The sequence below is a fragment of the Eleutherodactylus coqui genome, chromosome 2 (genome assembly GCF_035609145.1).
Source record: "Eleutherodactylus coqui strain aEleCoq1 chromosome 2, aEleCoq1.hap1, whole genome shotgun sequence".
Taxonomy (NCBI): Eukaryota; Metazoa; Chordata; class Amphibia; order Anura; family Eleutherodactylidae; genus Eleutherodactylus; species Eleutherodactylus coqui.
In genome coordinates this window covers 302,556,570-302,628,658 of record NC_089838.1, presented here as the reverse complement: position 1 = coordinate 302,628,658, position 72,089 = coordinate 302,556,570, and the positions used below count along the sequence as shown (strand labels likewise).

Here is a 72,089-nt window from a genome sequence, read left to right as displayed (position 1 = left end):
AGTGAGGGTGTGGGCACAGGCCAAGCTCCTGATCCAGGTGTGTCGCAGCTGTCTGCTGCGCGATTAGGAGAGAGGCACGTTTCTGGCGTCCCCACATTCATCGCCCAATTAATGGGTCCACGCGGGAGACGGTTATTAGAAAATGAGCAGTGTGAGCAGGTCCTGTCCTGGATGGCAGAAAGTGCTTCGAGCAACCTATCGTCTACCCGCAGTTCTGCGCCGTCCACTGCTGCCAATCCGAATCCTCTGTCTGCTGCTCCTCCTTCCTCCCAGCCTCCTCACTCCACTACAATGACACCTGCTCAGGAGCGGGAACACTCCCAGGAACTGTTCTCGGGCCCCTGCTTAGATTGGGCAGCAGCGGTTCCTCTCCCACCAGAGGAGTTTATCGTCACTGATGCCCAACCATTCGAAAGTTCCCGGGGTCCGGGGGAAGAGGCTGGGGACTTCCGCCAACTGTCTCAACAACTTTCTGTGGGTGAGGAGGACGATGACGATCAGACACAGTTGTCTTGCAGTGAGGTAGTAGTAAGGGCAGTAAGTCCCAGGGAGCAGCGCACAGAGGATTCGGAGGAAGAGCAGCAGGACGATGAGGTGACTGACCCCACCTGGTGTGCAACGCTTACTCAGGAGGACAGGTCTTCAGAGGGGGAGTCAAGGGCATCAGCAGGGCAGGTTGCAAGAGGCAGTGCGGTGGCCAGGGCCAGGGGTAGAGGCAGGGCCAGACCGAATAATCCACCAAGTGTTTCCCAAAGCGCCCCCCCGCGCCATGCCACCCTGCAGAGGCCGAGGTGCTCTAAGGTCTGGCAGTTTTTCACAGAGACGCCTGACGACCGACGAACAGTGGTGTGCAACCTTTGTTGCGCAAAGCTCAGCCGGGGAGCCAACACCAACAGCCTCACCACCACCACCATGCGCAGACATATGATGGCCAAGCACCCCACAAGGTGGGACGAAGGCCGTTCACCGCCTCCGGTTTGCACCCCTGCCTCTCCCCCTGTGCCCCAACCTGCCACTGAGATGCAACCCCCCTCTCAGGACACAGGCACTACCGCCTCATGGCCTGCACCCACACCCTCATCTCCGCTGTCCTCGGCCCCATCCAGCAGTGTAGTTCAGCGCACCGTTCAGCCGTCGCTTGCGCAAGTGTTCGAGCGCAAGCGCAAGTACGCCGCCACGCACCCGCACGCTCAAACGTTAACCGTCCGCATCGCAAAATTCATCAGCCTTGAGATGCTGCCGTATAGGGTTGTGGAAACGGAGTCCTTCAAAAGTATCATGGAGGCGGCGGCCCCGCGCTACTCAGTTCCCAGTCGCCACTACTTTTCCCGATGTGCCGTCCCAGCCCTGCACGACCACGTCTCCCGCAACATTGTGCGCGCCCTCACCAACGCGGTTACTGCCACGGTCCACTTAACTACGGACACGTGGACAAGCACAGGCGGGCAGGGCCACTACATCTCCCTGACGGCACATTGGGTGAATTTAGTGGAGGCTGGGACAGAGTCAGAGCCTGGGACCGCTCACGTCCTACCCACCCCCAGAATTGCGGGCCCCAGCTCGGTGGTGGTATCTGCGGAGGTGTATGCTTCCTCCACTAAAGCACCCTCCTCCTCCTCCTCCTCCTCCTCTGTCTCACAATCAAGATGTGTTAGCAGCAGCATGTCGCCAGCAGTCGGTGTCGCGCGGTGTGGCAGCACAGCGGTGGGCAAGCGTCAGCAGGCCGTGCTGAAACTACTCAGCTTAGGCGATAAGAGGCACACGGCCCACGAACTGCTGCAGGGTCTGACACAGCAGACCGACCGCTGGCTTGCGCCGCTGAGCCTCCAACCGGGCATGGTCGTGTGTGACAACGGCCGTAACCTGGTGGCGGCTCTGCAGCTCGGCAGCCTCACGCACGTGCCATGCCTGGCCCACGTCTTTAATTTGGTGGTTCAGCGGTTTCTGAAAAGCTACCCACGCTTGTCAGACCTGCTCGTAAAGGCGCGCCGGCTCTGCGCACATTTCCGCAAGTCCCACACGGACGCTGCCACCCTGCGCACCCTGCAACATCACTTTAAGCTGCCAGTGCACCGACTGCTGTGCGACGTGCCCACACGGTGGAACTCTACGCTCCACATGTTGGCCAGGCTCTATGAACAGCGTAGAGCTATAGTCGAATACCAACTCCAACATGGGCGGCGCAGTGGGAGTCAGCCTCCTCAATTCCTTTCAGAAGAGTGGGCCTGGTTGGCAGACATCTGCCATGTCCTTGGTAATTTTGAGGAGTCTACCCAGGTGGTGAGCGGCGATGCTACAATCATTAGCGTCACCATTCCTCTGCTATGCATCTTGAGAAATTCCCTGCAAACCATAAAGGCAGCTGCTTTGCGCTCGGAAACGGGGGCGGGGGAAGACAGTATGCCGCTGGATAGTCAGGGCACCCTCCTGTCTATTTCACAGCGCGTACAGGAGGAGGAGGAGGATGAGGAGGAGGGGGAAGAGACAGCTTGGCCCGCTGCTGACGGTACACCGGCTGATTGCCTGTCATCCTTTCAGCGTGTATGGCCTGAGGAGGAGGAGGAGGAGGAGGATCCTGAAAGTGATCTTCCTAGTGAAGACAGCCATGTGTTGCGTACAGGTACCCTGGCACACATGGCTGACTTCATGTTAGGATGCCTTTCTCGTGACCCTCGCGTTGCACGCATTCTGGCCACTACGGATTACTGGGTGTACACACTGCTCGATCCACGGTATAAGGAGAACCTGCCCACTCTGATTCCCGAAGAGGAAAGGGGTTCGAGAGTGTTGCTATACCACAGGACCCTTGCGGACAAGCTGATGGTAAAATTCCCAGCCGACAGCGCTAGTGGCAGAAGGCGCAGTTCCGAGGGCCATGTTGCAGGGGATGTGCGTAGATCGAGCAGCATGTACATCCCAGGCAGTGCAACAGTCTTTAAGGGCCTGGCCAGCTTTATGGCTCCCCACCAAGACTGTGTCACCGCTCCCCAGTCACGGCTGAGTCGGCGGGAGCACTGCAAAAGGATGGTGAGGGAGTACGTAGCGGATCGCACGACCATCCTTGGTGACGCCTCTGCCCCCTACAACTACTGGGTGTCGAAGCTGGACACGTGGCCTGAACTAGCCCTGTATGCCCTTGAGGTGCTTGCTTGTCCTGCGGCTAGCGTGTTGTCGGAGAGGGTGTTTAGTGCGGCTGGGGGAATCATCACCGATAAGCGTAGCCGCTTGTCAACCGACAGTGCCGACAGGCTAACACTCATCAAGATGAACAAAGGCTGGATTTCGCCAGACTTCTGTTCTCCACCAGCGGACAGCAGCGATACGTAAGCAATACGTAGGCTGCACCCGCGGATGGAAGCTACGTTCTCTCTCACCATCCAAAACGGGGACATTTGTGCTTCATCAATCTGTGTCTAATATTCCTCCTCCTCCTCCTGCTGCTCCTCCTCCTGAAACCTCACGTAATCACGCTGAACGGGCAATTTTTCTTAGGGCCACAAGGCTCACTCAAATAATTTTTCAGAACAATTTTTATAAGTTTCAATTAGCTTAAAAGCGTTGGAACTTTAACTTGAACCAATTTTTCGTTACACTGGGCTGCCTCCAGGCCTAGTTACCACTTAAGCCACATTAACCAAAGCGATTAATGGGTTTCACCTGCCCTCTTGGCTGGCCATGGCCAATTTTTGGGATGTACATTAGTACTGTTGATACAGCAATTTTTGTGGGCCCTCGCCTACAGTGTAATCAAATTAATTTTTAGCCCACCTGCATTACAGCTGACGTTACCTCAGCTGTGTTGGGCAATGCAATGGGATATTTCTATGTACCGCCGGTGGCTTCCTGGCACCCACCCAGGCAGTGGGTCCACAGGGAGTTAAACCTACATGTGTCCACTTGTAAAGAACCCCAGTCTGACTGGGGCATGCAGTGTGGGCCGAAGCCCACCTGTATTACGCACGACATTACTACCTCAGCTGTGTTGGGCAATGCAATGGGATATTTTTGTGTACCGCCGGTGGGTTCCAGGGAGCCACCCATGCTGTAGGTGCACACTGAGTTTTTAATACATCTGTACACTTCTAAAGAACCCGTCTGACTGGGGCATGCAGTGTGGGCCGAAGCCCACCTGTATTACGCACGACATTACTACCTCAGCTGTGTTGGGCAATGCAATGGGATATTTCTATGTACCGCCGGTGGCTTCCTGGCACCCACCCAGGCAGTGGGTCCACAGGGAGTTAAACCTACATGTGTCCACTTGTAAAGAACCCCAGTCTGACTGGGGCATGCAGTGTGGGCCGAAGCCCACCTGTATTACGCACGACATTACTACCTCAGCTGTGTTGGGCAATGCAATGGGATATTTTTGTGTACCGCCGGTGGGTTCCAGGGAGCCACCCATGCTGTAGGTGCACACTGAGTTTTTAATACATCTGTACACTTCTAAAGAACCCGTCTGACTGGGGCATGCAGTGTGGGCCGAAGCCCACCTGTATTACGCACGACATTACTACCTCAGCTGTGTTGGGCAATGCAATGGGATATTTTTGTGTACCGCCGGTGGGTTCCAGGGAGCCACCCATGCTGTAGGTGCACACTGAGTTTTTAATACATCTGTACACTTCTAAAGAACCCGTCTGACTGGGGCATGCAGTGTGGGCCGAAGCCCACCTGTATTACGCACGACATTACTACCTCAGCTGTGTTGGGCAATGCAATGGGATATTTCTATGTACCGCCGGTGGCTTCCTGGCACCCACCCAGGCAGTGGGTCCACAGGGAGTTAAACCTACATGTGTCCACTTGTAAAGAACCCCAGTCTGACTGGGGCATGCAGTGTGGGCCGAAGCCCACCTGTATTACGCACGACATTACTACCTCAGCTGTGTTGGGCAATGCAATGGGATATTTTTGTGTACCGCCGGTGGGTTCCAGGGAGCCACCCATGCTGTAGGTGCACACTGAGTTTTTAATACATCTGTACACTTCTAAAGAACCCGTCTGACTGGGGCATGCAGTGTGGGCCGAAGCCCACCTGTATTACGCACGACATTACTACCTCAGCTGTGTTGGGCAATGCAATGGGATATTTTTGTGTACCGCCGGTGGGTTCCAGGGAGCCACCCATGCTGTAGGTGCACACTGAGTTTTTAATACATCTGTACACTTCTAAAGAACCCGTCTGACTGGGGCATGCAGTGTGGGCCGAAGCCCACCTGTATTACGCACGACATTACTACCTCAGCTGTGTTGGGCAATGCAATGGGATATTTCTATGTACCGCCGGTGGCTTCCTGGCACCCACCCAGGCAGTGGGTCCACAGGGAGTTAAACCTACATGTGTCCACTTGTAAAGAACCCCAGTCTGACTGGGGCATGCAGTGTGGGCCGAAGCCCACCTGTATTACGCACGACATTACTACCTCAGCTGTGTTGGGCAATGCAATGGGATATTTTTGTGTACCGCCGGTGGGTTCCAGGGAGCCACCCATGCTGTAGGTGCACACTGAGTTTTTAATACATCTGTACACTTCTAAAGAACCCGTCTGACTGGGGCATGCAGTGTGGGCCGAAGCCCACCTGTATTACGCACGACATTACTACCTCAGCTGTGTTGGGCAATGCAATGGGATATTTCTATGTACCGCCGGTGGCTTCCTGGCACCCACCCAGGCAGTGGGTCCACAGGGAGTTAAACCTACATGTGTCCACTTGTAAAGAACCCCAGTCTGACTGGGGCATGCAGTGTGGGCCGAAGCCCACCTGCATTAAGCACGACATTACTACCTCAGCTGTGTTGGGCAATGCAATGGGATATTTCTGTGTACCGCCGGTGGGTTCCAGGGAGCCACCCATGCTGTGGGTCGACAGGGACTTCACAATAGGGAGTTGTACCTGCCTGTGTCTATGAATTAAAAAGCCCGGTCTGACTGGGGCATGCAGACACCTTGACAGAATGAATAGTGTGTGGCACATAGGTTCCCCATTGCTATGCCCACGTGTGCAGCTCCTGATGGCGGTGGCACAGGATTCTATTTCTCATTGCTTCTGTACAGCATTGTGGGCTATCGCTCCGCCACTTTTAAAGAGGGTCGCTGCCTAGCCGTGCCAACCTCTGCAGTGTATGCCTGAGGTCCCTCGTCATGGCAGACGCAATTCTAAATAGACATGAGCGTGGTGTGGCATGAGGGCAGCTGAAGGCTGCGCAGGGACACTTTGGTGTGCGCTGTGGGGGGGAGGGGGTGCGGTTGGGCAGCATGTAACTCAGGAGAAGTGTCAGTGGAGTGTCATGCAGGCAGTGATTGTGCTTTGTTGGAGGTAGTGTGGTGCTTAGCAAAGGTATGCCATGCTAATGAGGGCTTTTCAGAAGTAAAAGTTGTTGGGAGGGGGGGGGCCCACTCTTGCCGCTATTGTGGCTTAATAGTGGGACCTGTGAACTTAGGATGCAGCCCAACATGTAGCCCCTCGCCTGCCCTATCCGTCACTGTGTCATTCCCATCACTTTCCTGAATTGCCCAGATTTTCACACATGAAAACCTTAGCGAGCATCGGCGAAATACAAAAATGTTCTGGTCGCCCATTGACTTCAATGGGGTTCGTTGTTCGAAACGAACCCTCGAGCATCACGGGAAGTTCGTTACGAATAACGAACACCCGAACATTTTGGTGTTCGCTCATCTCTAATCATATTCTATTTTAAAGCAGTTCATGAGCCCTTGAACATCATCACAAAAAAACAAGATTTTCCTCCTGGAGAAAAACTGAGTGAGTTCCTTTTCTCAATATCTGTACCAAGAAAATGATGTTTTAGGTGACAGCAGGTTGTCGTTGTTTAGTCTTGACTAGAGATGAGCAAACACTAAAATGCTCGGGTGCTAGATACTCAAGTCGAACTTTTCGTAATGCTCCAGTGCTCGTAATGAACCCCATTGAAGTCAACGGGGGACTCGAGCATTTTTGTAAGGGACCGATGCTCCGCATAGGTGATGACTTGTGAAATACCAGAAAACATCAGAAAGTCATGGAAACACCATAGAAACGGATAGGGAAGAGCAGGGCAGCATGCATGGCTGCATCTGAGGCTCCCAGGTCCCACCATTAAGCCAAAATGGGGGCAAGAGCCTGGCAGTCAACCCCTAACAATTTACTTGGGACAAACCCTCATTAGCAAGGCACATGCACTGGCACATCTTAGCTAAGCACCACACTACCTGCAACCAAGGGAAATCACTGTCTGCAACCTGTGTCCACAGCTCACACAAAATTTTCCCTGCGCAGCGTTCAGCTGCCCTCATGCCTCAGGCTCGCTTCAAGGCCAAACTACCCTCATGTCTATTTATAAGTGCGTACTGGATCAAGAGGAATCGGAGGCACACACTGCATAGGGTTGTCAGGGATAGGCAGCGACCCTCTTTGAAAGTGTGGGCAATAGCCCACAATGCTGCTGAGAATTGATGATAAATTGACGTACGATCATCATTCCAATCCCGTGCCACCTCCGTCACAAAAGTTTCAGGAGCCGCAAACGTGGGCATAAAGGGGACTCAGGTGCCAGCACTTCTAGACATCTCCACAATGCAGCAATACTCTGTGTGGGAAGCACGTGAGCGGGCCCAGGGTCAGGCTCGGTCCCAGCCCCCACCTTGTGTGACCCAAGGTGCCGCGAGTTACATAGCAATGGGAAATCCATGTGTCACCACACAATTCATTCTGTGTAGGTGTCAGATAGCTCAACACCGAAATGGGAAGTCTTTGAGTTCCTTTGGCTCGCCTATGCTGTCTGTGCACAAAGATGGTATTACACAGGAATAAATCAGAGTGCCCAAAAATGGCAGAGTTTCACCCCGCCAAAGACCTCAGCCCACACTTCTACCCTAGTCAGTCAGTGTATTTGTGCGAACCGGGTAACACAAGGCAATGGGAAGTCTTTGTGCACCCACAGCATAGGCGAGCCCAAGGAACTGAAAGATGGTATTACACATGAGGAAAACAGAGTGCCCAAACATGGCAGAGTTTCATCCTGCCAAGGGCCTCGGCCCTGTCCCACATTTCTGCCCTAGTCAGTCAGTGTATTTGTGCCAGACAGGTAAAGAAACGCAATGGGAAGTTTTTGTGCACCCACAGCATAGGCAAGCCCCTGGAACCCAAGGAAAGTATTACACATGAAGAAATCAGAGTGCCCAAATCAGTAACAGTAGCTTTAATCACTCCAAAGACTGGATGAACCACAAAGAAGTTCCACAGTCTATACCTGGCGCAGTTGATTCTTCCCCCCCAGGACCATGGCCTCTTCCCACACCCTTAAGCTGACTCGGATGCTAGTGCAGCTATGAACGTCTCATTTATGCAGTAATGCTCTTTTGTTTGGCCCAAACCACTGTCTGAGATAACTTTGGTAGCACGAGAAAAAAAACATGTTGCCTATTGCTGATCCCCAGACCCTAAGCAGGAAGAGGAGGTGGCATAATAAGGCCGAGAAACCATGACCGAGGACGGACCCACAACACTCTGTGAGGGAAGTATGTGAGCAGGCCCTGGGTCAGAGTATAGGTGGACACCTGTAACATTTCTGCAGCAAGTGTATAGGCGGACCCCTGTAACATTTATGTAGCAAGACTATAGGTGAACCCCAATAACATTTATGTAGTAAGAGTATAGGTGGACGCCAATAACATTTCTGTAGCAAGAGTATAGGCAGACCCCATTAACATTTATGTAGCAAGAGTATAGGCGGACCCCAATCACATTTATGTAGCAAGATTATAGGCGTACCCCTGTAACATTTCTGTAGCAAGACTATAGGCGGACCCTAATAACATTTAAGTAGCAAGAGTATACATGGACCCCTGTAACATGTCTGTAGCAATAGTATAGGCGGACCCCAATAACATTTATATAGCAAGAGTATACGCAGACCCCAGTAACATTTCTGTAACAAGAGTATAGGCGGACCCCTGTAACATTTCTGTAGCAAGAGTATAGGCGGACCCCAGTAACATTTCTGTAGCAAGAGTATAGGTGGACACCTCTAACATTTCTGTAGCAAGAGTATATGCAGACCCCATTAACATTTATGTAGCAAGAGTATAGGCAGACCCCTATAACATTTATGTAGCAAGAGTATAGGCGGACCCCAATAACATTTATGCAGCAAGTGTATAGGCGGACCCCTGTAACATTTATGTAGCAAGACTATAGGTGGACCCCAATAACATTTATGTAGCAAGAGTATAGGTGGACGCCAATAACATTTCTGTAGCAAGAGTATAGGCAGACCCCATTAACATTTATGTAGCAAGAGTGTAGGCGGACCCCAGTAACATTTCTGCAGCAAGAGTATAGGCGGACCCCTGTAACATTTCTGTAGCAAGAGTTTAGGTGGACCCCATTAATATTTATGTACCAAGAGTATAAGCGGACCCCAGTAACATTTCTGCAGCAAGAATATAGGCAGACCCCAGTAACATTTCTGTAGCAAGAGTATAGGCGGACCCCATTAACATTTCTGTAGCAAGAGTATAGGCGGACCCCAGTAACATTTATGTAGCAAGACTATAGGTGGACCCCAATAACATTTATGTAGCAAGAGTATAGGTGGACGCCAATAACATTTCTGTAGCAAGAGTATAGGCAGACCCCATTAACATTTATGTAGCATGAGTATAGGCGGACCCCAGTAACATTTCTGCAGCAAGAGTATAGGCGTACCCCTGTAACATTTCAGTAGCAAGAGTATGGGTGGACCCCTGTAACATTTCTATAGCAAGAGTATAGGTGGACCCCAATAACATTTCAGTAGCAAGAGTATAGGCGGACCCCAATCACATTTATGTAGCAAGATTATAGGCGTACCCCTGTAAGATTTCTGTAGCAAGACAACAGGCGGACCCTAATAACATTTAAGTAGCAAGAGTATACACGGACCCCTGTAACATGTCTGTAGCAATAGTATAGGCGGACCCCAATAACATTTATATAGGAAGAGTATACGCGGACCCTAGTAACATTTCTGTAACGAGAGTATAGGCGGACCCCTGTAACATTTATGTAGCAAGAGTATAGGCGGACCCCAGTAATATTTCTGTAGCAAGAGTATAGGCGGACCCCAGTAACATTTCTGTAGCAAGAGTATATGCAGACCCCATTAACATTTATGTAGCAAGAGTATAGGCGGACCCCTGTAACATTTTTGTAGCAAGACTATAGGTGGACCCCAATAATATTTATGTAGCAAGAGTATAGGCAGACCCCAGTAACATTTCTGTAGCAACGGTATAGGTGGACGCCTGTAACATTTATGTAGCAAGAGTATAGGCGGACCCCAATCCCATTTCTGTATCAAGAGTATAGGCGGACACCAGTAACATTTCTGTAGCAAGAGTATAGGCGGACCCAAATAACATTCATGTAGCAAGAGTATACGCGGACCCCTGTAACATGTCTGTAACAATAGTATAGGCGGACCCCAGTAACATTTCTGTAGCAAGAGTATAGGTGGACACCTGTAACATTTTTGTAGCAAGAGAATAGGTGGACCCAATTAATATTTTTGTAGCGGAAGTATAGGCGGAACCCAGTAACATTTCTGCAGCAAGAGTATAGGCAAACCCCTGTAACATTTCTATAGCAAGACTATAGGTGGACCCCAATAACATTTATGTAGCAAGAGTATAGGCGGACCCCTGTAAAATTTATGTAGCAAGAGTATAGGCGGACCCCAGTAACATATCTGCAGCAAGAGTATAGACGGACCCCTGGAACATTTCTCTAGCAAGAGCATAGGTGAACCCATGAAACATTGGTGTACCAAGAGTATAGGCGAACATCTGAAAAAATGTGGTTACCAAGAGTGTAGGCGAAGGCCGGAAAAAGTAGTTAGATAACAGTATAGGCAAGGGCCTGAAAAATTGGTGTAGCAAGAGTACAAGTGTACTCTTGAAAAATTGCTCAACCGCGAGAGCAGGTGCAACCCATAAACATTTTTTAAAGATACAGATCGCTGATGCTTAATTTGTAACACAACTTGTAGGCAGCCCTGTGAAAAAAAAATTGGTTTCTGTTAAAGTATCAATACTTTTGAAACTTTGAAAAATTGTAAAAAAAAATTAAACAGAGCCTTTTGGGCCGCAGAAAAATTGGCAGTTCTGCGTGATGACATGCTGTTTTAGGAGGAGGAGTAGGAGTAATAATATCCAAGAGTGGATTGGCAAGGCTAATTCCCCCTTTTTTGTAGTGATAGAGAATGCATTTTTCTCCTGTTGCAGCGAAAAGAATCATTAGGTTCCGCTGTTTTCCGCCGGTGGAGCAGAGAAGTCTGGGGAAATCCAGGCTTTGTTCATCTTTATGAGTGTAAGCATGTCGGCACTGGCAGTTGACAGGTGGGTACGCTTATCCGTGATGATTCCCCCAGCTGCACTAAACACCTTCTCTGACAAGATGCTAGCGGCAGGGCAGGCCAGATCCTCCAGGGCGTACAGCGCAAGTTCGTGCCACGTGTCCAGCTTTGACACCCAATAGTTGTATGGAGCAGAGGTATCATGGAGGACGGTCGTACGATCGGCTACGTACCCCCTCAGCATCTTTTTACAGTGCTTCCTCCAACTCAGCCTTGACTGGGGAGTGGTGACACAGTTTTGCTGGGGAGCCATAAAGCTGGCAAAGGCCTTGGAGAGTGTTTCCCTGCCTGCGCTGTAAATGCTGCCTGATCCCCATGCCTCCCCTGCTTCTTGGCCCTCTGAACTGTGTCTTCTGCCACTAGCGCTGTCAGATGGGAAGTTTAGCATCACTTTTTCCACCAGGGCCCTGTGGTATTGTATCACTCTGGTACCCATTTTTCTCTTCGGGAATGAGAGTGAAAAGGTTCTCCTTACACCTAGAGTCTAGAAGGGTGTACACTTAGTAATCCGTGTTGGCCAGAATGCGTTTAACGTGAGGTTCACGGAAAAGGCAGCCTAACATAAAGTCAACCATATGTGCCAGGGTCCCAGTACACAACACATCGCTGTCCTCACTAGGAAGATGACTTTTAGGATCCTCCTCCTCCTCTTCAGCCCATACACACTGAACAGGTGAGAGGCAAGCTGCATGGGTACCCTCTGCAGTGTGCCCAGCTGTCTCTTCCCCCTCTTTCTCCTGCTCCTCCCCCTCCTCCTCCTCCAAAACGCTCTGAGATATAGACATGAGAATGGTCTGGCTATCAAGTGACATACTGTCATCCCCCATCCCCTGTTCCAACCGCAAATTGTCGGCCTTTATGCTTAGCAGAAAACGTCTCAGCAGTCAAAGCAGCGAGATGGTTACGCTAATGATGGCCGCATCGCCGCTCACCATCTGGGTAGACTTCTCAAAGTTTCCTAGGACCTGGCAGATATCTGCCATCCATGCCCACTCCTCAGTAAAGAATTGCGGAGGCTGACTACCACTCCGCCGCCCATGTTGCAGCTGGTATTCCAATATTGCTCTACGCTGCTCGTACAGCCTGTCCAACATGTGCAGCGTAGAATTCCAGCGTGTGGGCTTGTTGCACAGCAGTTGGTGCTCTGCCAGCTGAAACAGATGTTGCAGGGTCCTCAGGGTGGCAGCGTCCATGGTGGACTTCTAGAATTGTGCACAGACATGGTGCACCTTGCCGAGCAGGTCAGACAAGTGGGGGTAGTTTTTCAGAAACCACTGAACAACCAGATTGAACAGGTGGGCCAGGCATGGCACGTGTGTAGAGGCTGCCGAGCTGCAGAGCCGCCACCAGGTTACGTCCGTTGTCACACACCCTGTGACCATACCCGGTTGGAGGCTCAGCGGCGAAAGCCAGAGGTCGGTCTGCTCTGTCAGATCCTGCAACAGCTCGGGGGCCATGTGCCTCTTGTCACCTAAGTTGATTAGTTTTAGCACGGCTTGCTGACGCTTGCCCACTGCTGTGCTGCAGCGCCGCACGCTACCGACTGCTGGCGACGTGCTCACACTTCTTTATTGAGAGACAGAGGTGGCGGAGGAGGAAGGGGAGGGTTTAGAGGAGGTGGCATAAAACGCAGCAGATACCAGCTATTCTTGGTGTGGGTAGGACGTGAGCGGTCCCAGGTTCTGACTCGGTCCCAGCCTCCACCTAAGTTCACCCAATGTGCCGTCAGGGAGATATAGTGGCCCTGCCCACCTGTACTTGTCCACGTGTCTGTGGTTAAGTGGACCTTTCCATTAACTGCGTTGGTGAGGGCACGATTTATGTTGCTGGAATTGTGCTGGTGTAGGGCTGGGATGGCACACCAGGAAAAATAGTGGCGACTGGGGACCGAGTAGCGCAGGACCACCACCGCCATCATGTTTTTGAAAGCCTCCGTTTCCACAAGCCTGTACGGCAGCATCTTCAGGCTGATTAATTTGGCAATGTGCATGTTTAAAGCTTGTGCATGCGGGTGGTTGGCGGCGTATTTGCGCTTTCGCGCAAACGCTTGTGTTAGCGACAGCTGAACGCTGCACTGAGAGACATTGCTGGATGGAGTGGAGGATGGTGGAGGTGAGGGTGTGGGTGCAGGCCAGGAGACACTCGGGTCTGTGTCCTGGGAGGGGGATTGGAACTGTGTGCCAGGTTGTGGCACAGGGGAAGAGCCAGTGGTGTGACCCAGAGGCAGTGAATGGCCTTCGTCCCACTATCATATGCCTGCGCATGGTGGTGGTGGTGAGGCTGATAGTGGTGGCTCCCTGGCTGGTCTTGCTGCGACACAGGTTGCACACCACTGTTCGTCGGTCGTCCGCGCTCACTAGAAAACATCCACACCTTTGAACACCTAGCCCTCGGCACGGAGGCTTGCCGCGAGAGGGTGCTTTGGGAAACAGTTGGGGGATTCTTCTTTCTGGCCCTGCCACTGCCTCTTCCAACCTGTCCTGCTGCTGCACTTGCCTCCCCCTCTGAAGCCCTGTCCTCAGTAGGCTTAGCAAACCAGATGGGGTCAGTCACCTCATCAACCAGCAGCTCTTCCTCCGAATTCTTTGTGCGCTCCCCCCTCGGACTTACTACGCTTACCTCGGAAGTCCCCAGCCTTATCACCTGGACACCGGAAACTTTCCAAAGGTTTGGTATTGGTCACGACAAACTCATCAGATGAGAGAGGAACCGTTTTTTCCCACTCAAGGCAGGGAGCGAAGAACATTTCCTGGGGGTCTGCCTGCTCAGAATATGTCATTTTCATGAGTGAGGAGGCTGGGAGGAAGGAGGAGCAGCAGCCAGAGGATTCAGAGTTGCTGTCCCTTGGCCGTGAGTAGTGGACTGCGTAGAAGACTGGGTGGTTGATACATTGCTGGATGCGTTTTCTGCTGTCCACGACAGGATCTGCTCGCACTGCTCTGTTTGTAATAAAGGTCTACCACGCGAACTCGCAAATTGTGATATGAAGCTGAGGAGCCTAGAAACTTACCTCTCTCCTAATCACTCAGCAGCTGGCTGTAATTCATCAAGCCCAGGAAGTCGGCCTGTGCCCACACCCTCACTTGGACACCAGCGTCCACGTCCTCCACCCTTACCCCTACTCCTCATCATGGCGGATTGAGAATAGAGCAGGGCCCAAATATATTACCCCACTCTACAGCACTGACAACTGCGGCTAATTTACCGCACAAAGAGACTTGTAGATAGCGGAGGCTCTATGCTGTGACTTGAAAAAATTAACTTGCTATCTTGCGCTGATAGCTAGAGGTAATTTACAGCTCACAGAGACTTGTAGATAAGGGAGGCTGTATGGAGTGGGAGAAGACTCTAAGACCAGTGGATAGTGTTGGTAACTGCGGCTATCTCAACCCCACCAAGAAAAGGGTATTGTGAGACGCTCTGCACAGTGGCAGAGCTGAAACACTTTGCAGTGGCCTAGGAAATATTAGAGAACTGCTTAGCAGTGAGACCTCTGTCTAATGCACTGCAGACATAGAACGTTATAACTGAAAGGCTTTGCAGTGGCCTAGGAAATATTAGAGTACTGTTTTGCGATGAGATCTCTGTCTAATGCACTGCAGACATAGAATGGTATAAGTGAAATAGTTTGCAGTGGCCCAGGAAATATTAGAGTACTGTTTAGCGTTGGGACCTGTGTCTAATGCACTGCAGACATAGAACGATATAGCTGAAATAGTTTGCAGTGGCGCAGGAAATATTACAGTACTGTTTAGCGGTGAGACCTCTGTCTAATGCACTGCAGACATAAAACGATATAACTGAAATACTTTGTAGTAGCCTAGGAAGTTTTAGAGTGCAGTTTTACAGTGAGAGCTTGGTGTAAGGCACTGCAGGCTGAGAACGCTATAACTGCAAGGCTGGGAACAGGCCTAGATGCGTAATACAAAAGTTGGTGCACTACTGCTTCCAGCCAGCCACAATTATAATGCACACAGTGAGATGTTGCCCTAAGAAGGACCGTTGGGGTTCTTGTACAAAGGATCAGGAGTCCTGTAAAACTTTTTCTATATAGGCAGCTCTGTCCCTAAACTCTGCGTAATACACTGCAGACTGAGAACGCTATAGCTGAAATGGCCTGCACAGCCCGAGATGCTTAAAAATTGGTGCCCTAATGATTCAAGTCAGCCACAACAGTAATGCACAGAATGAGGAGTAGCCCTAAGAAGGACAATTGGGGTTCTTAAAGACAGGATCCTACGCTAACACTATCCCTGTATAAGCAGCAGCACTTTCCCTAGCCTCTGCCAGCATGTGTCTGAGGCGAGCCGCGGACAGGACCAGTTTAAATACTCGGCGGTCACCTGATCTTGCCAGCCACTCACTGCTGTGAGGGGGGGGGGGGAGAGGGCTGGCACGTCACAGCAGGAAGTGGTAATGCCTACCCCGCATGTTTATTGGCTAGAAAATGGGGCTAAACATGCGGGGAAGGAAATGCAATTGACTCAAGTACCGCGTAGTGTTCGTCTCGAGTAACGAGCATCTTGAGTACCCTAATATATGAACGAGCATCAAGCTCGGACGAGTGTGCTCGCTCATCTCTAGTAAAGTTACTAACTTTGCATTTATTGAATTTCAGCACTGCTCTTCTGCCTACATGTCACGGAGTTGAATGCTGTACGGGATATGTAACATAGTAACATAGCATGTAAGGCTGAAAAAAATGTGATTCTTCTCACCAAGAGAAACCAAGTAATCTTGTAGATATGATATCTCTAAGTACTTTTTGTGTGTCAGAGGGCAATGCACTCCTGATTATAAAGTTTCTGAAATTTGGAGGTTACCTGTAACACAGAAGGGAAGGATCCGGGAATATGGTTTTCAAACAGTCATCCTTCTGTAGAGTATGATGGAGTTTTTTTGCAGTTTTCCTTAGTACCTCTAGATGTGGATTGTAGGTTACTGCTAGTGATACACAATTGTTTTCTTCCTTCTCTGTGTATTAGAATAGTTGATTTCTGGGTGTCCTGTCAATAAAAGGTATTATATCCACAAGAATACTTGGTTTCTTTTTGCAGAGAACAATCACATTTTGCGCTACTGGCTAACATGGTAACAAATAATTTTTCTTTTTACCTGGTTGAACAAAGACATGTCCATCTAGTTCAACCTCCCAATGTTGATCCAGACAGAGAGAAAAAAACATGTAGAGGCCAATTTTCCTCATTTAGGAAAAATTCCTTCCAAAGTTTCCAAAGTAATCCAGTGACTATAACATGTAATATTATTAAACTGAAGAAAGGCGTCCGGGCCCCTCTTGTACTCTTTTAGTGACTTCATTATCACCACATCCTCAGGCAGAGAGTTCTATAGTATCACTGTTCTTACAGAAAAGAGTAGTGAAATATTTGGGTCAGGACTGCCTGACTCAATTTTTTTTTAATTATCATGAATCAGAACAGCTGATTTTCCTCCCATTGATTTCAACTCCCATTGAGGAAAATCAGCTTCACTATCATGCGTGTGTGCATTTATTTTCTTTGAATGTGGGTCAGTTGTTAAATTTGTAGCCTTTTAGTACAGGGGTCCCAGGTTCAAGTCTCATTAAAGTTTACACCTGCATGGACTTTAAAAGACTTCATCCAGATATAGCCCTTTGTCAGGTTTGAACATACAATTCCAGCACTGCAAAGCAGCACTGCTAACAATTGAGACAGCACCACAGATAAACAACAAGAATAAACACTAATAGAATTGAAAAATGCATTCAGGAGTTCCCCTTGGTCAGATTTGAAAATTGATCCCACTCAAGCTCTGAGATGTCTTTGAGTACCGTTGCCCAAAATTGTACACAATATTTCATGTGTGGTCGGACCAGTAATTTGTAAAGAGGAAGAACAGTGTGGTTATCATGTGCACCTAGACCCCTTTTAATGCATGCAATGATCTTATTTGCCTTGGCAGCTGCTACCTGACACTGGTTGCTCTAGTTAAGTTTACAGTTAACTAAAATCCCCAAGTCCTTTTCCATGTCAGTTTTATACACTAAATAGGAAACTACTGAGTAACAGTGACATGTATTTTTTCTTCCCATGTACATTTATATTTATCAGGTACATTTACCAGTGTTGAACCTCATTTTCTACTTTTTTGTTCAGCCCCCAGCTTATATGGATTAATTTTCGACAGCATTCCGTCCTCTCCTGTGTTCATTACTTTGCACAGTTTTGTGTCATCTGCATGATATTTTAATGTACAATTCCTCCACAATGTAATCTATATATATAAAATTGAATGTATGCGTGTCTGTCTGCGTGTCTGTCTGTTTGTCCTTTATGCGCTACTACAACATTCATCTGATCGCCATGAAACTTTGGGAAGTTGTTGAGTACACTCCTGGGAAGATTATAGGCATAGTACAACTATCGTATGATAAATGGCGCGCGTGCGAGTGTCGACGGTTATGCCCCCCCCCACGTAGATCGTTTGATTTCCATCATTGCCACCAATTCTCTCACTTTCCAATGTCGTAGAAACATGAAATTTGGCACGAGCATTGATTATGTCATAAATAGGAAAAGTTAATGGGTCCCAACTCGATTATTCAATTCTAAGCGCAAAAGAATTAGCGTCCAAATTTTACGTACGGAATCTAATTTTCTCGCTTCCCAATGTCATAGAAACTTGAAATTTGGCACGAGCATTGATTATGTCATAAATAGGAAAAGTTAATGGGTCCTAACTCGATTATTCAACTCTAAGCGCAAAAGAATTAGCGTCCAAATTTTACGTACGGAATCTAATTCCATCACTTCCCAATGTCATAGAAACTTGAAATTTGGCACGAGCATTGATTATGTCATAAATAAGAAAAGTTAATAGGTCCCAACTCGATTATTCAATTCTAAGCGCCAAAGAATTAGCGTCCAAACTTTACGTACGGAATCTAATTTTCTCACTTCTCGATGTCATAGAAACATGAAATTTGGCATGAGCATTGATTATGTCATAAATAGGAAAAGTTAATGGGTCCTAACTCGATTATTCAATTCTAAGCGCCAAAAAATTAGCGTCCAAATTTTACGTCCGGAATCTAATTCCATCACTTCCCAATGTCATAGAAACTTGAAATTTGGCACAAGCATTGATTATGTCATAAATAGGAAAAGTTATTGGGTCCCAACTCGATTATTTAATTCTAAGCGCAAAAGAATTAGCGTCCAAATTTTACATACGGAATCTAATTTTCTCACTTCCCAATGTCATAGAAACTTGAAATTTGGCACGAGCATTGATTATGTTATAAATAAGAAAAGTTAGTGGGTCCCAACTCGATTATTGAATTCTAAGCGCAAAAGAATTAGCGTCCAAATTTTACGTACGGAATCTAATTTTCTCACTTTGTGATGTCATGGAAACATGAAATTTGACACGAGCATTGATTATGTCATAAATAGGAAAACTTAATGGGTCCCAACTCGATTATTCAATTCTAAGCGCAAAAGAATTAGCATCCAAATTTTACATACGGAATCTAATTCCATCACTTCCCAATGTCATAGAAACTTGAAATTTGGCACGAGCATTGATTATGTCATAAATAGAAAAAGCTAGTGGGTCCCAACTCGATTATTTAATTCTAAGCGCAAAAGAATTAGCGTCCAAATTTTACGTACGGAATCTAATTCTCTCACTTCCTGATGTCATCTATATATATATATATATATATATATATATATATATATATAAATGAATGTATGTCTGTCTGTCTGTCTGTTATGCGCTACTACACCATTCATCCAATCACCATGAAACTTTGGGAAGTTGTTGAGTGCACTCCTCCGAAGATTACTGGCATAGTACAACTATCCTACGATAGGTGGCGCGTGTGTGAGCATTATCGACAGTTATGCCTCCCAGACAAAGATCGTTTGATTTCCATCTCAAGCACGAAAGCAAAAGGCATTATGAGCAACGGGATGCGTGTTCAACTACAAAATGATGCATCCGCCGAATGTTTCGTTTGACAATTGCTGGATATTGATAATGCTGAGGTAAAAAGAAAGCTGTGCTGTGATTGGTCGCTATTTCTTATACTGCTGAGGTAACATGAAAGCTGTGCTGTGATTGGTTGCTATTTCTTATACGGCTGAGGTAACATGAAAGCTGTGCTGTGATTGGTTGCTATATATTATACTGCTGAGGCAACATGAAAGCTGTGCTGTGATTGGTTGCTACTTCTTATACTACTGAGGTTACATGAAAGCTGCGCTGCGATTGGTTGTTATATATTATACCACTGAGGTAACATGAAAGCTGCGCTGTGATTGGTTGTTATATATTATACCGCTGAGGTAACTTGAAAGCTGCGCTGTGATTGGTTGTTATCTAGATATATAAAAATGAATGTATGTATGTATGTCTGTCTTCGCAGCAACGCCCGACGGGTAAGCTAGTAATAAATAAAAAAATAGGACAAGATACCGATCTCTGTACCACTCCACTAGTAACGGTGACCCAATCAGCTGCCTTCTACTTTCTATCACTGAACTAGTTACTTACCCACTTACACATATTCTAGCCCAGACCAACTCTTCTCATTTTATATACCAACTTTTTATGTGACTCAGCATCAAATGCTTTGGAAAAGTTCCAATATATGAGGTTTAATGACTCTCAGATTGGTTAGCCAGAAGCAATTGGTTAGACAGGAGCAACCCTTCATAAACACATGTGGATATGTTGTTATACAGCTATAATCATTGAGGTACTACAGGATAGTATCTGGCAGATGGTGTGGATGCGCCTTGCCTCACACCATTGTAGCTGTGGGTTAACTGAAGTAGCAGCACCTGTTGAACTCTGGTTTTCATGCTTAATCCATCTGGATGGAATACTGGCTTTGCTGTGCGGTCTTCAAGCTATAACACCCTAAGATAGTACCAGTAATGTGGCTGCTGACACTGCACTGGGCTGAGGCTTGGTATCTGATGCTTTGAACAGGCACATAATAGAAAAGCAGGCTTGGGTCAGGTCTGGTGCACATGTATGTAAACAAAGTTCAGGCTGAAGGTAATAGCAAGCAGCAGACAAAAGCAGAATCCAATATATAGAGCTTAGGTCTGAGATCGCAAATGTCAGAATAGTCAATAAACAAGAGAGGATCAAATCCAGGAACACACAACATGGACTTTGTCACAACAGTTGAATGAGACCAATTGCTTAGGCATCCTCCATAGGTGAGGCGAAAAATAAAACAGCAGAATTTATGACACAACACCCCCCATTTAAGACCCCCCACTCCCACCCCCTCAACACAACCTTACAGTGAGGGCTTGGCAAAAGCTGACACCACTGGTTGTGGAGCGGCATCTCTAGCTTTGGTCCAGACACTGGAGCAGACAACTTAAACATCAATCTGGGCGCTGGAACTAGCACCTTCAGCTGTCGTCTGAGTCACAGGAACCAGCACCTGTGGAACTATATATCCTGCCTTCAGGTTCCTGTGAATGTATTAAGAAGGAGATGAAATTTGTAGCTATATGCCCTGCTGTTTCTATGTTAAATGTGGACAATTTTAATAACTGTCTGAATCGCTATTTAAAAACATTTAATACAAGCCCTATAGTGACTTTTCCTTCCCTAGCTGCTTTCACATGTTTATTAATGGAATTAATTTGTGTCCTGTGGTAGTTGATAAATTGAGAAGTTTGACAATATTTTTGTTATTCCAGTTCCCGTAATATACTCTCTAGAATAGATCTCCCAATAGGTACTCCAGTTATGCTTTATTATGTTCATTGAGTGGAATATCTTCAACAAACTATGTCTGATCATGATACATATTTGTATTGGACAGAGTTTGGATATTAAATCCCTTTTTGTTGGGCTTGCTTGATGTCTTCTTGTCTTTTCCTTATGCAAATAAGAATATGTCTCATCCCTCTGTATTGTGACAGCCCTTCAGATATTTGTAGACAGCTATAAAGTCTCCTCTCAGCCTTCATTTTTGCAAGCTAAACATTCCCAGATCTTTCAAACGTTCCTCGTAGGACATGATTTTCAGATGGCTTAACATCCTGATAGCTCCTCTCTGAGCTTGCTCCAGTCTGTCAATGTCTTTTTTAGTTTCAAAAGTAGCACAAACTGAAATAGATGCTATTTATGCAATAATTTTCCCCACACAGGGGGTGTACATAGCAGAAGAGCAAAAATAAAAGATAAAATTCTTGTACTCAGAGTAGAGATTCAATCTTAGATTTTTTCATGGGTTATCACAAATTATACAATTTGCCACTTTATATGACAGTTTTTAAACTAAAACAGTAAAACGTATTCAAACATTAACTTTTGGTCATTCAGCTTTTTTTTGCTTCTCAAATTCAGTAGGTTCACGACTAAAGATTCTTAAATATACAGTCTACGGTAGTGCTCTAAGTTGTAGGCAAATTGTGTCTAAAACCTGGGATATCGACCAGGGTAATCCAAGGTTCCCACACTTCACCAAATCTTTTCAACGTATCTGACTGTAAGGCGTGTAGCCTTTCAAACAGGGCTATTTGTGAAATTCTGTCCAGCACTTCCCCGAAGGACAGGTGGGGCTGTTTCCATCTGGCCACTATATGAATTCTGGTCGCCATACATATGGTCTGTATGAGTTTGTGAGCTTGATATTTAACCCTAGGTGGGCGGTCTCTCAGTAGAAGCATCGCCAGGGATTTTTGAAATGGGCCTATAAATAACCTGTGTAACAGGCTATGTACCTGAAACCAAAGTCTGGATACCTCCGGACATGTCCATCAAATGTGCAGTTAGGATCCCATCTCCGAGCATCCCCTGAAGCATAGGGATGGATAAAATTTATTAATTCTCACCGGTACTAAATAGGTGCGGTGTAGGATTTTTATAGATGTCTCCATTAAGGTGACAGTGGTGCCACCTGTAAATCAGTCTCACAGCGGAGCATAAACGAAAGTTTACCTCCCGCGGCTGGACTATTCAGGGTATTATAGATCAGGGACAGGGTACCCTTTCTCATGGGATTGTGTCTGCATAGTCTTTCAAACATTGTCAGGTCAGGAATTTCTAGAGGCAATCCCAGCAAGTGCGAGATATGAAAGACCTGATTGATCCGATAGTTCTCAGCCGCACAAAGGTTAAATTTGGCCTGAAATTGAGCAAGTGATAAATGATGGGATCCCTCTACAAAATGGGCCAGATCTGTCACCTCATTATTCTTCCACCACTGGAAGTGAACCATATTCTAACTCAGTGGGAATTTTGTGTTAGAAATTATGGGCAGCATTCGTGAGGGTTTGGAAGATAGATGGTATCTGAGGCGGTTGTTTCTCCAAACCTGCATTAAATAATACGTAAACGGGCAAGTTTCGCATAGATTGGGGACCATGGGGCTGTTCGTCCACATCAGGTTTGGGAATGTATTAGGGGATATTCTTGCTGCCTCTATGTCTACCATAACGGGGCTGTGGTGCCTCCCAAGGTCTTTATCCATTGAGCCAATCTTGCTGCAGTATAGTATTTTTTCAAATTAGGGAGAGAGAGACACCCTTCACTTTTATGGTTATGCATGAGGGAGCTCTTAATCCTAGGGCGCTTATTAGCCCAGATAAATCTGAATAAGGATCATTGAAAATTTGCTAATACTGCTCTAGAAATTGGGGTAGGTAGCGTCCGAAATACATAAAATATGTGTGGTAATAAATTCATCTTTACTGCATGAATCCTTTCCACCCAGGATAGTAGTGGATCATCCCATTTAGTCAATTCTGCTGAAAGTTTCTGTATCATAGGGGGATAGTTCCACTTATGTAGGGTGGCCAGGGAAGTGGTCAGGTTTATGCCTAAATAGGGGATGTATTGGGGTTGATGCTGGAAACCGAAATTCAAATCAATGAGTTTAATAAGGGACAGTGGAGAATTTAGATATGCAATATCACATTTGTCTGGGTTTATTCTAAGCCCTGTAAGCTTTGCCCACTTATCAAGTAGCCCCATTAAGTTAGGCAGAGATGTTAGCTGTTGGGTCAGCGTGAGTAATAAATCGTCCGCGAATAAACTTAGTTTATAGTCTACTACCCCTATATTTATCCCTTTTATATTAGGATTTTGTCTAATTGCAATCGCGAGGAGTTCAATTGCCAATGCAAATAGTCCGTCAAGAGAGAGCATCCCTGGTGAGTACCCCTTTTAATTGAAGGACAGCTTGTTTTCCCAATCTTTCCGTTGACGTACTAAGAATCTATCCAGGCTATTGTTTGACCTAACCAAGGTTATGGTGAAAGGAAAGTTAAAATCTCCTGCCCATAAGATTTGATAATGGGAATACGTGTGGAGTTTGTTAGCAATCAATCTGATAGTGGGCAAGGGATTCTCCGTGGGGGCATAAATATTAATTATGGCCAACGATCGATTATGTAATTTACCTAGAAGGATGCAAAATCTCCCCTCTTTATCTATCTCTGTCTGCTTGATTTGAAAGGGGAGGGAATTATGTAGTAAGGTGAGTACCCCTCTATGTTTTTTAGGGGCAGTGGCCATGAAGTGTCTAGAATATTGTTGATGGAAGTAGTGGGGAACTGAAGTGTGGGAAAAATGTGCTCTTGAAGACAGATTATATCTGGTTTGTGTTTCAAGTACATCAGGAAAGCCCATTTCCGCTTGCCAGGCGAGTTGAAACGCCTTACATTATGGGAAATCAAACAAACCATTTGACGTCTTGATTAATGCTTATATCTACCTTTCCAATCGAGCCTACCATCACTTTCGGAATTGCCTGTCTCCTGGATCTACTGTAGCAATGATGACCTGAAACCATGAAAATATAAAAAATAACACAGAAACACAAATATGATGTCCCTTTCCTAAACCTAACATGGAGAGACATACTACTGGGAATAAAGAACGAAAATAAGGAGGTCCTAGGACTAATGTAATCAAAAAGCAAAACGATCCTCCTTGTCAGAGGGTCGGCAATTATTGATAATCAAGGTAGACATATATTCACTACCAGACTAGCACGATTATTACGTTGGCTGGTACCTTTCAACATTTAGAAACATTACAATTCTTCAACAGTAAAATTCAAAAATATCAATTTTGATAATAAAGCAATGAATCCTCTTAAAGTAAACAAAGGGATCCTCACCAACCCCGGAACAATTACATTACAACCTCTATATTAATACTGGATGGAAAAAGAACCTTAAGTTGGGCTAGATTGTCCTGCACTAGAGTCCTGTATAGAAGAACTGGTCAGGTTTCGGGGAGAACGAGGCATGTTCCAGGCATGTCTCGGGCGAGGTCGTGCAGGCTTCTCTTCCAATGGCCTCACCACCTGATTTGTGCTCTTTCCCAGAGCACTATATGCCTCTTCCAGTGACTTGACAGTGTATGCCCTTCCATGATGCTGAAAGTTAAGGGCGAAGGGAAATCCCTATTCATATCGAACATTGGCTAAATTTAAGGCCTGCATAATCGGCTGGAAATCTCTTCGCTTAGCCAAGGTCAACAAAGCTACGTTTTCGAACAGTTGAACCGAGTTAGGCTGTCCTGGCAGTGAAGCTAGATTTCTGAATGGTGTAATAATGCAATTTGAGAACTACGTCCCTTGGAAGGTAGGGATTAGGAGGACGGACCAATGCTCTATGAATCTGATTGATTTGTGGCAGAAGTGCTGAGAATAAATTGATCGCTGTGTCTTTTAATGGCCGTAATTGACTCCAGTAGGCCCCCAATCGGTATATTAGAGCATTGAGAACTATTCTCCAGATTCTCATACTTGGACTCCAAGAGCTCTATTTTAGCTTCCAGGTCTGCCACATGACTGCGGTCAGCTTCCATAGTGTCAATAATTTCATCAGCCCGTCTTTCCAACTCATCCGTTCTCTGTCCCAGGTCTCTGATCTGCTCCATAAAGTCTTTTACTGCCGCTGAGAGTTCAGATTTAAAGATCACCTTCATCTGGTCTAACAGAGTGGACTGGTCGGTGATAGTAGGATTGATTTCTCTCTGAGACTCGATGTCATGACTTTGGGTTCTAGTGGGCTCCGGGAGAGCGCCAGGAGGGCCCAAAGGAGATTGAGAGGCAAACATTCTGGGCAGAGTAGCCTTGAATGGGCTCTGTGAGATTTTTGGTGTTTTGCCTTTGTTTTTGGCCATTGCTGCATTCACTTTGAGAGATATGCCAAAGGGTGCTAAAATGTGGAGATTTTGGTGTTTATCGCATATCAGAGTGCTTGTGTCCACGTGGAGCAGAATTTTAACGATACATTCTCCAATCTATCTTAATTTGCTCAAGTACCTATAGAGTGTTCATTGAAGTAACAGTGGAGCTAAAAGCTTGCCAAACTTGAATTGGGCAGCAGGTGGCAGCAGAACTACCTAGAGAGCAGAGAGGTTTTGCAAATTTCTATAGTTTGGCCAAATACTTACAGTCCAGCAAGCTTTTCAGTGGCACTTAGTAATGGGGCTTTATATCTGCTGGCTCCTTCTATTTTACAGCAGTCTTAGCTGTTTATTGTATAGACCCCCCTTCTGGCTGTCTGCCAGCAGCAGGGGGCGGCCACACACAGCCTCTCAGAGTCTCTTTATGCCCTTGTACTGTGAGCCCCCCCGGCCCAGCCTGATGTCCTCTGCTCCTCTCACAGCCAGGGATAGCCTCCTGTAAGCCCCCAGCAGCAGGAAGAAGTGGTGCCTCTGAGCTCTGCACCAGAGGAGCTGCAGTCAGACCACTCACACTCTCTGGCTCCTCTGAGCTGCTGGCATCCTCCTGCACTCATGGGTCCCTCTCACCTCCTCTTCGCTGCAAGTCTCTCACCAGAAGCTCTCCTCCTGTCAGCTGTGCCTCCTCTTCTCCCTCTCCACTGAGGATCCAGCCTCAGTGGCCGCTAGTGTCGTCTGTGGCCGGGCCTCCTCCCGAACTTCTGGTCAGCCACGTCCCAAACTCCAGCCTGGGGATGCACCTCCACAGGCAGGCTGCACTTCTTTACCTCTACCTAGAGGCTCGTGGAGGGTCTAAATCTGTTCCCTGTAGTACAGTGGTGTCTGCTGTGGCGTTTTCCGCCTGCAGGAAGCTCTTGGGGCAGCCGGGCACCGTCTCAAAGTCCTCCTTGTGCAGAAGCTCCTATCAATGTATTTTTTAAATTGTAGTGCTCAAAACTGAACACAGTATTCCAGATGAGGTTTGGCTAAGGAAGAGTTAGAGGGGAATTATTACCTTACGTGATCTTGACTCTATGCTTCTCCTAATACATCCCAGAATTGTGTTTGCCTTTTTGCTGCTGCATCACACTGTTGACTCATTGTTAATCTGTGATCTATTAGTATACCTGCCTTTTTCATGTGTGCTGCTACTTAGCTCAACTCCTCCAATTTTGTATGTGTTTTCTCATTTTTCTTGCTCAGATATAGGACTCTCCATTTCTCCTTGTTGAATACTATTCTGTTAGTCACCACCTACTATTCAAGTGTGTCTAGATCTTTTTGGATTCTCTCTCTCACTCTCTCTCTCTATCGCTCTTGTAGTGTTAGCTATTCCTCCTAGTTTTGTGTCACCTGCAAATTTAATCAGTTTCCTCTCTATTCCCTCCTCCAGATCATTTATAAAAATAGGGCCCAGGACAGAGCCAAGTGGTTCCCCACTTGCCAAATTCTTCCATTTGGATGAGCAGCCATTTATGTCCACTCTTTGAGTATGATCACTTACCTTGTAACATAGTAACATAATATGTAAGGCCGAATGAAGATAATGTCCATCTAGTCCAGCCTGTTTATCCTCCTATGTGGTTGATCCAGAGGAAGGCAAAAAAAACCCCAAGAGGCAGGAGCCAATTAGCCCTTTTAGGGGAAAAATTCCTTCCCGACTCCCTAATGGAAATCAGACTAATCCCTGGATCAACCTCTAATAGTTCCTAACTACCTGTATAGCCCGATTAACAATTCACCTAAGATTTATATCCTGTAATATCCTTCCCCTTCAGAAAGACATCAAGTCCCCTTTTAAACTCCAGTATGGATTTTGCCATCACCACATCCTCAGGGAGAGAGTTCCACAGTCTCACTGCTCTTACAGTAAAGAACCCTTTTCTGTGTTGGCGATGAAACCTGCTTTCTTCTAGACATAGCAGATGCCCTCTTGTTACCGTCGCAGTCCTGGGTATAAACAGATCATGGGAGAGATCCTTGTATTGTCCCCTCATGTATTTATACATAGTTATTTCATTACCCCTTAGCCATCTTTTTTCCAGGGTAAATAATCCCAATTTTGATAGCCTCTATGGATATTCCAGTCCCTTCATTCCATGTATTAGTTTAGTTCTTTGAACCCCCTCAAGCACTGTAACATCTTTCCTGAGCACCAGTGACCAGAACTGTACACAGTATTCCATGTGAGGCCTGACAAGTGCCTTGTAAAGTGAAAGAATAATGTTCTCGTCCCTCGCTCGCTCCTATACCTCTTTTAATGCACCCCAAGACTTTATTAACTTTTGCAGCAGCAGACTGGCATTGGTTACTCCAGTTTAGTCTACAATCCACTAGTACCCCCAGGTCTTTTTCCATATCACTTTTCCCTAGCAGTACCCCATTTAGTGTATATTGGTAACATCTGTTTTTGCTGCCCATGTGCATAACCTTACATTTATCAACATTGAACTTCATTTGCCATTTTTCTGCCCAAGCCCCTAGCTTATCTAGGTCCGTTTGTAGCCGTACATTGTCCTCTGTTGCATTGATTATATTGTATAATTTTGTGTCATCTGCAAATTTTGATATTTTACTGTGCAGTCTCTCTATCAGGTCATTGATAAATATATTAAACAGAATGGGGCCTAATATTGAACCCTGTGGAAACCCACTAGCAACGGTGGCCCAATCAGAGTATGAACCATTTATTACCACCCTCTGCTTTCTTTCTCTGAGCCAATTCTTTACCCACTTACACACGTTTTCACCCAATCCGAGCTGTCTCATTTTATATATCAGCCTATTATGTGGCACGGTGTCAAATGCTTTAGAGAAGGCCAGATATACAAGATCAATAAACTCTCTTGTTAATTCTATGTTTGGTCATTTTTTTCAATAAGTATCGTATGAGATACTTTGTCAAATGCTTTACTAAAGTCAAGATATAAAATATCTACCCAGTCAGTAATTTTGCAATAGAAGAAAATTCGATTAGTCTGGCATGATTTGTTTGTCACAAACCCTTGCTGGCTCTGGTTAATTATTCCACTATCATTCAAGTACCTGCATATATGCTGTTTAATGATTTGTTCAAAGAATCTTTCCAGGTAAAAAAGTCAGGACCACAGTTTTCCGAGGCCTCCTTCTCTCTTTTTTGAGCATAGGGACAATATTTGCCCTTTTCCAATCTTCTTGGACTTCTCCTGTTCACCATGAATTTTCAAAGACTATGGCGGGTGGTTCAACAGTTACATTTGCTTCTTCCTTCAGTACCCTAAGATGTAATTCATCTGGACCTGGAGACTTGAATTTATTAAGTTAACTTAAGTGTTTGTTCACCAGCTCCCTGTTTACAAATAGCCTGCATTATTTTATTCCTTCAATAGCACAGGGAAGATCAACTGACGTTCTATTAACTTTCTGAGAGAAATGAGATACAAAACAGGAATTTAAAAGTTCAGCTTTCTAAACATCATATTCAACCAATTTGCCATTTTAATCCTGTACACATCTTATAGCATCTTTGACTATTCACATACACCCAAAATCTTTTTTATTGCTTTTGGTCTTTGTTGAAATCCTGAATTTTGAATTAAAAACTTGTTTTTAGCTTTATCTTTTCTGATACTTGCACGACAATTTTCGCAGACTGCATTATATTCTTCTTTAGATATTCCCCAATCTTTCCATTTGATAAACATATTTTATTCTTTTTTAGCATGTGTGTAAATTCTGTGTTCACCCATCCTGGTCTTATTAAATGCATCCCATTCTTCCTTCTTTTAGGGATTGTTAACAATAGCGCTTTGAGATCCTAATTTTGCAATATTTCCCTAACTTCTTGGACATTTCTGTCCTTAAGAACTTCAAGCCATTGGATCCTTTCTACCCTCTTTAAAGGTCCATTGACATCTAACTTTCTAAAATGCAACCTTGAGGTCTTCCTCCCCTTGTTATCCAAAATTCAAGGATAGAATGATCATTGCCTCTTATGGTCCCAGCCACACTTAATTCCTCAACCATTTCCTCCCTGGCAGTAAAAATTAGGTCCCCTTGTTTTCTCTTCTACCTTTTTGGATATAAAGTTGTCAGCCAGAGTGATATGTGTTAATAGTATAGTTCACTTCCCTTCTCATATTATTCTAGTTTAAAGCTCTCCTGATAATTGATGTTAGGAGATCACCACCAGGGCAGCATTTCACCTTCTGCTCTGGGTTTCTAATATCTCATAATCTCCACTGATGTAAAAAAAAACCTGCTTCCGAGATTCATACAATTTCTGATAGTAAAAATTCCCAATTTTTTTTTGTTATATTGAGACTTAAAATTGCCTATACGTATAATAACTTTCATGTCTTGAAATGGTATGAATCTCAAGAGATGGAGATTATGAGATATTAGAAACCCAGAGAAGAGGTGACATGCTGGCCTAGTGGCTATCCCCTAATACCAATTTAGAGGCTATAAACTTTCACATTCCTTGTCACTGAACTAATTATTTAGTGTTATGCTCATGCTTTCCTGATATATATTTAAGGGATATTAATCACAAAACATCTATAGCCTCTAATATGTATCTAAATGCAAATTAAGTTCACCATGTGTGTACACTCCCATGTGACCATGTGTATATGTTTTAATTAGAGATGAGCGAGCCTACTCAGCCACGCCCCTTTTTCGCCCGAGCACTGCGATTTTCGAGTACTTCCGTACTCGGGCGAAAAGATTCGGGGGGCGCCGTGGGTGAGTGGGGGTTGCAGCGGGGAGTGGGGGGGAGAGGGAGAGAGAGAGGGCTCCCCCCTGTTCCCCGCTGCTACCCCCCACACCCCCACGCCTCCCACTGCCCCCCAGCGCCCCCCGAATCTTTTTCACCCGAGTACTGAAGTACTCGAAAATCACGGTGCTGGATCGAGTAAATACTCGAAACGAGTAGATTCGCTCATCTCTAGTTTTAATATAAACGCGACTAACTGATGATGCACAAAAGTGGAGTTGTAGTCCTAAAAAGGACTGTTGGGTTCCAATTATTCCAATCCCATGCCACCCCCATCACAAAATTTCATGAGCCACAAATGTGGGCATAAAGGGGACTCGGATGCCAGTATTTCTACACATCTCCACAATTCAACAACCCATTCTGCAACAAAAGATTTTTTTACCCAGAGTGCAGGTGAACCCCCCTTAACATTTTGTTTACCAAGAGTATAGGCGAACCCCTAAAACATTTGTGTAGCAAGAATATATAGGCGAACCCCTGAAACATTTGTTGACCAAGAGTATAGGCGAACCCCTGAAACTTTTGTGTTCCAAGAGTATAGGCGAACCCCTGAAAAATGTGTTGACCAAGAGTATAGGTGAACCCCTGAAACAATTGCTTTACCAAGAGTATAAGCGAGCCCCAGAAAAATTTGTATACCAAGAGTATAGGCGGACCCCATGAAAAGCTTGTGTTCTAAGAGTATAGGCGAACTCCTGACAAATGTTTTGCTCAAGAGTATAAGCGCACACCAAGAGTATAGGCAAACCTCTTAAAAATTTGTGTACAAGTATAGGCGAACCGCAGGAAAATTTGTGTACCAAGAGTATAGGCAAACCCCTAAAAAATGTGTTTACTAAGAGTATAGGTGTACCACTGAATAATTTGTTTACTCAGACTGCAGGTGAAGCCCTGAAAACATTTTTTAAACATATAGCTCATACTTGCTTAACTTGCTAACAGAGCCTTGAGGCAACCCTCCGAAAGATTAGTTTTAACAGATCCTTTTGGTCCTCTGAAGAATTGGCAGTTTCGCGTGCTGACATGCTGGTTTAGGAGGAGAAGGAGGATGATCAGAGAAGGATAGACCAAGCTACTTCTCCCCTTTTTTGGGGTGATAGAGGGTGCATGGTTCTCCAGTTCCAGCTAAAAGAATCTTTATGTTACATTGCTTTCCACCCGTGGAGAAGAGAAGTCAGGGGAAATTCAGGCTTTGTTCATCTTAATGAGTGTAAGCCTGTTGGCGCTGTCAGTTGATAGGCGGGTACACTTATCAGTGATAATCCCCCAGCTGCACTAAACACCCTCTCTGATAACATGCTAGCAGCAGGGCAGGCCAGCACCTCCAAGGCGTGCAGCGCAAGTTTTTGCCACGTGTCCATCTTTGAACCCAATAGTTGTATTGAGCAGAGGGATCACGGAGGACATTGGTATGTTTGGCTATGTACTCCCTCACCATCTTTTTACACTGTTTCCTCCTACTCAACCTAGACTGGGGAGTGGTGACACAGTCTGGCTGTGGTGCCATAAAACTTGCAAAGGCCTTGGAGAGTGTTCCCCTGCCTGCGCTTGACATGCTACCTGTTCCCTGTGTCTCTACTGCTAGTTGGCCCACTGAACTACGTCCTCTACCGCTAGCATTGTCAGATGGGAAGTTTAGTATCAGCTTTTCCACCAGGGCCTTGTGGTTACTCTCATACTCCTTTCCTCTTCGAAAATGAGAGTGGAAAGGTTCTTCTTACACCATGGCTCAAGAAGGGTGAGCACCCAGTAATCAGTGTTGGCTAGAATGCGTCTAACGTGAGAGTCACGTGAAAGGCAGCTTAACATGAAGTTAGCCATGTGTGCCAGAGTCCCAGTATGCAAGACATCACTTTCATCACTAGGAGGATGACTCTCAGTTTCCTCCTCTTTAGCCCATACACGCTGAAGAGATGTGAAGGAAGTAGCATGGGTACCCTCTGCAGTGTGGGAAGCAGTCTCTTCTCCCTCCTCCTCTTTCAATACGCGCTGAGAAACAGACGTGAGGGTAGTCTGGCTATCAAGCGATGTATTGTCATCCCCCATCTCCTGTTCTATCTACAAAGCATCAGCCTTAATGCTTTGCAACGACCTTCTCAGCAGGCAAAGCAGCAGGATGATTACGCTGATAATGGTGGCATCGCTGCTCACCATTTGTGTTGACCCCTCAAAGTTTCGTAACACCTGACAGATGTCAGACATCCATGCCCACTCCTCTGTGAAGAACTGCAGAGGCTGACTACCACTCCGACAGCCATGTTGCAGTTGGTATACAACAATGGCTCCACGCTGCTCGTAAATCCTGGCCAACATGTGCAACGTTGTATTCCAGCGCGTGGGCACGTCGCTCAACAGTCGGTCCACTGGCAGCTGGAAGCGATGTTGCAGTGTCCTGAGGGTGGCAGCATCTGTGGTGGACTTTCTGAAATGTGCGCACACGCGACGCACCTTGTGGAGCAGCTTTGACAAATTGGGGTAGTTTTTAAGAAAGGGATGAACCACCAGATTGACCACGTGGGCCAAGCATGGCACGAGTGTTAGTCTGCCAAGCTGCAGAGCCACCACCAGGTTACGCCCATTGTCACACATGACCATGCCTGGTTGAAGGTTCTTCGGCTAAAGCCAAAGATCTGTCTGTTCTGTCAAACCCTGTAACAGCTCTTGGGCAGTGTTACATAAGAGTCACATAAGCTCAGGAGTTTCAGCATGGCAGTGCTGCAGCACCTCAAGCTACTGACTAAAGGTGATATGCTCACAGAAGGTAATTGAGAGGTGGAGGAAGAGAAGGGGGGGTGCGGTTTGGAGGAGGTGGCATAATAAGCCAGGGAAACCATGACCAAGGTAGGACCAGCAATCCTCGGTGTGGGTAGCACGTGAGCGGACACAGGGTCAGACTCGGTCCCAGCCTCCACCAGGTTAACCCTATGTGCAGTCAGGGAGATGTAGTGTCCCTGCCTGCCAGCACTTGTCCACATGTTGGTGGTTAAGTGGACCTTCCCAGTAACCGCGTTGGTGAGGGCACGGTTTACATTCCGTGACACGTACTGGTTTAGGGCGCGGACGGCGCAGCGGAAAAAATAGTGCGACTGGGTAACGAGTAACGATGGATGGCCACTGCCATGAGGTTGCGGAAAGCCTCCGTTTCTACCAGCCTATATGGCAGCATCTCCAGGCTCAGTGGTTTGAAGATATGCACGTTTAGCGATTGTGAATGCGGGTGGGTGGCTGCATATTTCCGCTTGCACTCTAATGCTTTGGTTATGGACAGCTGAACGCTACGCTGGGACACATTGGTGGAGGCAGTGGAGGACCATGCAGGTGAAGGGGTGGGTGCAGGGCGGCAAATGCTTGTGCCTGCATCCTGGAAGGGGGATTGCATCTCAGTGTTAGCATGTGACACAGGGGAAGAGGTAGTGGCGTGACCTGCAGGTGGTGAATGGCCTTTGTTCCACCTTGTCAGGTGCTTAGCCATAATATGCTGGTGATGGTCAGGCTTGCAGTAGTAGCTCCCCTGGTGATCTTGGTGCAGCACAGGTTACACACCACTGTTTGTCGGTCATCCGCGCTCTCATGAAAAAAATCTCCAGACCTTCGAACACCTAGCCCTCTGCACGGGAGCTTGCCGCGAGGAGATGCTGTGGGGAACAGTTCGGGTATTACTTGCTCTGGCCATGCTTCTCCCTCTGACCACCCCACTCCCTCTTCCAACCTGTTCTTGTGCTGCACTTGACTCCCTCTCTGAAACGCTGTCTTCAATAGGCTTACCAACCCAGGTCGGGTCAGTCACCTCATCATCCACCAGCTCTTCTTCTGAATCCTGAGTCTGCTCCTTTCTTAGACTTACTGCCCTAACAACAACCCGTATTGATAGACAACTGTGTCTCATCATCATCAACAAATACCTCTTGAGACACTACTTTGAAGTCCCCACCCTTATCACCCTGAGACTGTGAATGGTCCAAATTTTGTGCATCGGTCACGACAAACTCAGGTAAGGGACCCGAGAACAGTTCCTAGGAGTATGCCTGTTCTGAATCTCTCCTTTTCATGGAGTGACCAGGCTGGGAGGAAGGAGGAGCAGCCTGAGGATTCAGAGGTCCAGTGCCTTGGCTAGCATGAGTGGACTGCGTGGAAGACAGGGTGTTGGATAAATTACTGGACGCGTTATCGGCTATCCACGTCATCACCTGATTGCATGGTTGTGGTTTTAATAATGGTCTACTACGCAGACCTGCAAAATGTGAGATAAAGCTTGGGATCATAGATACGCGGCGTTCTGCTTCTCCCTCAGCAGCAGGCACTGTTTCACCCCGTCCAGGACCTTGGCCTCTGCCCACACCCTCATTCGGACACCCACGTCCTCGACCTCAACCCTTACCCCTAGTCTGCATCATGCTGCATAATGCACTTGGTAAAAATGCTACGCAAACTGCAAGTTATTTTGCGTACCCTTATAGGCCAAAATAGACACTGAGTATAGTGTTGTTAGATAGTGTGGATTGACAGGACCCACACTGGGGTATGTAGCGCAGGCTTTGAGCCCTTAAAAAAACAATTTTAAACAGTGTATACTGTTGTTAGATAGCGTGGATTGATTAGACCCCCACACGGGTATATAGCGTATGCTTTGAACCCCCCCCCCCCTCAAAAAATAAAAAATAAAAATGACAGAAGTTTTGTTACTTTCTATCTAGTCTCTGTACTCCACTAGCAGTATACTGCATAAAACCGGTAACAGTATGCAGTATACAGCCGGGATGCTTGAGAATACTTTGTGCACACTACTGCTCCCAGCCAGCCAAACTGCTGATGCACACAATGAGAGGAGTTGTAGTCCTAGAAAGGACTATGGGTTCTTGGAACAACAATCCCTGCCTAAGCGCAACCTCTACCCTACACTATCGCTTTCCTTGAATAGCAGCAAGTCTGTCCCTCAGCTAAAACAGCATGCGTGTAAGGCGAGCCTCAGGTGACCAGAGTTTTTATACTCGGAGGTCACCTGATCAGGCCAGCCAGTCACTGCTATAGACGTGCACAGGGTTGGCACATCACAACAGGAGGTGCCAAAGCCTTCCCTGCATGTTTATTGGCTAAAAAATGGTGCTAAACATGAGGGGAGGAGAGGATGAAATTTTCTCGAGCACCGCGTGGTGCTCGCTTGAGTAACGAGCACTTTCGAGTATGCTACTACTCGAACGAGCATCAAGCTCGGACGAGCATGCTCGCTCATCTCTAAACACTTTGCAATCTTGGCTTGGTAGAAAAACAAAGGCCCATAGGTCTCACAATGATTGATACCCCCAATAATGGCCCCATCTAAAAAAAAAACGAAAAAGCTACACCCCTTATTGTATTCATTGAGGGGGTGTCATGAGCATTTTGGCCCCACAGTTTTTTTGTTTTTTTTCAGGAGTTAATACAATTTAGAGGAGAAAAAATAAAATTTTTGCAAATATGTAATTCTAAAGACATATCTTTTTTATAGTGCACAAGAATATTAGGATTCAAACCCCAAAATTGATACCCCTGTATTTCCTGTGTTCAGAAACATACCCATTGTGGCCCTAATGTTATGTCTGTATGCACAACGGAGGCCAAACTCAAAGGAGCAGCTGGTGGCTTTCAAAATAGACATTTTGCTTGAAGGCGATTTAGGCCCCTTGCACACTTAAAGGGCACATGAGTGGCCAAAATGATGGAAAAACCCCCACAAATGACCCTATTTTGAAAACTAGACCTCTTAACAAATTCATATAGGGGTAAATTGCATATTTTGACCACACAGTTTGTGAATCTAAGCAAAGCAGAAGGAATAAATTATGATTTTCTTCTTTTGGCAATTATGTCATTTTAAAAACAGTTTTTTTGTCCAGCACACATATAAATGAAGACTTTCACCCCAAAATGGATACCCCTGTTAGTTCTGTGCTCGGCAACATATTCATTATGACCCTAATTTAATGTCTGTATACACAACGGTGCTCAAACCGAAAGGAACATTACAATTCAACTGTTTTTAAGTTTTACATGATCACCATTATCCATTCGATAACAGCCATCACGTGACCCGGGGATACTCACAGCAGGATACTCAGCTACCTTTAGTAGCCATGAAAAGGAGATTTTTAATTTCCAGGTTCCCCCCCCAGCTTCTGCACTTGTGTTCACCATTTTGCTGATAGGCGCATGTGCCAAAGTTGGGGAAAGGTCCGTGGATAAAGATCTCATTGCTTGAAGCCTCAGGTAAGTTTTTTCACCTACCCTCATGGATCAGATCCATGATGGGAGTTGAAATTTCAACTTTTTTTTAAACTTTTATGTGATCGCCGTTATCCATTCAATAGCAGCAATCACATGACTAGGGATCACGTACCACAGCCCCCTGTGAAATCTCCAAGCTCTTGGCTACATTTGTTAGCCAGGAGAAGGGAGATTTTAAATTACTTGGACAATTCATGGCTTTTGCGCATCCATCCGCCACTTTGGCAATGGATGCATGTGCAAAAGCCAGGGTAAGGTCCGCGGATACATCCTGAGACCTTATGTACATAATTTCATCCACCCTCATGGATAAGATCCATGAGGGGAGAGGAAATACATTTTTTTAAACTTTTTTTCACCTTTATGTGATCACTGTTATTCATTGGATAACAGTAAACATGTGACTGGGAACCGCATACAGCAGTCTGCGGTGATATCTCTCTGCTCCCAGCTATACATGCTGGTCAGGAGCAGAGGGTTTTTCAATTTCCCATGGTGCGAGACCTTCTGTGCACGCACCTGACGTTTCCATCTGGCGTGCATGCGTAGAAGCCGATGTAAGCTCCTAGAAGGACCATATCAACTAGGGACATTGTGGAGGACAGGGGTGAGTGTTTTCACCTCCCCTCATGAATGCGATCCATAGCAAAACTTTAACCAGTTCCTGGTGAAATCTCCTGCTTCTCGGCTACCTTTAGTAGCCAGGAGATTTCAAATGTCCTGTGAGAATCAGGGCTTCTGCGCATGTGCTGCCGGTTTTCCTTTGGCATGGATGCTCAGACCATTGTGCGACATCGCACAGGACAAGGGTGAGTAGTTTCAGCCCCTCTTATGAATGCTATCCATGAGAGAACTGAAACTAACTTTTTTTCACTTTTTATTTACTTTGTTGCGTGCATTTGTTACATTGGATACCACCTATCGCATGATCGGGGGTGGCTTTCCCTGGCCCCCATGACAGGCCCAAGTCGGTCCATGGGGCTTTACTCCTCAGGTGAGGCATGTTTTTACATCCCTGAGGGTTAAAGCCCACTTAGGACATAAAAACACTATGGGGTCGTCACTAAAGGGCTAAAGGTGTTTAACTTCGGACAGTCTGAGTATTAGCTTAAACTCAGACTGTCCGAAATTTTACATGAATGGTGCAGATTTAATCCATATGTTCTGAGATTGTATAACATTGGACCTTCCTTAATGTAACCTCAAAAAGAGGCTTGGCAGGAACAGGCACTACTGGCAGCAGACTTGGCAAGAAAGTGGGCACTACTGGTTGTGGATTTGTACCTTTGGCTGCAGTCCAGGCACTGGAACTGGAAGACTTGGCACTGCTGGAGACACAACAGGTTTGAATCTCTGCAGAAACAGCACACAGACAATAGGTATAGCAATGGGTGCTCTAGCATGAGATTTGATCACTATGCCAATTAATTATTGGAGAATGCAGGCAAAGCCAAGGAAGTCCCAGTGACACTAACTTCATGGCTCTGGGTAGAACCAATCAAAAAATCTTCTCTTTGTGATGATCTTAAATTTGAAAATGTGCCATATTTGCTATGCAGCAATCTAGTGAAATAGACCCAATCACAATAGAGTCCTTAAATGCACTTGTATTGCCTTTTGCTAAAACCCATTTAAACATGAAATACTTTGCTCTATATATTATATGTGTTGGTTCTCAAAATAACAAAAGTCAATCATTGAAAATGTTCTTTTTAATGCCATTCAGAACGGCCTTATTTCTTAAGCTGTACACAATTGGGTTCAACAATGGAACTACAGCAATGTACAACATAGAAATAATTTTATCCTGTTCTTCTTGTGACAACTCATTTTCCATTTTCATATTAAGGCTAAGAGATGTTAAGCAAAATAATAAGACCACCGTGAGATGGGAAGAACAACTGGAAAAGGCCTTGGACCTCCCAGAAGAAATCTGGATCTTCAAAATGGTGGAGATAATGAAGATATATGAAATAAGAATGAAGATCAATAACGAGAATCCTACAACTATACCATCTACAGTTATCAGAAGGTCAATACCTGCTGTTTCTGTGTAGCAAAGCTTCAGTATGGACTTCATATGTCAAAAGAAATGGTTGATTTCATGAAAATTTTTGAATGACATTTTTGAAATTAGCAGAGGATACAACATTGCATTTAACACACCAATGCTAAAGGATGAAGCAGAAAGTGTTAAGCAAGTCTTTTTGTTCATAAGCAATATATAGTGTAAAGGAGTACAAATAGCCAAATATCGGTCATAGGCCATAGAGGCAAGGATGCAAAATTCTGTCCCAACACAGGACACATAAAAAAATACTTGTGCAAAGCATCCTGGGTAAGATATGCTGATATCTCCCGTGATAGTCATCACCATAAGTTTAGGTAAAATAGTAGAGACATATATGATGTCTAGGATCATAAGGTTACATAGGAAATAATACATGGGTGTATGCAGCTGGGAGGTCAAACATACAATTACAGTAATAAAAATATTCCCAAGTACACAGAGCAGATAAACCGATAGAACACCAATAAAAATTAAAAGTTGAAGGTGTTCATACCTTGTAAATGCAGTGAGATAAAATTCTCTAAGTACTGAATAGTTACCGACATCTTCATACATATTTTCATGTAAAGTTCAATTACAGATTCCTGGAGGAAAGTGTTCACACAGAAATAGTATTATTGTAATAATCATCATATATACACTATCCTACCAAAAGTAATTGTACAGCTGAGCAGGTATAGTTATACTGCAAACCAGGACAAACTGTTTGCTGATTGATGAGTCAGCTGATTACTGCATTATGGACAGTTTCATGTGAGCACATTCCAACATGTCCATAATATGTAACCGTAATATGGACATGTTACCGATGAAACTGCATCCAGATGTCATCCTTATTGCATCAGTATTTGATTTACTATATATTTGCCTGTTTATTTACTTTCAATGGTGTTATTTGTCATTTTTGGTCCAATAGAAAGTAACACCAATGAATACAAATATGGAAGCAAATGTAGACAAAATACTCATGTAATACAAAAGCATCAGGATTTTAATCTCTTTCCATAGACTACAACGGACATATTTGTTCATAAAAAATTACCAACAGTAGCGCGTGTTTGTTCTTAAAACACAACTGTGAAAAATACATCTATATAGATTGACTCAGATGTTCATTAGCTCTGAATTATAGTCCACAACATATGGTCTTAAAGGGGTTGTCCCGCGAAACAAAGTTGGGGTATACACTTCTGTATGGCCATATTAATGCACTTTGTAATGTACATTGTGCATTAATTATGAGCCATACAGAAGTTATTCACTTACCTGCTCCGTTGCTAGCGTCCCCGTCGCCATGGTGCCGTCTAATTTTCAGCGTCTAATCGCCCGATTAGACGAGCTTGCGCTGTCCGGTCTTCTCCCTTCTGAATGGGACCGCTCGTGCCAGAGAGCTGCTCCTCGTAGCTCCGCCCGTCACGTGTGCCGATTCCAGCCAATCAGGAGGCTGGAATCGGCAATGGACCGCACAGAAGACCTGCGGTCCACCGAGGGTGAAGATCCCGGCGGCCATCTTCGCAAGGTAAGTAAGAAGTCACCGGAGCGCGGGGATTCGGGTAAGTACTATTCGGTTTTTTTTTTTTAAACCCCTGCATCGGTGTTGTCTCGCGCCGAACGGGGGGGCTATTGAAAAAAAAAAAAACCCGTTTCGGCGAGGGACAACCCCTTTAATATAGATTAAAAACACACTTGTCTGAAAATGTGAGGAGTAGGAAGCTCAATGAGCCATAGACCAGGTTTTGCCAAAGCATATAGGCGTTTATTTAAAGCAGTCCATCTTTACATGGCAAACAGAAAGTCCATAAGTCCACAGACATTCTCCACACAGTCCTGGCTCAACCAACAAAAGAACTGCACTAAACTGAACTCCACACTAATTTTTCAGGTGATCCTTTATAACAGTAAAAGCTTCCCACAAACCTTTTCAGGAGTCCTATAAAGTCATTTGCTTGCTGCTGGTCTGTCTATATATCCTCAGAGCAAACACCCCACTGCAGCTGCGCTGTCGTGGAACCTTCCTTTGCGGAACCACGGCTTACTCAATTTGGAATGTTTACACCCTTCCATATTAATTCTGAATTGATAATGCGCATAAGAAGTTTTCACACTGACACAAGGTTCAGCATGCATAGCTTCCTCAATTCTAACTTTAATGATCGGCGTGTAGCCTGTTTTAAGAGTTTAACATATCCGCCCATCTGGGCAGGTCAAAGATTACATAGATACAACGTATTGTTTAATTATTGGATAAGCATCTTGCAATTTTTCCATCCTCCATGAGTGGGTTGTCTTGGCCCCACGTGTGGTTCCTTCGATATGATTGGATGTTACATCATGAGTTAATAATAGCATAGACCTCCCATGTTATTCGCGTCTGTTTCCAGTAAAGTCGCTGGGGAAATTTTCGCGGTAACTTGAAAGCAGAAGCTTGTCTCAGATTCGGTTCATTGTCTACTTCCTAGTTCCTTTAATCACCCATGCAACCGGACAAACAGATATATTTATATCTTGGTTGCGTGCTAAATTCCATCCAGCAGAGTTTATAAACCAGATATTTCATATAAGCGGAAGTACCTATTGCATAACTGTAAGAACATTATATTTGTAGCAAGACAGAAAGCAAATATGTATACAGAATGTTAAATTGACAACTGTCTACTGCCAAGGCCCACCGATCCATATAGATATATACTGGGCTTCCACCACAGACCCCCCTTGAAACTATCTGTTTCACTAAACTCGCCCTGCTCCGTCCCACCCCCACCGCTGACCCAAGACTCGCATTGTGTTGTACACTGGAGCTATTGCTGTCATGGGGGTATAGGATGGTTCGACATCATCGTATTCTGGATCCATGATGACGACGTTTGCGCTGACAGTGGGCTTTTTGTTGGACATCGTAGTGAGACAGGTGGACCAGATAGTCATCAGGGTCGGAATACACTGTATGCAACGACAAACAGAAATTAGGATGACTATAAAGGTGACAAATATAATCAGGTTATGAGAGGCGCGACTTTTACTACTTCAGGTAAACACTGCATAACTTGTATAGAACCCCGCCTTCCTGACGTTACCTTGATTCATCAACAAGAGTGCAAAGTCAGGACCATCTAATTACTGATCAACATGACTGAATCTTTGTCTTATTAGTAAGTGCATTATCATATCTATCAGTCTGGAAGGAAAGAGCTACAAGCTGATTATTCCCACTTCCCTTTTCCAGAGGCGGCAAGGTAACAGGACCAGGGGCGTTGTAACATCGGCATGTTGCGTGGACATAAGCAGAGTGCACTGCAGATAAAATAAAGCAAAATCTTAGCGAAAACCTATCACAGTGTTCTAAATACACAATGTTTTAAAACTTATTTTTCTATATTTTTCCCTTCTCCTGTTAGGTACCTAACTGAGGAAAACAGACTAAGGTTAGCTCTTTTTAGTTAGTGCTTCTTAATGGCAACTGCGTCTTTACCTGTGGGTCACGTTTTGTCTGGAATGTAGGTACAAGTCTCCCCTATCATCTTACAGACACTCCCTTTTTTGGCTAAAATCGTACCTAGTGCCATTCTATTTTGAAAAGTCATAGTCGAGGTAGGTCCTATTGGTCGACTAGTCCCTATAAGGCGTCTCTAGTATAATTTATAAACCGCTGTTAATTATAATAAACATAATTAATCCAGTCAACATTTATTTACCCTAATGATCGGGAAAATGGACTCGAATCTAGTTTTAACTTGGTCTCTAATTTTTAAAACTTGTCAGGTACCCCCCTTGGCTATCCTATGACGTCAACGTACATGTGTGGGTCAAAACTATCACCAGGAGCCTCTCTTCTCACTGTAATGTGCTGTACTAGAAGTACATACTAGTAGTGTGCATAGGTACGCACGGCGTGGGACTCCCTAATCTTCACTGTCTTACCCGCTCAAGTTTTTGGCAATTTTTTAACCTCATTAACATACCCGTTAAGCACACAGTCTGAGGTAAGACAAATATAAAACACAGGTTTATTTACTCTTTAGTATATGTAAGTAAAATAGTTAATTAACATATAGGCATTGAGATCACATGGGTAACAAAGATAAGCATCAATACGTCACCGGATATTGTAGCATCACTCCGCAATCGGGGGATCTCCAGGTACGATTGTCAAGAGGATCCGGATAGTACGCCGATACGTCTATCGACCACAACAAAACGAGTCCCAACCCCTCCCTGAAGATCACTGCTATTTATGCTGTTCTTACATTACGTGGCATATCTGCTTCTGCGCAGTTATGGGTATATACGTCATTCTAATATGGCTATTCAGGTTCTAGACATGCGTAGTAGATGATTGGCAACAAAATATATTGAATATTTTGTCCATGAAGTTATCGACATCTGTGTTATATTATGAGTCATCCTTGCTGTTCTTACCATATATGTCGAAAATATTCTGAATTGAACAAATGTTAGCAGAATATTCAGACGGGTCATTAGTTCATTGAAGTTCTGGTTAACTCATACGGCAACTAGTTATTTGATTACCTTAATTTCCCTGCTCTGACACAATCATCCAGTTCAATCGTATCCCATACGTGTCACAATCGGTCCTTAATCATTCACTATTTGCCGTATGATACCATTAAAACTTTTGGTTTTCTACAGAATACCTTATATGCCATGAAACAATTCCATAGCGATAAAAGTATTACAACTATGGCCAATACCAAAACAGGATGTATTAGCCAATTAAGAGTGGTTTGTGCAGATGATGAATAACCCATAAAGATGTCATACCAATGGTGTGACGTGGCATCAGCAATAGCCGATCCCATCTTTACAATTTTGCCAGCTATTACAGTAGTACTTACAATATGCGTTGCCAAAGATCTATTAAGCAATTTAATATGTTGCTGTACTTCTTCTGTGTCTTCTAACAACTTTTTGAATTTGGTCAAATTTAGATCCCAATTTGACACATTTAAAGGCAGTGGTTGCCAATTGACAGCCACTGTCTTGTTTTGTTCAGGTAATAACACAAAGGTCTCATTTTCCCAAACAAGTGCAGATACGTTTCGCAAGCATCCTGAAAATGGGACAACCATCCCAGGTACAACAGGATGATTACTTGCCAAACATACCTCCTGTGGGGCTATTTCAACCATCATCTTAAAAGTGAGTGGCAGCACAGTCCATTCACATACATTGATCGTATTTTGTAATAAGCATGGTTCATAAACAGCCGATTGGACCTTGCATATGGTCCCTTCTAATGTATCATCACACAATGATAAATCATGAGTTCTATTTTGGTCATCAATGTAAATCCCGTTAAATCTAGGTACCCAGAAATGCATATCTTCTGGAACACCTATAAGTAAGGGGAGAACTACAAACTTACACATCACATTCTTTTTAGTAACATTGTATATGAATATGGTCCCTTTACATAATATATCATTGCAAACCATTTTCTGCGCCTCCAACTGTATCCAATCAGTCTCGGTTATAGTCTGATTGAACACGGTCCTCCACACCTGCTCATTGCAAGTCATAAGCATAGTTTGAAGTGTGTTCTTTTGTTGTTGCTGATAAATGGTCTGCAAGGTACATATTGACCAATTAACATAGTTAGATATGTTAGAATTTATTTCATATGAAAACCTATTAGATGCATCTTGCAAATCAAGCATTATTGTGTCCACATCAGTTTGCATACTAAAGGGCTGCCATATAGTGGGCATCCAGTTAGCCTGCAATGTGAGCACATCTTTAATACCACTTCCCGCGTTATGCATTCGATTAGCTAAAGTCTCTATATCAAAACCATTAATAGTCCCAGAAAGCGCTCCGTAGCCTCCGAGTAAGGTATCATACCAAGCTCGACGGGAACGCTTGGTAGGACAAGTCCTTGAGGGTGGAAACTGCACGGAGGCTTGTATAACAGTCTTTTGAGCATCTCGTCCCACCAGGCGACAGGTGGATGGAACCCTTTTTATATGTCCAGGATCTATTTTAGAAGCATTAATGTCCACGAATACCAGGAACTGGCCCCACATGGCCCGATTCTCGATCTCTGTTGCATTCCCACATGTAATTACTTCTGTCTCATTTAAGGGAAATGAAAACTGCACTCCCGTATTTGTACAATTCTGAACATATTGTATCACCAGGGAGTAATTGAGATATGGCAACTCTTTTGGTCTCTGACAGCAGGACACTTTCACAAGTGACGTAATGTTTATTTGTCCCGTTGCCTTATGCAGTGCATATGAAGGACGGTAGGTCGAACTTATATGCGATAATGGATTTCCACTCCAGATAGTCCCATCAAAGGTAATATTCACGATATAACATTTCTGGTTGGCTTCACAAGTGAAGTTGTCTTGCTTCCTGGTTCGGGTTGAATTCCTCCAGCCCCACGAATAATCATTCCTTCCGGTGTCATTGACGCGGATCCCTGGCGTCCACGCATCACCTACTGCGAACACCGAACACATGACGCCAAGGATTCCAAAAATGATTATGTGATTCTAGAGAAGGCAAGGAAACAAGCATTATTCCCGCAAATAGCACTTTTCTTGTGGGACATATTCCCATTTCTCTACTCCGGGTCGCATAATAAGCAAAGTTCGATCTTTCCCCACAGCAATAACCTCTGCCGGGGAGGGCGGTCCTTGGTGATTCTGAACCCATATTTTGGCCCCTACATTAGTAACATCAGTTGAGCCAAAACCTTTATCTCCTCTTACAGTAAGTTCAGTGGGGGCCGCCCCTTCTTCCACTTGTGTCAGATACACTGGTATTAATAGCAGCTGTGCCATGCGCTCCTTTTTCCCTATTATCAGAGGATCTGTTCCTAAATTTATCATGATTACTTTAATTTCCCCCTGATAATCTGCATCTATGACTCCCCCTAGGACTACTGCACTTCTCAGAGCAAAACTTGATCTAGTAGCTATCTGCCCGAAGTGATTCTCCGGGATCTTGCATCCTATCCCTGTGGGAATAGTACTCACCTTTCCCGGGGCTATCACCACCGTATCAAGAGCGTATAGATCCAACCCTGCAGCGGCAGGAGTGGCTCTATAAGGTGCCTGCGCATCTGGATTAATTTTCCAGTATAAGATTGTCTCTACCTTAGCTACATCTATACTGAGATTGGGTGTTAGCATGCGCATTAAGGGTGTCATAGAATCAGTGATGGGCCTGTTGTTGATAATCTGTAAAGCAGCAGTCAGATTATCTCTCCATTGACCATATTTGTCGGTCTCAGTGAGCTTCTTCAGGGTAGATTTTAATAACCCATTCATTCGTTCCACCAGGCCCGCGGCCTGTGGATAGTAGGGCATATGATATACCCATTCTATGTTGTTTTTACTGGCATACTCTTTTACCTGATTTCCGGTAAAATGTGAACCATTGTCTGTCTGGATCTGCAGGGGAGTCCCATAATACTGGGTAATAACTTCCAGAGTACGTAAAGTACTCCATTGTGTTGCTGTTTTACACGGGAATCCCACCATCAGACCTGAGAATGTATCTACTGCTGTACAAATATACTTACATCCTCTGCTCTCAGGGAGGGGCCCTACAAAATCCATCTGCCAAATCTGCGCTGGCAACTGGCCTCTCCCTATGTGTCCCATTACTGTATGAGGCACTTCTCGTTTTTGCACATGTTGACATACTGGACATTGCGCGATTACTTGTTTGATCATGTCCACCGTCAATGGGATACCTCTTTCTTGTGCCCACCTGTAAGTGGCCTTCTCTCCCAAGTGTCCACTTTTTTGGTGAGCCCAAACAGCTGTACCTTGAAGCCATGCTTCCTTTTCCTTGTCAGGTTCTTGTACGGCAACAGAAATCGATGCTGCCGCATCTGCTTGAGAATTAAATAAACGTTCCAATGAGTCAAGAGGGACATGAGCATCAACATGAAACACAGTACTTTTGGTACTCCTAATGAATTCCTCTATATCTTGCCAAAGCTCCTTCCCCCACAATTCCTTACCATGAATGTTCCAGTCGTTCTTCTTCCATCCCATGATCCAAGTGGCCAAACCATTGGCAACTGACCATGAGTCCGTACACAAATGACATTCTTGCCCTTGTTCCTGCTTCAGAGCTAAGAATACTGCACAAAGTTCTGCATATTGACTACTCTTACCTTCTCCTTCCATGACCAACGTCTTGTCTAATTTTGGATTAAAGGCTACACTTTTCCATCTACGTCTTCCACTGATATACTTGGCCGAACCATCCGTGAACCAAGCATGCTCTTTTTGGGAGTCTGTCAACTCAGAGTAAGGTATTCCCCACTTTACTGGGGATTCCTCCATTTGCGCTACTGGTGTAACCTGACCATCTGGAGGGATATCCGCTATCTTTTCATGCAGGGCAGCTATCCCCCCTTCACCTTTTTTCGCTCTTTCCGAGATGTACCATTTCCACTTAATGATACTCTGCTCCTGGGCATGTCCTATCCGATTGGACTTTGGATTAGATAACACCCAACTCATGATGGGTATTTGCGGCCTTAGAAGGACTATGTGTCCTGTCGTCAATTGTTCAGTATCCACCAGGGCCCAATAACATGCCAACAGCTGTTGCTCCAGTGGAGTGTATTTTTCTCCTGCATCTGGTAATTTCCGATTCCAGAAGCCTAATGGCACTCTTTTGCCCCCTTGCTTCTGCCACAATGACCAGTTTGCATACATATGCTGAACTGATACATGAAGTTCTATCTCACCATCTTGTAAAGGCCATAAATCTACAGCCTGTTGTATGGCTTCTTTTACTGCCTCAAATGCAACCTGTTGCTCTTCTCCCCACGTGAACTCGTACTTCTTGCGAGTCACCTTGTAAAGAGGAGCAAGAAGCTGCCCCAGATGCGGAATGTGTTGTCTCCAGAATCCAAACAATCCTATGTAGGATTGTGTTTCCTTCTTGTCTTTCGGAGTGGGAAAATTTAAGATTTTCTGCCTTGCCTTAGGGAGAATCTCCCTATGGCCCTTATTCCATTGAATTCCTAAGAATTTCACCGTCTGAGAGGGGCCCTGCACCTTGCTATCATTTATTTCCCATCCTTTTTCCCGCAAATGATGTAACAGTCTGTCCAATTGTTTCTTTACAGATTGTTCATCCGGTCCCTGAATCATTATATCATCGATGTAATGTGAAAACTGCATTTCTGATGGTAAATCAAACTCATCCAAATGTTCTGCCACCGTCCGGTGACAGATGGTTGGACTATGTATCCAACCTTGTGGCAATCGAGTGAACGTATATTGACGTCCTTGCCACGTAAAGGCAAACTGATCTTGTGCCTTTTCTTCTATTGGAATTGTGAAGAACGCTTGTGCGATATCAATCACAGCGTACCATTGTCCACTGTGACTTTGGATCTGCTCCACAATTGTAATGGTGTCTGGGACAGCTGCCGTCAAGGGAGGTGTTTGTTTATTCAACTCCCTGTAATCGACAGTCATCCTCCAAGACCCATCACTTTTCTTCACAGGCCATACCGGATTGTTCCATGCTGTGGTTGCAGGCCTCACAACCCCAGCATCGACCAAATCCTTAATGGTTTCTCCTATTTCCTTGTGACCTCCAGGAATTCTGTATTGCTTCATAGCAACCAGTTTTCCTGCAGGAGGGATATGTACGGGTGGCATTTTAACCTTTCCCACCGTAACTGGACAAGCTTTTATCCCTATTTTCCTTACGCCAAAGGCAAACTTACCATCTTCAAGGTGTAGTGTCAATCCTTTTAGAATATCTATGCCAATTATATATTCCGGAATAGGTACTACTAACACCGTGTATTTACGTAAGGGCAAATTGCCCAATTTCAAAGTTACCTGTGTCTGTACTCCTTCGGTAACTTTTCCTCCCAATCCTGAAATATTAACTTTTGGACCTTTAAACTTTTTGGGATTTCCATAAATCAGAGTAGCCTCCGCCCCTGTATCTACTAAAGCTGGGACCCTTTGGACATTACCCCCTTTCCAATGTATGGCTAGCGGGACGTAGGGTCTGTCATCCCGCCTAACCCAGACAGGGGCTTGGCTTGCTACCTATGCGGAATCAGAATCTGATTCCTCCAGGAGCGGAGCAGATGGCTTCAAATGGTCCTGCACTTGGCTAGCTACCATTGCAGCCATCTCCTTCCATGGATAGATCTTTTGAAAGTCCTCCCATTCTAATTTCTTAGGTTCTAAATTAGTGACCTGCTTCTCTCTCTTTTTAGAAGCTTTTGGGGCCACTGAATCTTCCCTTTTATCCACCTTTTTGTTGGATAATACCTTCTGTTTATAAAGACGCCACAAATCACCTGTATCTTTTCCATCAATGGCGTCCTTGGAGACTCCAGCTTTCAGGAGAGCCTGAAACATATCTCTACGAGATACCCTTGGCACTCCTGAATCACCAGTCCCCTGGGAACTAGGATTCCTAGACCTATCACGATCTGTTCGCTTTTCCTCTCTATCCCAGTTTCCCATATCTTGCAATTCCCGCATTCTAGCCACGACCGCAGACATTGGCTCATTAGTCATGGATAGAAGTAGGGTCATCATCACGGCTTTATAAGCCGGAGGTGCAGTCTTAATTAAACGATTTCTAATTCCTGCTGTCAGCCGAGTCTCCAAATAATCTTCCATATGCTCGATGATAATTAATGAGACCCTCATAGCTTCCTCCTTCAACCTTTCAATGCCATCCCTGATAGTGTACCAAGGTTTGTCATTGATTGGAATGTCTGCCTCTGTTGGGAATTTATTAAGAAACCCATTGGTTACTATATTAAACAGGGAAATAGCACTTTCTCCTTGATGATTAGGAAAATATTCTCTAAAATTTCTACTGATTACTGGATCTCTAGTTAGAGTAACAAATCTCATTGCATCTTTTGGATCCAACATTACCCCAGTCGCCCCGTGCTCAAATAGACGGACCAACCATGGTATGTCAGATTCCCCAGGCCTTTGCCTAAATCTACTCAGTATATCATCAACTTCTGACTGAGAAAAATCCTCTAGGGTAAGCCTGGTGCGCCTATGTGGCACCAATTCTTCTTGCACCAACAGTCTCCCATCGGCATCGTACATATAGTTTCCCTGATCGTCATACCTGGGCAACCTTTGCCCATCATGACCTACGATAGGCTGGGTATCGGGTCCATATTCAGTAGTTTCCTTCCTTCTGCTAATGGGCTGGGCACGTTTTAAAGCAGGTGGATCAATTATTGGATTGGGTGGGTCTTCCCAATCCCCCTTATGCCAGTCCTCCTCCCCCGAAGAAGATGAGGAATCCCATAAGTCTCCATCCCACTTATCTGGGTCCCAGTTCACAGAAGCAGAAGCTATAGCTTTCGATACCTTTCGCTTATCAACTTTACCTTTACGCCCCTTATATTTATTCTGAGCAACTTTTACAACAGCCTTTTCTGCAATATTCTGGTAATGTTCTATTTTTTCCTTTATCAGCCTTTGGTTACATTCCAACACCACTCTCTTTCCTTCAGATTCTGCTAACTTTTGTTCCGTCTGATTAAGTTTTCTTATTAGTTGGGACTTCTTCTTATGGATATTCCTATAGGCTGAGGCCAATACCCAATTTCTCCTACCCAACTGAACTGCGTCACCTGCCTTGGCAGGGGTCTCCTCGAGTACCTTAACGACATCGAGGGGCTCTGAATCTTTTAGCTTACTATCCCATGATTCTGCAAGCCCACTATGCATCAACTCCTGAGCTAATATATCATAGGGACCCTCGGACCAGCCGGGGATGTCTATTTTCTGAACGATTTTAGTTTTATCATTCTTGGTTCTTTTTCTAAACATATTGTTGTCTTATTGGCAAAATGCCAATTGGTGAAACTTTTTGCGCAGAGTTCCCCCTTACAGAACTCACAAAATTTTGGCAACTTGCCAATTGGTGAAACTTTGCACAGAGGTCCCCTTTACTACGAGAAACCACCCTGCAAATTGGCACCAATTTCCCAAGTCCTGTCTCAAAGTTACAGAACTCCGAAAGTTTTGGCAACGTGCCAATTTGGTGAAACTCTGCACAGAGTTCCCCTTTACAAAATTTTGGCAACGTGCCAATTGGTGAAATTTTGCACAGAGGTCCCCTTTACGGCGAGGCACCACCCTGCAAACTGGCACCAATTTCCCAAGTCCTGTCTCAAAGTTACAGAACTCCGAAAGTTTTGGCAACGTGCCAATTTGGTGAAACTCTGCACAGAGTTCCCCTTTACAAAATTTTGGCAACGTGCCAATCTGGTGAAACTTTGCACAGAGGTCCCCTTTACGGCGAGGCACCACCCTGCAAACTGGCACCGATTTCCCGAGTCCTGCCTCAAAGTTACAGAACTCCGAAAATTTTGGCAACGTGCCAATTTGGTGAAACTCTGCACAGAGTTCCCCTTTACAAAATTTTGGCAACGTGCCAATCTGGTGAAACTTTGCACAGAGGTCCCCTTTACGGCGAGGCACCACCCTGCAAACTGGCACCGATTTCCCAAGTCCTGCCTCAAAGTTACAGAACTCCGAAAATTTTGGCAACGTGCCAATTGGTGAAATTTTGCACAAAGGTCCCGCTTATTGCTAGACACAACCGTGCAAACTGGCACCAATCTCCCAAGTCCTGTCTCAAAGTTACAGAACTTATAAAATTTTGGCAGTATGCCAATGGGTTCAACAGGGACTACTTACTGCGACTATCAATGTGTATTTACTATTATTACTCTATCACTTATCAAAGCAAAGTTATAACCATTTGAACCCCTTGGCAATGGGCCAAAAATCTAATATGGCGACAGCAACCCCCCCGTGCACTGAGAAGCACTGTCACAATACCAAATTATACAGTAATATAACCTTACCAAAGACAACAATATCCTGCCAGACTACGCCAATTTATGTCTTACCCGCTCAAGTTTTTGGCAATTTTTTAACCTCATTAACATACCCGTTAAGCACACAGTCTGAGGTAAGACAAATATAAAACACAGGTTTATTTACTCTTTAGTATATGTAAGTAAAATAGTTAATTAACATATAGGCATTGAGATCACATGGGTAACAAAGATAAGCATCAATACGTCACCGGATATTGTAGCATCACTCCGCAATCGGGGGATCTCCAGGTACGATTGTCAAGAGGATCCGGATAGTACGCCGATACGTCTATCGACCACAACAAAACGAGTCCCAACCCCTCCCTGAAGATCACTGCTATTTATGCTGTTCTTACATTACGTGGCATATCTGCTTCTGCGCAGTTATGGGTATATACGTCATTCTAATATGGCTATTCAGGTTCTAGACATGCGTAGTAGATGATTGGCAACAAAATATATTGAATATTTTGTCCATGAAGTTATCGACATCTGTGTTATATTATGAGTCATTCTTGCTGTTCTTACCATATATGTCGAAAATATTCTGAATTGAACAAATGTTAGCAGAATATTCAGACGGGTCATTAGTTCATTGAAGTTCTGGTTAACTCATACGGCAACTAGTTATTTGATTACCTTAATTTCCCTGCTCTGACACAATCATCCAGTTCAATCGTATCCCATACGTGTCACATTCACCCACACCAATGTCCCTCCTGGAGATGGTCCTAATGGTGAACACGTCCAGGTCGCCTCACCCTTGCGTCAGGGTTTTCCCACTGCCCGTAAGTCCCTACTCCTAGGAGGGGGGGGATCCCTACCTCACCTCAGAGGGAGGCCATGGATTCCCTGGGCTCATTTCCGGGCATCCATACCCTCTATCTGTACAAGTTAACACCCCACACGGTGTGCCCTCGCCGGAACCTAAGGTCTTCTGCACTATCCCTTGGCAAATGGGAATTCCACTGACAATCCATCTTAGGAGATCGGGGCAGGCACAGTACTAGTACATTTCTCCTTTTCTTTGGTAGCGTATGTGGTTGGCATTATCGGAACTGGCTCTTCATCTTTTTTAAACAAGGGAAATATTGGTGAGTTCCCCAAAAATCTCCCTCTCCCCTGCCTATTTGCCTGGCAGGTGTAGTTTCCAGGGTAGTCAGTAATACTCTCTCCGGTGCAAAACACTTAAGTAGTTATAGAGTATTCCTTCTTCCATTTCTCACTGACAATGTAATTAGCGGAAATGTTCGTGAAGAGACTAATAAACCATTCTTCAGCATCTACAGGGAGATTTAGGGGGACCATCCCCGAGTGTAGTCGGGCACTACCGCACACGCAACAGTTAGACTTGTTGCTCCTGTTAGCATTGTACCTCATCAACTCCAACCAGAGATTCTGGTCAGAGTAGCCAGTCGCTACTGTCAAGGTGTCCTCAAAAGGTAGGGTCGGCACTCTCCAGATTCCCACATTACTTCTCTATCAAGAAAATTTAAGGACCTGGAATTAAGGGAACTGCAGAATGTTGCGCATATGCCCACAGAAAACATAATACAAGCTTTGATTCCCTCTATCAAATTAAATTTTCTGGACCGGATTTCTATTAGCAAGGGGTTAGGGGAGATTATTAGTTCACATAAGTCCACTAGACCTCTTACCCCCTTTGAAAGAATCGCAAAAGACACGAACCACAGAAAGAGGAAACTCTCTGCCCTCCGCAAACTGATTATACCATCACCACTTGCGTCAAAACCGATGTTTTTAAGTTCATGGGAGAAAGAGTTGGGCATCTCCCTTTCTAGAGGGGAGACTGATGTGATATTGGGCACCTCCTTTGGCTTATCTCCCTGCACACTTGCGCAGGAATCACATTATAAGCACCTAGTCCGGTGGTATAAAACTCCTCATTGGCTACATGCTTATAGACTGGCCTCACACGGGAGGTGCTGGAGGTGCGATCAACTACCAGGCACCTACCTTCATATATGGTGGGAGTGCGTGATAATTAGACCCTTCTGGAGGGGGGTGGAGAGGGTCCTGCGGGAGGTGTCCCCTAATATCTCTCTGACCCCTGACGTGATCTTCCTGTGGAGACCATCCTCAGTTTTTCACCCTAAAAAGAACAAATTGATTGCTCTGCTGATTGATGCGGCTAAAGCCTTGATTCCTCTCCTGTGGCGACAAACAACCCCGCCCTCTCTCACCCAGTGGAGAGAAAAGGTGGACCTGCTCTTCAATTTAGAGGAGCTCTCAAGTTGGAACAACCATTCTCATGAAAATTTTTTGCAGTTATGGAGGCCGTGGGTGGAGGTGAGATCCCTTGACGTGTTCGAGATCTGAACGTCAGCACCTGACCGTGAACCAAAATGGAGGGTGAATTTAGTTGGATCTGCCTTGAAGGGTACAATTCGATTACCGGTACTCTCTCCCCCCCCCCATTCTTCCCTTCCCCCCTACCCCTCCCCTCTCCCTTTCCTTCTTCTTTATTCTTTTCTTTTTCGTCTTTCTTTAGTGTCTAAGGCCAGTAATGTTTATTTTCTGTGCATTGACTAATTTTTCATATCAGAAGCTCATGAGTTAAGAAACCGCCGGGGGAGGGTAGAATTAGAGGTTGGGCGGCAAATTGACTTGTAGTGCTTTTCTGCCCTCAGGTGGTGTTATTCGTTCAAAGGTTGTTCAGAGCTGCTTGTGTTTTTATGTCCTGTGCACAGGGTTCGACTGTATGTTTGTACTATATAATACTGAATAAAAATTTGATTTAAAAAAAAAAAAAAAAAAGGTAGGGTCGGCTATGATCATCATGTTCGTCAAGGTCTTTATCTTACGGAGGAGGGGGTTAATTATGGGCATGGGACTAAGTGAAGGCTTCCATTCGGCTGCATCTACCATACCCCTTATTTTAAACTTCCCTAAGGGATCTGTCCTCCCGTACCGGTATGTCGCCAGACTGTAAGTCCCCCCGTCCCCCGGGCTTGGATCTCCCATGGTTAATGTAAAAACCGCATTAAAACCAAGCAACATACTAAGTTCAGCCTTCCAATACCTGCTGTCCTTATTATTCTCAAGGAGGGTTATACGACTAATTAGGGATTTCCCGCTCTTATCTTTCTTATTTAAGGCACTTCGCGGTTTATAGGACCAGTCTATTCCTGCGTTCCATCCCACTAATCCCCAATAACGGCAGTCTTCTCCCCAGACGTTATCAGTGGCGCAAACATATTGTATTCCCCGGGTATATAAGTCATATAACCAGCTGGACTGAGCTAAATCTGGCCTGCGGTGGGATCTTGCGCCTAGACACGGGACTACAGTACAATAGTCGAAGGAATATGCGGCTACTTGAGCATTGAGCGAGTTATACTAGAAGGTAACCATACCCCCATATTCTTCCGACTAAGGATTCCAGTTGCCACCCTCCTCTCTCACTAGCCCCAACCAGAGTAATGTCCTTGGCACAACTAAGACTGGTCTCCCGGATCTGAAGCTTTCTTACAGTATGAAGCATGGATGGATCCATGTAAGTCTTTCGGCTAGTTTCACAGCTGTGGCAGTAGTCAGAAGCACCTGGTAGGGGCCATCAAATCGGGGCTCAGGAGGGTGTTTCCTGGGGAACTCCTTGATGCGCACCCAATCCCCAGGCTGCAAGATATGTGTCCCAGTGTCTGCCTCTGAGTCTGGAAGAGAACACCTGTGTACCTTCGTTTACCTCATTCACTTCCGGTACCCTGTATCTGCAGATTACCTCATTCATGAGCTTCTGTGTGGTTATCTGCTCATTTACCTTAGTATCAGGGTGGGCCTCCAACCTGAAAAAGACTCGAGCAACAACAAGCACATGTTCATACTCCCCAACAGGTGTGAGCTGAATTTGGTCAAATTGGCAATCTCTGAAATGGGTAGAGTGGTCAAGGCAAGTGTTATATGGCCACCTTACTTCTGTCCGGACTTGCATATGGCAAAGATCATGCTAACTGGACAAATGATGCAGCAGCTACAGAGAACCTAGGTGTCACCCATTCTTGTTCAGTGTCGACGTCATCGCTGCTTTTGATTCTGTGTACCAGTTGGGCCATCATGGGGGACAGGGACCTCTGTAGGCAAGTTCTGTTGATTGTTCGCCATACACCGTCCTGTTCTGTCGCTCCCGTCTTTTAGCCCATCTGCTTTCTTTCCTCGTTGACTTGTAACTGTAAAGTCCTTGACATATCAGAGTCCAAAGTTTTTATCAGAGTCCAAAGTATTTATCAAAGTCCAAAGTTTTTATCAAAGTCCAAAGTTTTTATCACTGACTCATGCTGTCAGTATCTATTCTTCTTTCTTCCACGGCTTGAGGGCCGCTGCCTTTGCTGTGTTGTCGGCGAGGGTGTCATCTCTCCATTGCCAGGTAGTAGTAGTAGGGTTTCCATGAGACTCTGCACCGCTGCACCATTCTTAATTGGCTGTCCTACTGAGATAACAAGCTGTCTGGCCTTCCATGTTGGGCCATAATCATGAGCTATGCCAAATGCATTCCAGGAGTCAGTGTAAAGAGTTGCCGACTTACCTTCTACCACTCCACACGCCTCAGTGAGGGCCTCCGGTTCCGCTTCTTGCCCTGAGACATGCGGAGGCAGAGCTTCTGCGTTTAGGACATCTTGTTGTGTGACCTCTGCATATCTGGTTCGGAATCATCAATCCTCACCCTGATACCATCTACAAAAGAAAACTCAAAATATGCATCATTAACAGTGTGTACATCACTACAATAATGTCAGAATCTTGTTGCACAGAATTTTTAAATAATTTTTAAAAAAATAGCTGATCTGCCATACTCAGATCACCTATGCCTCCCCTCCCCCCAGGAATACCTGATTAAGAGAAGAGTAGCCGGGTTCAAGGTATTACAACATTGGGAAGCAATATTGGGGGAGGCATGGAAAGAGCACATTGTAGCCGGATCTAATAGGCCAGAGATAAGTGCTTGGGTTGCACTTGCATGAGTATGTTCTGGATGTCATTTGGGGTGTGGACCACTAGGGGGTAGTCCAATACCAACTTAGAAGATTTGTCAGCCATTTCCTGTACTGCTGCCACCGCACAAGCAGATGAGGGAGCTCCTTGAGTCACTGGATCTAACCTCATGGCTGTGGTTGTCCTCCGTGCTTTTGTGTCAATACTGTCATATGGCCGGCAGTATGAAACAAGGCCCAGAAAGGTGCGGAATTTGGCAACGGGTGTATGTACAGGTATGGCCTGCAGAACTCGGTTAGTCTTTGGAGGCCTCCAGGCCTTACAGCCTTCTGCAAGAGAAATTAACAGTGAAATTGTGGCCGGTTGGTAGTTTTTTTTTCCCAAAGCATCAGCACACAGCACCTAACATGTGTGGCTGACCCTTCACCCCTTTTTTTTTTTTTTTTTTTAACTGGGGGGTGGGGGGATACTGTTTGACCCAGGGGTGTGTATCTGGGTCTCGTATATATTATCATGGTCGGTACATTCAATTTCCCTATGCCTGTCTTGTGGGTGTCCCATAATTTGTCAGGAACCGTGGAAAGCTGAGTTTGGGACAGGAGAAAAAACAAAACTTTTTCTTCTGGCTATTTACCCCGGTGTATCCCACCGCTGCCACCATCTATGCTATTTATGATTCTTACCCCCTCCTTGGATAAGAGACGTGTTCTTGCATCATCTAGCTCCACCCCTCTGAGTGTGGCTAATCACTTACTTCCTTATTCTCTCATTCAAGGTTAGCAGTCCTTGGGTACACATCACAACCCAATAAAGATAAAGTCTTATGCATCACACAATTTACATTTTACAAATTCCTCCTGTGGATACCTGGCCTTATCGTTACCTGCTTGTTTCCTATTCCTTGGCTTCTCTACAGTTTCTCTTACTCCCTGTAGTTTATTTATTTATTTTATATTGTCTGTGAATATACGTTACTTGTGCTGGGACTACAGGGCTAGTAACTTCCTCTTTCCAGAATCTCTCCCTCCCGTGACAGCCCAGCGACAGGATTACAAGGGAGAATGTGGCTAATTTTTACTTTTACAACAGTTTTTGTCCCAGACTTCCGGCGACCGGGCAGATGCAGTCTTAGATGCCGGGCATCTCCATCTGATTGGTAATGTACTGCAATTCTCTCTATTCACTAAACTGTTATATTGAACGCTGGTGTCTTTGGCGTGTATTAATACAGACGCCATTTCAACCCACCTTCTCTTCCTCTTTTTAAGTCTCTTAGGGAAATTCTAACGTCTAATGCATAAATCTTATGTTGTAACCTCACGGTCACAGCGGTGACCACCTAACATTGTATGTGGTTACAATTGAATTGGGGGCTGCTAACATGTACGCTGTTTGGGACTTGGCAAACATAGACGTATTTTCTTGTGGGCATGGTGGGCTACGCAGTTTGTTACAGTTACAGTTTGTATTCTTAAGAGCCCCCCCCCCCCCCAGGATGTGAGTGGCATATAACTTTTTACATTTGTATGACGGATGTATTTGTCTGAAGGATTAGATTACATAACAAGCCATCCGCAGTAGTTACAGTACAAGAATTGCTTCACTTTTATTAAGAGTTCCACTTCCTCTTTTTAAATGAAGCTAGCAGCCCTTTTTTTTTTCCAAACACACTTACGGGCACAAGCCTATACTTCTATACGTTTAACAATTCAAAGGCAACACAGTTTAGTAGTCTGTCTTTTACTAGAAGGGATCCAATAATGCAACCTAACCTATAAAGTCCAAACCCACAGCGCGCCGCTGTGTACGGTGCATTATCTTGGCTATAACCCAGCCAATGCATTGCTCATTGCTCATTGCTAACAATCCCTTCTTACAGTTGAGCAGGACTGATACTAATTCTATATAACAACTCAGCAGGATTAGCTCTACACAACAGACAAGCACACTAACTTTATATAAAGGACAGGTAGGACGTTTTAAACACACAGAAAGATTACTTGATTAATCAATGATAACTTGACTCTCCACCCCTTCCACACTTTTCTGGAGGGTGTAAGAATTAACCTCGGTACAATGTTCGCTGCCTTTCAATTTCAATCATGGCTGCCAGATTCATGATTATAAAAGTCTCCTCAGACGGCGGACACAATATGCCCCGCCCTAGAGTCTCTAGCATTTCTGTCGCTACACAGTTTATCAATCTACCCTCAGACGGAGGGATCTACTCGTGGACATTTACACGATAAACAAATATTTGTGGACACACACAAATAGACAGAGCACCAGTACGGCTGGCTTAGTCTCACTGCCCCTCGGGATCCGGTCTGTCAGTTCCCTTTCTTCGGAAGCCTTTTACCAGACTTTACCGAAGTAGCGATACCTGCCCAGACGTTTGACGGCTTCCTTACCCTTAGGCTTTGTAACCAAACCAGACCAGAGCAGGAAAGCCTTCCCGTCAAACTACCCTCACAGGTCCCTTACTCTTAGGTTTTGTAACCAAACCTGAACCGAGTAATCGGGACACCTGCGCAGGGTCAACCCCCCCCTTAAGGCAGCTACTGACCTCGCCACTCGACCAGTACTCTCAAAACAACAGGCATGTAAACATTCCTTTATATCTTATGACAGGTTCTTATCATGTGATCGAGACTTAAAGAAGTACCTGTCGTCGTGCGTCTCCAAATCTATCGGCCTGGCATGGCACATAGGCAAGCCCGGAGTTAGCCACACAGGTATAGATAATTAATTTATCTTACCGTGTATTTGGTGGGCCCGCTAAGTCCAAGGTTGTCTATGTCCGTGCCTTGTGTCCGATTTCTTCGGAGCCTATCGATCACAGTCCCATCTGGGGTGCCAGCTGTCGTGGAACCTTCCTTTGCGGAACCACGGCTTACTCAATTTGGAATGTTTACACCCTTCCATATTAATTCTGAATTGATAATGCGCATAAGAAGTTTTCACACTGACACAAGGTTCAGCATGCATAGCTTCCTCAATTCTAACTTTAATGATCGGCGTGTAGCCTGTTTTAAGAGTTTAACATATCCGCCCATCTGGGCAGGTCAAAGATTACATAGATACAACGTATTGTTTAATTATTGGATAAGCATCTTGCAATTTTTGCCATCCTCCATGAGTGGGTTGTCTTGGCCCCACGTGTGGTTCCTTCGATATGATTGGATGTTACATCATGAGTTAATAATAGCATAGACCTCCCATGTTATTCGCGTCTGTTTCCAGTAAAGTCGCTGGGGAAATTTTCGCGGTAACTTGAAAGCGGAAGCTTGTCTCAGATTCGGTTCATTGTCTACTTCCTAGTTCCTTTAATCACCCATGCAACCGGACAAACAGATATATTTATATCTAGGTTGCGTGCTAAATTCCATCCAGCAGAGTTTATAAACCAGATATTTCATATAAGCGGAAGTATCTATTGCATAACTGTAAGAACATTATATTTGTAGCAAGACAGAAAGCAAATATGTATACAGAATGTTAAATTGACAACTGTCTACTGCCATATAGATATATACTGGGCTTCCACCACAGAACCAGTGTAGGTAAGTGTAGATAAAACATAATTCGTTTTACACAGAACTTTTCCCTTAGCTCTAGTGCATGATTCACAGGAAAAGAAAGGGATAGATCAAGCACTACGTGGCCGGCCTATTGAAAAAAAAGCAAAGAAGCATTCACACCCATTCACACAAAAGTGTTATGTAAGTAATAGAGATGAGCGAGCACCAAAATGCTTGGGTGCTCGTTACTCGGGACGAATTTATCGCGATGCTCGAGGGTTCGTTTCGAATAACGAACCCCATTGAAGTCAATGGGCGACCGGAGCATTTTTGTATTTCGCCGATGCTCGCTAAGGTTTTCATGTGTGAAAATCTAGGCAATTCAAGAAAGTGATGGGAACGACACAGAAACGGATAGGGCAGGCGAGGGGCTACATGTTGGGCTGCATCTCAAGTTCACAGGTCCCACTATTAAGCCACAATACCGGCAAGAGTGGGCCCCCCCCCCTCCCAACAACTTTTACTTCTGAAAAGCCCTCATTAGCATGGCATACCTTAGCTAAGCACCACACTAGCTACAACAAAGCACAATCACTGCCTGCATGACACTCCGCTGCCACTTCTCCTGGGTTACATGCTGCCCAACCCCCCTCCCCCCTGCACGACACAGTGTCCACAGCGCACACCAAACTGTCCCTGCGCAGCCTTCAGCTCCCCCCATGCCACACCACCCTCATGTCTATTTATAAGTGCGTCTGCCATGAGGAGTAACTGCAGGCACACACTGCAGAGGGTTGGCACGGCTAGGCAGCGACCCTCTTTAAAAGTGGTGGGGCGATAGCCCACAATGCTGTACAGAAGCAATGAGAAATCCAATCCTGTGCCACCTCCATCAGGAGCTGCACACGTGGGCATAGCAATTGGGAACCTATGTGCCACACACTATTCATTCTGTCAAGGTGTCTGTATGCCCCAGTCAGACTGGTAATATGTACCTTAACAGTAACCGCGTTGGTGGTAATGTGGTGGTGACTGCGGACCTAGTAGCACGGTTGTATTTTGTTGGTTTTCGGAATGTGGCCAGGATTAAGTGGGCCGTGGCGGGGGGATGGTGGGGGGGCTCTCTTGTTGTGTCGGTGAAGGTGAAATCTTGGACTGCCACCAGACGAACCAATGCAAAGGCATTTGCCAACAATGTTTTCCCTGTTGGAGGAGGAGGGGGATGTTTTTGAGGCACTACGTGTCCTCTCCACGTGTCCGTGGTTATATGCACCTTAACAGTAACCGCGTTGGTGGGAAATGGCCTTGCCGCCATCATGTCTTTGGGAAGCCTCTGTTTCCACACCCCAGAGACATACCATTAGCAGCGGTATAGGCAGAGCCCAGAATTCGTAACATTTCAGCCGTAGCATTAGGACAGGCCCCACTAACATATCACTAGCAGCATTATAGGGGGAGCACAGTATTAGTTCCATTTCAGTAATAGCAGCACTCAAGACAGGCCCCAGTAACAATTCCGAAGCAGCAGTATAGGAGGAGCATAGTCTAAGTTCCATTTAAGTAATAGTAGCAGCCTACACAGGCCCCAGGAACAATTCCGAAGCAGCAGTATAGTGGGAGCGCAGTCTTAGTTCCATTTCAGTAGCTGCAGTATAGCCAAGGCCCAAGTTACATTTATGTAGCTAAAGTGTAGGCCAACCCCACACACCTTTCTGTACCATGAGTGCAGGCGAAGAACATAGAAATTCCTATGATTACACTGTAGGTGAGGGCCCAAAAAAATTGGTGTACCAACAGTACTAATGTACCTCAGTAAAAATTGGCCATGCCCAACCAAGATGGCAGGTGAAACCCATTAATCGCTTTGGTTAATGTGGCTTAAGTGGTAACTAGGCCTGGAGGCAGCCCAGTTTAACGAAAAATTGGTTCAAGTTAAAGTTACAACGCTTTTAAGAGCATTGAAACGTATAAAAAATTTTAAGAAAAATTATATGAGTGAGCCTTGTGGCCCTAAGAAAAATTGCCCGTTCAGCGTGATTACGTGAGGTTTCAGGAGGAGGAGCAGGAGGAGGAGGAGGAATATTATACACAGATTGATGAAGCAGAAATGTCCCCGTTTTAGATGGTGAGAGAGAACTATGCTTCCATCCGCGGGTGCAGCCTACGTATTGCTTAGGTATCGCTGCTGTCCGCTGGTGGAGAAGAGAAGTCTGGGGAAATCCAGGCTTTGTTCATCTTGATGAGTGTTAGCCTGTCGGCACTGTCGGTTGACAGGCGGGTACGCTTATCTGTGATGATTCCCCCAGCCGCACTAAACACCCTCTCCGACAAGACGCTAGCCGCAGGACAAGCAAGCACCTCCAGGGCATACAGCGCTAGTTCAGGCCACGTGTCCAGCTTCGACACCCAGTAGTTGTAGGTGGCAGAGGCGTCACGGAGGACGGTCGTGCGATCGGCTACGTACTCCCTCACCATCCTTTTACAGTGCTCCTGCCGACTCAGCCTTGACTGGGGAGCGGTGACACAGTCTTGCTGGGGAGCCATAAAGCTGTCCAGGCCCTTAAAGACTGTTGCACTGCCTGGGCTGTACATGCTGCTCGATCTCCGCACCTCTCCTGCTACCTGGCGCACAGAACTGCACCTTATGCCACTAGCGCTGTCGGATGGGAATTTTACCATCAGCTTGTCCGCCAGGGTCCTGTGGTATAGCCGACACTCTCGAACCCCTTTCCTCTTCGGGAATGAGAGTGGGAAGGTTCTCCTTATAGCGTGGGTCGAGCAGTGTGTACACCCAGTAATCCGTAGTGGCCAGAATGTGTGTAACGCGAGGGTCACGAGAAAGGCATCCTAACATGAAGTCAGCCATGTGTGCCAGGGTACCTGTACGCAACACATGGCTGTCCGCACTAGGAAGATCACTTTCAGGATCCTCCTCCTCCTCCTCCTCCTTCTCCTCAGGCCATACACTCTGAAATGATGACAGGCAAGCAGCATGGGTACCGTCAGCAGTGGGCCAAGCTGTCTCTTCCCCCTCCTCCTCATCCTCCTCATGCTCCTCCTCCTCCTCCTCCTGAACGCGCTGAGATATAGACAGGAGGGTGCTCTGACTATCCAGCGACATACTGTCTTCCCCCGGCTCTGTTTCCGAGCGCAAAGCGGCTGCCTTTATGGTTTGCAGGGAACTTCTCAAGATGCATAGCAGAGGAATGGTGACGCTAATGATTGCAGCATCGCCGCTCACCACCTGGGTAGACTGCTCAAAGTTTCGAAGGACCTGGCAGATGTCTGCCAACCAGGCCCACTCTTCTGAAAATAATTGAGGAGGCTGACTCCCACTGCGCCGCCCATGTTGGAGTTGGTATTCCACTATAGCTCTACGCTGCTCATAGAGCCTAGCCAACATGTGGAGCGTAGAGTTCCACCGTGTGGGCACGTCGCACAGCAGTCGGTGCACTGGCAGATTAAACCGATGTTGCAGGGTGCGCAGGGTGGCAGCGTCCGTGTGGGACTTGCGGAAATGTGCGCAGAGCCGGCGCACCTTTCCGAGCAGGTCTGACAAGCGTGGGTAGCTTTTCAGAAAGCGCTGAACCACCAAATTAAAGACGTGGGCCAGGCATGGCACGTGCGTGAGGCTGCCGAGCTGCAGAGCCGCCACCAGGTTACGGCCGTTGTCACACACGACCATGCCTGGTTGGAGGCTCAGCGGCGCAAGCCAACGGTTGGTCTGCTCTGTCAGACCCTGCAGCAGTTCATGGGCCGTGTGCCTCCTATCTCCTAAGCTGAGTAGTTTCAGCACGGCCTGCTGACGCTTGCCCACCGCTGTGCTGCCACGCCGCGCGACACCGACTGCTGGCGACGTCCTGCTGCTGCTGACACATCTAGATTGCGAGACAGAGGTTGAGGAGGAGGAGGAGGAGGAGGGTGCTTTAGTGGAGGAAGCATACACCGCCGAACATACCACCACCGAGCTGGGGCCCGCAATTCTGGGGGTGGGTAGGACGTGAGCGGTCCCAGGCTCTGACTCTGTCCCAGCCTCCACTAAATTCACCCAATGTGCTGTCAGGGAGATGTAGTGGCCCTGCACGCCTGTGCTTGTCCACGTGTCCGTAGTTAAGTGGACCTTGCCACTAACCACATTGGTGAGGGCGCGTACAATGTTGCGGGAGACGTGGTCATGCAGGGCTGGGACGGCACATCGGGAAAAGTAGTGGCGACTGGGAGCTGAGTAGCGCGGGGCCGCCGCCGCCATCATAGCTTTGAAAGCCTCCGTTTCCACAACCCTATACGGCAGCATCTCAAGGCTGATAAATTTGGCTATGTGGACGGTTAACGATTGAGCGTGCGGGTGCGTGGCAGCGTACTTGCGCTTGCGCTCCAACACTTGCACTAGCGACGGCTGGACTGTGCGGTGCGAGACATTGGTGGATGGGGCCGAGGACAGCGGAGGTGAGGGTGTGGGTGCAGGCCAGGAGACGGTAGTGCCTGTGTCCTGAGAGGGGGGTTGGATCTCAGTGGCAGGTTGGGGCACAGGGGGAGAGGCAGCGGTGCAAACCGGAGGCGGTGAACGGCCTTTGTCCCACCTTGTGGGGTGCTTGGCCATCATATGTCTGCGCATGCTGGTGGTGGTGAGGCTGTTGGTGGTGGCTCCCCGGCTGATCTTGGCGCGACAAAGGTTGCACACCACTGTTCGTCGGTCGTCAGGCGTCTCTGTGATAAACTGCCAGACCTTAGAGCACCTCGGCCTCTGCAGGGTGGCATGGCGCGAGGGTGCGCTTTGGGAAACAGTTGGTGGATTATTCGGTCTGGCCCTGCCTCCACCCCTGGCCACCGCACTGCCTCTTGCAACCTGCCCTGCTGCTGTCCTTGCCTGCCCCTCTGAAGACCTGTCCTGAGTAGGCGTTGCACACCAGGTGGGGTCAGTCACCTCATCGTCCTGCTGCTCTTCCTCCGAATCCTCTGTGCGCTCCTCCCTCGGACTTACTGCCCTTACTACTACCTCACTGCAAAACAACTGTGTCTCATCGTCATCGTCCTCCTCACCCACTGAAAGGTCTTGAGACAGTTGCCGGAAGTCCCCAGCCTCATCCCCCGGACCCCGGGAACTTTCCAATGGTTGTGCATCAGTGACGATAAACTCCTCTGGTGGGAGAGGAACCACTGCTGCCCAATCTGAGCAGGGGGCCGAGAACAGTTCCTGGGAGTCTTCCCGCTCCTGAGCATGTGTCATTGTAGTGGAGTGAGGAGGCTGGGAGGAAGGAGGAGCAGCAGACAAAGGATTCGGATTTGCAGCACTGGACGGCGCAGAACTCTGGGTGGATGATAGCTTGCTCGAAGCACTTTCTGCCATCAACGACAGGACCTGCTCACACTGCTCATTTTCTAATAAAGGTCTCCCGCGTGGACCCATTAATTGGGCGATGAATGTGGGGACGCCAGAAACGTGCCTCTCTCCTAATAGCGCAGCAGTCGGCTGCGACACACCTGGATCAGGAGCTCGGCCTGTGCCCACACCCTCACTTGGGCCTACGCGTCCTCGGCCGCGTCCACGTCCTCTAGGCCTACCCCTACCCCTCAGCATGCTGTATTACCAGTGATTTCCAAGCCAGGAAAGAAATTGGCGCAAGCCTGCAGCCAAAATAGAATTTTTTCCCTTGTTTTTCAAAGGACTAGCCACACTGCGTGTATTCAATGAATACTACTAAGTTTAATAACTGTGTTGTGGCCCTGCAAATGTGTCACAGAACTGCAGTGATGCAAAGTTATTCGCTACAGCAGATCAGGGATTTCCCATGCAGGAAAGAAATTGGCGCAAGCCTGCAGCCAAAATAGAATTTTTTCCCTTGTTTTTCAAAGGACAAGCCACACTGCGTGTATTCAATGAATACTACTAAGTTTAATAACTGTGTTGTGGCCCTGCAAATGTGTCACAGAACTGCAGTGATGCAAAGTTATTCGCTACAGCAGATCAGGGATTTCCCATGCAGGAAAAAAATTGGCGCAAGCCTGCAGCCAAAATAGAATTTTTTCCCTTGTTTTTCAAAGGACAAGCCACACTGCGTGTATTCAATGAATACTACTAAGTTTAATAACTGTGTTGTGGCCCTGCAAATGTGTCAGAGAACTGCAGTGATGCAAAGTTATTCGCTACAGCAGATCAGGGATTTCCCATGCAGGAAAAAAATTGGCGCAAGCCTGCAGTAAAACGTAGCTGGCTGCGTCTGATTTTTTTTAACGTTCTGCACGCAGCACACACGTACCCAGAGCCCTGAGGACTGTCAGAGGCAGGCGAAATAGAATTTTTTCCCTTGTTTTTCAAAGGAAAAGCCACACTGCGTCTATTCAATGAATAATGTATGTCTTCTGGCCCTGCCTACACAATTCGATCCCTGTAGTATTAATGCCGGGTGCAATGGTCTGCACAGCCGGTTTTGAGAAAAAAAATAAAATATGCAACACTGCTAACAGCAGCCTGGACAGTACTGCACACGGATAGATGTGGCCCTAGAAAGGACCGTTGGGGTTCTTGAAGCCTACACTCACTGCTAACACTCTCCCTGCCTAACCACCACTTCTGTCCCTATTGCAGGGCGCAATGCTCTGCAGATAGAATTTTGAAAAAAAAAAAAAAATACAGTGCTAACACAGTACTGCACACTATTAGATGTGGCCCTGAGAAGGACCGTTGGGGTTCTTGAAGCCTACACTAACTCCTAACGCTCTCCCTACAGCAGCTCCAGCACGATAGCACTTTCCCTCAGCTAACTCACAAGGCATCTGAGCCGAGCCGCGGGAGGGGCCGATTTTTATACTCGGGTGACATCTGATCTCCCCAGCCACTCACAGCAGGGGGGTGGTATAGGGCTTGAACGTCACAGGGGGAAGTTGTAATGCCTTCCCTGTCTTTCAATTGGCCAGAAAAGCGCGCTAACGTCTCAGAGAGGAAACTGAAAGTAACCAGAACATCGCGTGGTACTCGTTACGAGTACCGAGCATCCCGAACACGCTAATATTCGCCCGAGTATCAAGCTCGGATGAGTACGTTCGCTCATCTCTAGTCAGTACGATTGCTACGATAACCAACTTGTAAAGTTTTTTTTTTAATATACTACTCTTTTTTTTCTTTCAAAGACATTTAATTTTTTACAATTATTTTCTGCGATCATCTTGTGCGTTTATTTTTCCGTCTACATTGTTCAGCAATGGCTCATTTTTTGCAGGATGTACTGTAGTTTCCGTTAGTACTAATTTGGAATATGTACAAGTTTTTGATCGCTTTTGATTGCGTTTTTTCTGGGAGACAGGGTGACTGAAAAAGTGCATTTCTGGCGTTCTTTTTTTTTTTTTTCAGACGACATTCCCCATGCAGGGTAAATAGTGCACTACTTTGATAGATCGGACATTTACGGAATCGGTGATACCAAATATGTATTTTTATTTCATTATTTAGACATTTTAATTATAGATATGGCAAAAGGGGGGTGATTTAAACTTTATTACTTTTTTTTTTACAATTAAAAAACTTTATTGCTTTTTTTTTCACTTTACTTTAAAGTCCCCCTGGGGGACTACAATATGCAATACTTTGATTGCTCCAGCAGTATAACGTAATGCTATAGCATTACGTCATACTGCATTCTGACAGGCAGCCTATCATGCCACCCCACGGGGATGGCTTGATAGGCAGTCTCTCAAGGCAGCCCTGAGGCCTTTCAGAAGGCCCCCGGCTGCCATGACGCCTGCACGGCTTCCCCAATCACACCGCGGGGGGGGGCATACCTTTTAATGGCTAACAAGAATGCACAATGTTACAGCAAGCTTTTAGATGGCTCTGTTATCCACCCTTCATCAAGCAAAAAAATAAACTGGTTAAACTAGTACACAATTATAGCACACAAATGCAGAGGGGAGGGTGGACAACCCTCTTGATCTAAATAAATGTTCACACGCAGAAATTTGAGACTTAAACTTACACCAATCTAATCAAAGACATAGATGCTTAATCAGTCCTCTAAGCTGAGGAATGTGGCAGTTTTATGATGTCTTTTATCTTTACTTGAACTGCACATGGAAAGATGGTAATAATAGCTCTGCATCACCACCTATTGAAAGGCAACATTCTTACAATATTGATACCCTCAATAAATACATTTATGGCCATGTTTGATACCCTCAAGAATATACTGAAGGGCAACTTCAAGTAACAGCATCACAGAAGAATTTGGGAGTATAAATTTATTGTCATGCATGATACCCTCAAGAATGGAATAAACCGTAGTCTGGAATTCTTAAAAAAAGTGGAGAACATGAAATGTCTGAAAGAGATCAAGATAGATGTCCTCTACTTTTTGTCTTTTTTTTTTTTTTCTTATAAAAAATTAGAAATTGATTGTAAGAATGTTGCCATACAATAGGTGGTGCTGCAGAGCTAGTATTACCATCTTCCCATGTGCAGTTCAAGTAAAGATAAGAGACATCATAAAACTGTCAGCTCAGTGGACCGATTAAGCATCTATGTCTTTGATTAGATTGGCGTTAAAGTCTCAAATTTCTGTATGTGAATACAGATAACTTTATCAGTACACTTATGGCAATTCCAAATTTAGAGTTTTTTTGGTGTACTACTTTAAAAAAACATATCTTTAATGAAAAAAATGATTTTCTTTCACAAACCTCTGAATTCCATAACATTTATATCTTCCTATTAGTGGGGCTATGGGAGGGCTCGTTTTTGCAGAACAACCTCTGGTTTCTATTGATTCCATTTTGAAGAATAAACTACCTTTTGATCACTTTTTATATTTTTTTTTCTTAGAGAAGGGGTGATCTAAAATATTGGCATTATTTTATTTTTTTTACTAACCGTGTTCACCATGTAAGATAAATTATCATTAATTTTATAGAGCTAACATCTATGAACATGGCAATATCAAATATGTTTTAAAGTTTTGTTTTTTTCTAAATATTGGAAAAGGTTGTTTTTTTTAACTTTTTTTATTAGAGATGAGCGAGCACCCAAATGCTCGAGTCCGCGTTATTCGAGTTGAGCTTTTTGTAAAATTCGAGAGCTCTACTCGAGTAACGAACCCCATTGACTACAATGGGAGACCCGAGCATTTTTGTATGTGGGACGCCGGGTGCCAAGCTTTTTTTTTTCCTAGGTTCATTTCTCTCTACTCTATGTTCGCTCAACTCTATTTATTATTATTTTTTTTTTTACAATAATACAAAAATTTTTCTCTACTTATTTTTTCTATTTTTAGTCCTCATAGAAAACTTGAACTTGTGATTGTTTCATTGCTTATACTATATACTGCAATAATTCAGTATTGCAGTACATAGTGTTTCTGCAAGCATTCTATTAGGACAGGTCTGTCTTAATAGGCAGAAATACATGTCAGTCCTGGGGCTTTCAGAAGGTCCCCGGCTACTATGACACACAGATGGCACCTCATTATCTCATTGCAAGATGCTGTTCAGGCCCCTCAAATGCCGATCAGGCATTAAAATGGTTAGAAGATGCAACTGTTGTGAAAGTGGATTGCAACTGGCTGTCATCTGCCAAAGAAAGCTTACACCAGTCGTGTATGGAGTGGTGTTGGCTCCCAAGTACGCACCATAGAAACCCCGCACACATAGGGCATACATATATGTCCTGGGGCACTGAGGAAGTAAGGTGTTTTCCAGGAAAAAACTATTGACCTATCCTCAGGACAGGCTATCAATAGCTTATCGGTGGGGGTCCTTTGCTTGAGATCCCTGCCGATCAGCTGATTGAAGTTACAGCTGTGCTGATGCCAAGAATGGATATTGACAATGTGGTGCCTTATTGCTAAACAAAGACCGGGAGAGACGCAGGAGTTATTGTGCTGGGGACAGAAGAAAGGTAAACATTGCTATTGCTAATTGTTATTTTAGCTTATGACAAGCTGTGATATATATATATATATATATATATATATATATATATATATATATACCGTATATACCGGCGTATAAGGCGACGGGGCGTATAAGACGACCCCCCAAATGTCACCTTATACGCCGGTATTCAGTGGAGAAAAAAAAAAAATTTTATTACTCACCTCCCACGGCGTTCTGTCGCGCTCCGGCAGGATGTCGCTCGCTCCGGCAGGCTGTCGCTCGCTCCTTGTCCCCGCCGCAGCATAGCTTTCTGAATGTGGGGCTTGAAATCCCCGCTTCCAGAAAGCTAATACACACGCCGGCAGCCATGACATCATTGAATGGCTGTGATTGGCTAAAGCACACGTGGCTTCAGCCAATCACACTATTCAATGACATCATTGAATGGGTGTGATTGCTAACACGTGCGCCTTCAGCCAATCACAGCCATTCAATGCTGTCATGGCTGCCGGCGTGTGTATTAGCTTTCTGGAAGCGGGGATTTCAAGCCCCGCATTCAGAAAGCTATGCTGCGGCGGGGACGAGGAGCGAGCGACAGCCTGCCGGAGCGCGACAGAACGCCGTGGGAGGTGAGTAATAAATTTTTTTTTTTTTACACTTTTTTTTTTTTTGTATTACCGGCGCATAAGACGACCCCCGACTGCAGAGCAGATTTTTCGGGGTTCAAAAGTCGTCTTATACGCCGGTATATACGGTATATATATCACAGCTTGTCATAAGCTAAAATAACAATTAGCAATAGCAATGTTTACCTTTCTTCTATATAGTGGAACAACCCTTATCAATGCTTACAGATGGCAAAGTATTTTATTTCCATGAAAAAAATAAACAGAAGAATTAGAGTGAAATGATGGATGGAAACACTAACCCTTTTACTGCTGGACAATGAAGACAATTTAGAGTCTAAAAGTTATTAAATGTAAACATTCCATAGCTATGGGGCCCTGTATCAGGTATAGCACACACACTACATTGAAAAAAAGTATTGGAACACACTTAAAAGGTGATGAAATTTGATTTTATTCACATCTTTCAGTACACTATTAAGCCGCCTTTGGCTTCATTAGCTGCAGTAGCGCTCCTGGGCATGTTTTACACCAAATTCCGTTAGATGTCTAATGGATTTGCCTATATTCCTCAAAGAGAGCTTCAGACAGTGATGCAGGGTATTATGAATAGGCATATTATATATCAACAGATAAGCCATTCTTGTTCTTCCTAAAGATGCTCAATGGGATTTAGATTTAAACTTTGGGCTGGCCAATGACATTTGAAGATGTTCTTCTCAAACCAAGCCTCAATATTGCTGGCTGTGTGACATCATGCTCATTCATTTTAGTAGAGACACAGAGCTATACCAAAGTATTGCCACATTGTCCATAATGATTCTGCACCTATTGAGTTAAGAGTGTACTTCACTATATCCAATAACCCTAGTGCTTCCCAGCAGAAACATCGCCACTCTAAAATAGAACCTCCTCCAAACTTCACTATGCAGATGATGCAGTCACATAGGAACTGCTCCCAGGCAACCAAAACACTCAAGTGCGGCCATCTGATCGAAAGATTATTACTGTGAATAGGCAGTCCAACACTTGCTTACACTCATTTACAGTCCAAAAACTATGTTCCAAACATCATCACAGGCATTTCTGTGCATTCTCTGCTTTGATGTTGAGTTTGTGTGCAGCCACTCATTTATGATAACCCTTCGTGTGCAATTCCCTTCAAATGGCTCTAGCGCTAATAGATTTTTCAAAGACTTATGGGACCTCCTGAGCTAGTGATTCACCAGAAGATGTACATGTAGGCCTTCACAGCTCTTACAAGGCTTTGTTGTCTACATTCTTTCAGTTTATGAGCAAATGTAGCTGCACTGCACACACAGCAGATGTTTTCCATTTTAGAATAGCATTGCCAACAGTGGGCTTTGGAAGGTTCAAAACTGCTGTGTTGTCCTGTACTGATTGATTGCTTGGGTGACATCTGTACTGGTATATGCCTGAGTGATACTTTCTTTTATACCTAATGCTTACACATCTGATTTGCATATCTACTTCACCTGTCTGCACAGGGGAGTTGGAACTCTAAATAATTTTGTCAACATAGTGTAGAGCAGGGCT

General features: G+C 45.4%; 1 protein-coding gene across 2 annotated transcripts; it reads right to left on the bottom strand.

Annotated features, from left to right (window-relative positions):
- Positions 1–43,162: 43,162 nt before the first annotated feature.
- On the bottom strand, positions 43,163–51,869 carry LOC136612811 (uncharacterized). Of its 2 annotated transcripts, XM_066593505.1 has the most exons (3): positions 51,784–51,869; positions 46,429–46,552; positions 43,163–45,203 (listed from the first exon to the last, which is right to left on the bottom strand). In XM_066593505.1, exons 2-3 carry the CDS (start codon positions 46,495–46,497, stop codon positions 43,293–43,295), a joined length of 1,980 nt encoding a protein of 659 aa, XP_066449602.1. In that variant the 5' UTR covers positions 46,498–46,552; positions 51,784–51,869; the 3' UTR covers positions 43,163–43,292. The 2 variants fall into 2 exon arrangements, with proteins under 2 accessions (XP_066449602.1, XP_066449601.1); XM_066593504.1 differs by lacking the exon at positions 51,784–51,869 and having other exon boundaries at positions 46,429–46,975.
- Positions 51,870–72,089: the final 20,220 nt, after the last annotated feature.

Bases quoted from the DNA above. Each gene is read 5' to 3' on its own strand.
- LOC136612811 (XM_066593505.1), bottom strand. From the start codon at position 46,497: ATGGCTTCAAGGTACAGCTGTTTGGGCTCACCAAAAAAGTGGACACTT. The intron at 45,204-46,428 runs GTGGGCACAAGA...TGCCTTCTCTAG, and splicing joins GGAGAGAAGGCCACTTACAG to AATCACATAATCATTTTTGG.